The sequence below is a fragment of the Lissotriton helveticus genome, chromosome 4_1 (genome assembly GCF_964261635.1).
Source record: "Lissotriton helveticus chromosome 4_1, aLisHel1.1, whole genome shotgun sequence".
NCBI lineage: Eukaryota > Metazoa > Chordata > Amphibia > Caudata > Salamandridae > Lissotriton > Lissotriton helveticus.
The window spans coordinates 1079441601-1079513689 of NC_136063.1; positions in this window are offsets into that span (position 1 = coordinate 1079441601).

The window sequence follows — 72089 nt, forward strand, 5'->3', positions numbered from 1 at the left end:
ACCCCCACCACAGGTAGAGGTATAAGGGGGGCCTTTGTTGTACCAACTGATTTGCCACTGCTTGGCAGGTGACACAGGAGCGACAAAACTCCTTGGTAACTTCTGACATATGAGGCCAGTGAAAGTGAGGGACAAGCCTGTCCCAAGTCTTGTTCTGGCCTAAGTGTCCTGCAAGGGGAATATCATGGGCCAAGGTTAGAAGGTAGCCCCATAAAGGTATGACCAACCTCCTGGTTGTACAAGGCTTGGGGTCTCTAGCCTCTGAATAAAGGAGCCCATCATCCCAATATACTTTATGGGTACCTTGAGCATTCCCTGCAGCCTCAGCAGCAGCTTGCTGTCTGAGGGGTTCAAGTGAAGGGCAAGTCAACTGGGCCTTCCCCAGGTCTGCCCTTGAGGGTCCCCCTGTCCCCAGAAACTCAACCTGATCAGGTTCAAGCTCTTCAGAGACAGTCTCCTCTTGGATCACAGAATCACCCTCCTGTGAGGTCTGATCCTCAACCTGAGACAAGTGGGAAGGCTATGCCTTCAACCTCTTGCTCCTTCTCTTGGGTTGGGGTTGGTCTATTGTTTCAAGATCCACCACAGGTTCAGGTAGGCACTTATTGGCCTGGGACCTGGTTACAGCAAGGACATGGGCTGACATCCCTAGCATTTCTGCATGAGTCCTTTACTCCACTTCTGACCATAATGATTCCTCCAGATCATTGCCCAACAAACAGTCAACTGGGAGGTCTGCACTAACAACAACTCTTTCGAGGCCAGTTACCCCTCTCCAGGAGAAATTAACAACAGCCACACTATGTGTAGTAGTGGTGTTGCTAGCATTGGTCACTAGGTAATTCTCACCTAGTATCATCTGTTCAGGGTCCACAAAGTTAGGTGTCACCATAGTGACACTGGCACAAGTGTCCCTGTAGGCCTGAGCCACTCATCAATTAAAAGTGTCTGCCTGTACTTGGCCAGGTTACTAGGACTCACAGTAGAGGACATAGCTATGTCCCCCTCACAGATCAGAACTGCCTGAGTAGGGATCCTGACTAAGCCAGTCTCCCCCTCAGATCCCAGGGTTAACCCTACTATCCCCTTGGGTTGTGTACTACCACTGCTAACTGTACTAGGGGGTGCAGGTGTCTTTGGGACTGCAGTAGTAGCCACTGGCTTTCTTTTAGTGCATTCACTTCCCCAATGAGAAGTGGACTTACAAGTATTGCACCAAGGTTTCTTTGGGCCATCATTCATCTTCTTTTTTCCATTTTGGGAACCACCCTCTTTATTATTAGTTTGGGGGGCTGTAGAAGACTTCTGATCTTTATCTTTCTGATTACCACCCTTTTGGTCTGCTTTCTTCTGATCACCTCCTTGGTTCTGGGGTTTCTGCTTAACCCTTGTTCTGACCCATTTGTCTGCCTTCTTTCCCAATTCTTGGGGAGAGGTCAGATCAGAGTCTACAAGGTGTTGATGCAATAGCTGGTTCTGACAGTTATTAAGGATCTGCTCTCTCATTATAAGATTGTACAATCCTGTATAGTCTGAGACTTTACTTCCCTGCAACCAACCCTCCAGAGCCTTAGTCGCACAATCAACAAAATCAGTCCAGTCTTGAGTCTGTGCTTTTTGGGTGTCTCTGAACAACAACCTGTATTGCTCAGTGGTTAGGCCAAACCCTTCAATAAGAGCACTCTTCAAGACAGAGTAGTTTTTAGCATCCTCAGGTCTAACTGTGAGGAGCTTATCTCTCCCTTTCTCAGAAAAGGAGAGCCACAAGATTGCTGCCCACTGATCTGAAGGAACCTGCTGTACCATGCAGGCCCTCTCCAGAGCAGTTATCCATTTGTGGATGTCATCCCCATCTCTGTAGGGGGGCAAAATCTTACTCAGGTTTCTATTGTCATAGGACCTGTCTTTATCCTTTGGGATATTGCTGCCACCAGTGGGTATCTCACCACTCAATGTCTGCTCTCTTGCCAAGGCAAGTCTAGCTTGGGCCAGGGCTACTTCCTCCCTCTCTATTTGGAGTTTAACAGCTCTCATCCTGGCCTCATGCTCCAATTTCTGGGCAGGAGTCATTCCCCTTTGAGATTCTCTAGAGGCACTAGAAATGTGAGAGTCTCCAGAATGAGATCTCTCCCTTCTATTGCCTGGTGGAAGAATCCTGTTATGTACTCTGGGAAGGGGCTGGCCCTCTCCATTTCCATGTAGGTCCAAGTTGGCCCGGCTAAGCCTTCCAACTGGTACCTGGCTAACCCCTTGATCCACATCTGAATCATCTCTATTTAAATCTGGGTTCACCTCCTCATCTTCTACATCTGGGGTGGTGTTCTCAGTATCTGGGGGGTCTATTCCTTCTCCTGATCCTGAGGGAACTACCTTAGCTATCTCTAGGTCATCCTTCGCCAGGATGGCCACCATGATAGGAATGGTAGGGTTGTGACCCTTTCTCAGCTTCCTTGCAGTGCACAAGGCACTCATGTCTCTATGGCTGAATCTGTCATAGTCTGAGGTTGCCTTTTGAGGGTCAACCACCACAGGTAGAGAGCCTGTAGCTTCACCTGTGGCAGACATGACTCTAGTGTGGTGTAAGTGATGCACCTACCTACACTAAGTGTTTTCCTACTGTACCTTACTAGTGAGTTGTAGTCAGGGTGTGCTAAGCCCTTCTACCTACAACTACTAAGTTCAGTAGAACTTAAATATGCTAAGCTTTGTTTATATGTACCTAGGTACTTAATGTGATCTTTCAATTTGATAAAAAGATTGCAATGGTAAAAACAACAGCAAGCTCAAATCCGCACCGCTGCTCACCAATGTGAGAAGTTGGCCTGGTATATGATGTCCACAGTTCTGTGGGCACCTTGTATCAGTCCAAACAATCCCTTATGGTGATGGTTGTAAGTCAACCTTATAGACAAGCTATCCTAGGGGTAGCATGGACTAAACAGCCTTAAAGGCTTAACTCAAGAGGGCATGTGAAGCCAGCTGTTTTACCATGTGCAATCCTGTAATATCAAATGAAAGGACACCACACAAGTTAAATATTATACAAATATCTGTATTTATTCTCAGAATAATCCCCACTACTCTTTATGAGCAATGAAGTACAAGCGTTTAAACAAAAGCACAATATAACATACAAGTTGCACGTTTTTGGATGAGGCCGGTGGCCACTCAAACCATATATCAAAAAAGTGGTATAACAATCACTAATCGATCGGGGGTAAGGCCTGGGGCCTTGGGAATCGCTGGGACTACACTGGACTAACAGCAGTTAGGACGGGAGTAGCCCGCGGGATTCGGGTGCAGTGCAGAAAGCACACGCATGCACCAATGCAAAGTCAATGGTGCGTAAAAGTTGCAAAGATATTGCAAAAGGAGTCTTCCGACTGGACTAGGACTACCAAACTTTAAAGTTAGGCATTAGAGGTGTGTACCAGTGTAAGAACACCGGCGCTAGTAAGTTACCTCACCCACAGGAAGCGGGTGCATAGATGCCAAAGTGTGTCGGGTTTCGTCACGCAGTTCGATGGTGCCTGAAGACGAAGATGCTGCAGGCGTCCAGAAGAGAAGTGTCCGGTGCGATCCAAGGGTGGATCGAAGTTGAAGAGTATGTGAAAGCAGAGGGGACAGAGTCTGGGTCACGAGTCAGTGACCAGGAAGGAAGCAGGAAGGAACCAGGCAATGTCGGGCGAAATCAGGTCGATGTGGGGTGCCTTGTCTCCACTGCCACGTGGACTCTGGGGCACCGAGGATGTCCTGAAGTGGATCACGAGCTGTCCCACAAAGGCTCTCGCTGTCGGCGGTGTCGGCTTCTGGATCGGAGTCAACAAACCTTGGCAAAGGCAACCCAAGCAGGATTCGAAGAAGGCTTAACACTCTGACCAGCAAGGTCAGAGCGGGTGCTCCTTTTCAGGGGAGCGAGTGCCAGTCTGTAGCAACCAGACCAGCTGTGTAAATTTAAAGGTTCGTCGGTTCTGGGGCCACTAGCCAACGGGCAAGCGACCGGACCAACGCGTCGAGCAGGAAAATGCAAAAGGGCTCCACGCAGCACTCGTCAAGTATGGAGGGGTGAGCTTCAGTGCAAAAGCTGCTCGGGGCTGGAGCTTCTCAAATTCCAATGCACAGCTTCAAGGGAACCTCAGGTGCTGCACGGTCAGTGCTTTGTGGTTTTTCCAAGATGGCCACTCCCACGTTGCAGGTCGCCTCCACGGGTCTCAGCTCTGCATAGACTGTGGATAGGGCTGTTGGAAGGCAGGATCGCTGGCTCTTGTTGAACTCTGTCGCTCGAGTTCTGGCGGGAACTGCAACAAAGCAAACGTCGAGGTGCTGGATGGTGCCTATTTGCACAGGGTGGTCACTCCTTGACCACAAGGGAGATTCTTCAGTCTTCCACGTCGAGTGGGATGTCGAAGGGTCCAGAGTTTTGTTTCATAAGTTTCAGTCAGGATAATCTGATGTGCATTGGCACTGCTCCCACCTATATTCCAAATCTGGAGGCTGGATTACCTGCTAGGTCCCTTCTATGGGTGGGACCCAGGAAGGGGGTGGTTACACCCCTTTTCCTTTGTCCAGCTTCCCCTCAGGACTTGGGCTGGAAAGTCCCAGAACCGGTTTGGCTGGCATTTGCCCGGGGACACCTTGTGCGCCCCAGGCAGTGTCTAGTTTCTTTCAACCCTCCCTGCTACAATCCACTATCTCCTGTCTGGGGTGGTGTAACACCTCCCTGTGACAGGAGATCCTTTGATCAAGCCTCCTCTGTCGAGTTTCGGTTAGCAGCAGGAGGGCAGACTCGTGTCTGTGGCAGTAGCATCCATTTTGTGATGCTGGGGCTCTGGTTTGGATTAACCGCATTTGCAGTAAGTAACATGTCTTCCCCTCCTAGAGGGGTGGGACGCTGCCCCCATCGTCAGAATCGTCAAGGGGGTAGCATTCCACGTTGTATGACACCAAACACGACATGTTTTGATAAAGCCAAACCGGAGTTGCAATAACCGTAAGGATTATAATGCACTTAAGAGTATATGGTATGGCAGTATCACTGGAACAGCTATAGGGAAATGGTCCCGCAAGCTGCAGACAGGCTCAGCTCATGCCAGAGCACTACCTCACATAAAACCAAGCACTCTGCCTCCAGGATTGTTAAGGCCTGCTATAGGAGTGGCTGATAGGTATATATGTGTCCAGATATAGGTTTAGACATAGGTATACTATATCTAAGCAAGGGGTGATTACACCACCTTGCCCCAGCTGAGTGATCAGCCAGTTGTGTCAATTTAAGAACCAGCCAGGGGTGGCAAAAGCTATGCTTCGGCCTCTGGTAGGCCTTGGATGCCCCTATGCCCTGGGCACCTATGGTGCACTGTACAGAGGCTGACAAGGAGTCCAGTACCAATTTGGTTATGTACCTATAGTACATGTCTGTGAATTTAGAGAGAGAACAGCAGGCTGTGGGTCTGATTAGCAGGCCCACAGCCACATTAAGTCGAAAACCAGTGAAGCAAAAAGCAAAAATTGGGGTGACCATAGGATAGCAGACCCTACTCTCCTACAGAGCATCACCAGCAGCTCTAACTAGTGGGCTCTGCACCTCCTAGGAATCTATTGGTGCAGACGCCAGTCAACCATTTAGAAGAAAACATTGGTGCCTTGATGATGTACTGTCAGAGGTTACTTGCACATGACAGTTGGCACTCCCCTGGAAACAGCTGGTACAGGCATCTTTGGGGTGTTGATACCCAGAGGCCCGGACCTGGACTTGTTGTGCGCAGTAGGTGACTGCCTTTGGTATCTTCTGGCTTTTGTTGGAGGCCTAGCCTGCCCCGAGCAGGTATCTGCCTCTGGTGTCTTCTGTCTTCTGTTGGAGGCCGAGCCTGCCCCGAGCAGGTATCTGCCTCTTACTTCCCGTGAGTCTTGTCCTGCGTGCTGGGTCAGAAGTTGTACCTTCGTAGTACTTCAGAATTTACTGGTGGTGCAGGTGGAGCTGGTTCTCTGCTGTCTGGTCCTCCTCATTTCTTTGCGTGGGAGCTGTGGATCAAGGATGTCAGCCCTTGGCACTTGACTGATGATCTGGTGTTGTACCTTTCACCTGGGCTGGAGGCAGTGCCGTCGGGTGTGGGCCTTTACCCAGATCCACTCATCAGGCTGCAGGTCATGTGGCGGTGGAGTTGCTGCTTCTGGAAGAGCCTGTAGAACCTGGCGGTGAAGATAATGTAAGGTCTCTGTTAATTCTTGCAAAAACATAAAAGCAGGTTGTCTGTTATTGGTAGTGGAGCTTGTGGACATATGGCCTACAATGTTCATAGGGTGGCCAAATACTGTTTCATGGGGGTTGAGCTTTGTTACCCCATATGGTGTTCTTCTCATTGCCAGCAGAGCTAGTGGTAGTTCGTCTACCCATGAAAGTTCACTTTCAGCACAATTTTTTTCCAATCTTATTCTTCAACACCCCATTCTTCCTCTCCACCGCACCCGCTGTAATTTCTGTGTGACCCCAAGCCCCTTTCATAGTTCCGCTATCACATGGGAGCTGAACACAGGGTCATTATCTGAGCTCAGGACGGATGGAATCTCAAATCGTGGAATAAGTCCTTTTAGAAGGCATTTGGGCCCAGTCTCTGCATCACAGTTCTTGATTGGATACTCTTCTGTCCACTTGCTGAACAGGAACACTATTACCAAAACATATTTGTGAGTGGGGGCCATGTCTATGAAGTCCATCTGGAGACTTTAAAATAGTCTGTGGGGAAGTGGGAAATGACCAGGTGCAGTTGGTGGGATGTATGACATTACAACGCATGCTTTTACATTGCATGCTTTTACAACACGGTTTTTACAACGCATACCATTACAACGTATAGTGCTTTGGGGCGCTGGATAGTGAATAGTTTAATTTACTATTCCAACTCCAGTCCCCGTGGATAGTAGGGAAGGTGTTGGACAGTAAATTAAACCTATTCCCTATCCTAGAGCGCCCCCAGCGCAATGCATTGTAATGGTTTGCGTTGTAAAAGTTGCGTCATAAAGGCACTGCGTGGGAAAAGTTGCGTTGTAAAGGATGTTTCCCGCAGTTGGTGTGCCTTCTCCAATATTGTATTGTGCGCAAACAGTGCATTGTCTGCAAAGTCTTTCTGTTATTTGGTGGAACTTGGAGTTGCACCAATATCGGGAAAACAGTCTGATCATGCCATCTCGGCCAACATGTGAGGGACCGTGAAAAAGGCGTGTGATGGAAAGAAGCATTGCTGAAGGAAGGCATATCTTTCCATTGGGCCTTGTCCATAGCCCCTCCTTGTTTGCACACATCCTCCTTTGAACCATTCCTCTTTTTCATCCTCCTCTACCTTTTCTTCTGCTATTTATTAGGTCAGAGAGTAATGAGTCACTGTTATCTTAGTGTTCTTCTCGCTGCTTGTTATTTGTACCATTTCTAACTGGCAGGCTGTCAGTGCTACTCTCTTTTCTTCCCCATCAATGAATGTGTTGCCCTTCGATACATACTCCTTTGATGATGTGTGTGTTGCAAATTTTATTATAGCCACTATGGATAGTCTTAGTAATGCTTGGAGGAGGTCACTTATCAACTGTGCATGTTGTTTTTGTTGGCCTAAGGATGTGAGGAATCCCCTCATGGAGAGAGACAACATTTTAATAAACACAGAAGGTCAATGTTAATGCCAGACCTAATTAGGTGCCCAGTTATGAGAAAAAGTGCACCCACGTTCCTTCATTAAGTGCAGATATACAACTGTTGTTAATTCACAAGACTTTACAGAAGTAGGCCAAGAAATAGTCCTCCTAGAACATATTTGTGAACTGCATTTAAGCATGAGCAAATATGCAGGTGTAGTTCTGCTCATGCGAAAATCTACACCTCCACTTTTAACCAACCTTGGAAGAAGTATTACGTCTGCCACTTTCAGGAGTAAAATGCAACCTGTCTCCGCATGGGAAAATTTTTCAGAGAAGAGCTGGTGAAAACCCTTAAAACATGGTTACTGTGTTTCAAAACATGCAAGTTAGTAGTTTTGCACATACTCCAAACGGCATTTCAGCCCTGTAACTTTTTTCTTACCATTAACTTCAGCCCCTGTATGTAGATCTGTGGAACGTGGCAGCATAAGGTAATAGTTAGTATTCAAACCCTACTATGGAAGGAGCCTTGGTATAATCAGAAATGCTATGTTAGACATCTTATATAATGATATTGCTGCCATAATTTGTCGCCGCATTACATGGCACAAAAGGGACAAGAGATTTTTTTTACAGGACACCTATTCACAAACACCCCTCAAGACTGCACCTGTATATTAAAAGACATATTAAATGTGTGCATATTGTATCCTTGAAACATCATAATACGAAGCACAGTTATTCAATGCGCACTATCCTTCTGTATTTGCATATACTCATTACTAAAGATCAATTAATAAACATAATATTACTCCTCTATATCCAATCCTTTGTAGCCCCTGGCGAATACACTGCTTTAAAAAGCATTTTAGCATATTCACCTTACAGTATAATTAGTTGTATTTCTTTGAAGAACCTAGACATGAAAACATTAATATACATTCTTTTAGATGCTGAAAACATTAATATACATTCTTTGTGGAAAGGTGTGTATCACGCTGAACATTCGCATAATTATCTGTAGCTAGCACACATGCAGTACTCCTTACCAAACACCACCTGTCCATGACCCATTGCTAGGTGAGAAATCAGTGAGAAACAGTAGTGGTGCAATGTGTGGGACAAATTGTCAGAATTATATAACATATTTGCACCAGTGGACCTTTCTAACCAGATATGAGAGGGTGAAACCCTTTAGCATTACACTCCGTAGGGGAATGAAGTAAAGAACCTAAAATGTATATTATCTTCAAAAGCAGAAGAAGAATCAAAACATTGTGCTTTTGGGGATGGCCAGTTACCTAACCTGACCAAATTGTGTGATCCTGGGCCTTTAATCCCCCCCCCTTTTTATATATGCATATATACACATACACACACACATGCATATATATATATATATATATATATATATATATATATATATATATGCAAAAAAGAAGGAGAGAACTCTGGGTAGGTCTCAGTTTAGGTGGAAAGCAGCTCCTGTTAGAGCACTCTCAACACCAACGACACTCTAGATCTGCTCACCTCAAATGTCTGTTTTTCTATCAAAGTTTTTAAGCATAGGATTAGACAGTGCTATCCATGCCGAGATAGAAAATGACAAAGTCTTTCGCCATTTAAACAGCAAAGTCTTTAAGCATAGGACTAGTACAGTGCAGTCCTTGCCGAGCTGTCAAATAACAAAAGCCATTTATCACTCCAGGCACAATATTACTGCTTTGAATTGGTAAAATACCAACTCAAGCCAACCTGAAATGAATAAAAGCAACCCCTGACACAGTGTTTCGCTCTAACTAGAGCTCTTCAGAGAGGTATAGCTTTGTCCAGACACAAGAGAGCACCCAGTATTAAGTCAAAACAAAACCCTTTCAGGCATAGAGTGACGCATAAATTATGCAAAAAAGAAGGAGAGAACTCTGGGTAGGTCTCAGTTTAGGTGGAAAGCAGCTCCTGTTAGAGCACTCTCAACACCAGCAACACTCTAGATCTGCTCACCTCAAATGTCTGTTTTTCTATCAAAGTTTTTAAGCATAGGATTAGACAGTGCTATCCATGCCGAGATAGAAAATGACAAAGTATTTCGCCATTTAAACAGCAAAGTCTTTAAGCATAGGACTAGTACAGTGCAGTCCTTGCCGAGCTGTCAAATAACAAAAGCCATTTATCACTCCAGGCACAATATTACAGCTTTGAATTGGTAAAATACCAACTCAAGCCAACCTGAAATGAATAAAAGCAACCCTTGACACAGTGTTTCGCTCTAATTAGAGCTCTTCAGAGAGGTATAGCTTTGTCCAGACACAAGAGAGCACCCAGTATTAAGTCAAAACAAAACCCTTTCAGGCATAGAGTGACGCATACATTATGCAAAAAAGAAGGAGAGAACTCTGGGTAGGTCTCAGTTTAGGTGGAAAGCAGCTCCTGTTAGAGCACTCTCAACACCAGCGACACTCTAGATCTGCTCACCTCAAATGTCTGTTTTTCTATCAAAGTTTTTAAGCATAGGATTAGACAGTGCTATCCATGCCGAGATATAAAATGACAAAGTCTTTCGCCATTTAAACAGCAAAGTCTTTAAGCATAGGACTAGTACAGTGCAGTCCTTGCCGAGCTGTCAAATAACAAAAGCCATTTATCACTCCAAGCACAATATTACAGCTTTGAATTGGTAAAATACCAACTCAAGCCAACCTGAAATGAATAAAAGCAACCCCTGACACAGTGTTTCGCTCTAATTAGAGCTCTTCAGAGAGGTATAGCTTTGTCCAGACACAAGGGAGCACCCAGTATTAAGCCAAAACTAAACCCTTTCAGGCATAGAGTGACGCATAAATTATGCAAAAAAGAAGGAGAGAACTCTGGGTAGGTCTCAGTTTAGGTGGAAAGCAGCTCCTGTTAGAGCACTCTCAACACCAGCGACACTCTAGATCTGCTCACCTCAAATGTCTGTTTTTCTATCAAAGTTTTTAAGCATAGGATTAGACAGTGCTATCCATGCCGAGATATAAAATGACAAAGTCTTTCGCCATTTAAACAACAAAGTCTTTAAGCATAGGACTAGTACAGTGCAGTCCTTGCCGAGACATTTGAGGTGAGCAGATCTAGAGTGTCGCTGGTGTTGAGAGTGCTCTAACAGGAGCTGCTTTCCACCTAAACTGAGACCTACCCAGAGTTCTCTCCTTCTTTTTTGCATAATTTATGCATCACTCTATGCCTGAAAGGGTTTTGTTTTGACTTAATACTGGGTGCTCCCTTGTGTCTGGACAAAGCTATACCTCTCTGAAGAGCTCTAATTAGAGCAAAACACTGTGTCAGGGGTTGCTTTTATTCATTTCAGGTTGGCTTGAGTTGGTATTTTACCAATTCAAAGCTGTAATATTGTGCCTGGAGTGATAAATGGCTTTTGTTATTTGACAGCTCGGCAAGGACTGCACTGTACTAGTCCTATGCTTAAAGACTTTGCTGTTTAAATGGCGAAAGACTTTGTCATTTTCTATCTTGGCATGGGTAGCACTGTCTAATCCTATGCTTAAAAACTTTGATAGAAAAACAGACATTTGAGGTGAGCAGATCTAGAGTGTCGCTGGTGTTGAGAGTGCTCTAACAGGAGCTGCTTTCCACCTAAACTGAGACCTACCCAGAGTTCTTTCCTTCTTTTTTGCATAATTTATGCGTCACTCTATGCCTGAAAGGGTTTTGTTTTGATATATATATATATATATATATATATATATATATATATATATATGTATATATATATATATATATATATATATATATACATACATACATATATATATACATACATATACATACATATACATACATATACATATACATATATACACATGTATACATTTCTCAGTATCACATACAAGAAAATATAGGCCTCAGTGACTTAGCAACTTACAATATCTTTCTGTATAATTGGAACGCGGGCCACCTAATTCATTCATATCTTAGTTCAATACTTGCATTGTTGTCATGGTGGGGAGAGAGTCAATATGTTCAAATGCATACTTTAAAAACTAGCGCTTGAAACAGGGACAATACTTGTCAATGCACTGAAATAACCTGATGTACAGAAATTAAACAGCTCTGCATGTTCATGAACTACACTATTAACTTTACAAGACTGTCTTTAACATTTCTGCTATAGACTGTTCTCCTGAAAGGGATGCAGAGCAGGGCACTCTGGCTACCTCCCTTCAATTGCGTAACCTGACCTTTAAGCAAATGTTTGCCTCCTTATCCTAACTTCTCTCTTGTTTCAGCACTTAGTCGTCAGAGTAAACAGCACCCTTCTGCTGTTCATGGGCCCAGATATGACCGGCAGGAGGGTCCTATGTTCCCCTCCTTTTTAATTAAGTAGCTATTTGCGCAATGTAATGTAATCTTTTGTTCTTTAAAACAGCAAATGTCTCCTGTTATAAATGACTCTGAGAGGTGGATGACCTGTAGATGCCATTACTCTGGCCCTCACAATGTCAATTGACAAGAGACAAACCATGAAGCAAGACATAAAACAGACACGTACGACAAACATCTTTTCTCTGACGTTCTTGCATCTCAAAATATTGCACCAAAACCTATTAAAGTGCATATACACAAAATAATACATCCCTTCATCAATCTGTAAATGAACTTTAAACAACTATAAAATGTTAGTTATTCAATCCTATTTTGTTAAAATACATTTAAGTATTTGCATTCCCTTCCATTCTCCGCTGCGAAGAACACATTTTTTTTTTAACCAGTTATGTTCATACCCACAGAAAACTGTTGTAGTGTGTAGTTTAGTCTTGGTGCAATGCCCACAATCGTTATTTCAAAGCCAGTCCAAATTATTTTTGTTTAACCCTTTAATGTATCCTATCATCAATGGCCATGCTGGACATTTCTCAGTACCTATTTTTTATTTATTTAGTTATTTTTTTTTCACTCTTTGAACTCTACAAAATTATCAGGTGTTCCCTTCCACCTATTTGTCTCCCTTCCTGTCTAATTAGTTCTGTGTACCCTCTTGTTTGTTCTACACATAATTTCAGAAAGTCATTTGTAAATGACATGAGATCTGCTCTGTACCATGAGACATGCACAAATGCCACTTTATTTTCCTTCACCACAGGTGGCGAAGGCAAATGTCATAGGGGCATTATCAATGTGGTGCGTTGTGGGCACTTGGAAAGAACTCAGGGAACGTAAATTTGGCTACATCCAAACTATAACATGGAGAGAAGGGGCTGTGGGCCTCAGTACCTTAGCCCTTTAAGAAGCTGTATTTTATTTTATTTTTCTGGGCATAATTTTAACAGTTCATTTTTCTTTCTGCAGAACTTGGAAGGTAGACAGGCTGCTTCCTGTCCTATTGTTACAAGAGAAGCAGTATTTGAAACATCCTGTTGAAAGTTCTATTTCGTTAACTTCCTCATTCAAGAGTGTGTGCAAAAGGTCTGTTCTCCATGAGATAGCCCGGTGCGTTGTGCTCCTGTGGTAGAGAATGCAAGTGCAAACATATATGTTTGGCACGGGCAGATGTATCCTTTCCCAAAAAATACCTTTACTTTTCACTGTAATGGTAAACACACTTCAGTGCACCCCCCACTTCCTCACAGAGGAGAAGCATGCTCACTCATGTATAATAATCTAACTGAAGGGCTGTGTCTATTTTGAGATAACAGGGCTGTTGACACTGCCTGGGCGCACAGAAAATAGACGTGTCACCCAGTCTAGCATGAAAACCAGGTGCCAAGCAGCCGTAAATGTCCTAGGCGAACACACAGGAACCATCCCCTGAAACTAATTCTATCAACCCCTTACGGATGATAGTCGGAGTGGGCCTGCCCGAAATTCATTGTGCGAGCTCAGGGTCCAAGAGCTCTGTTGCTGGAGTATTACAAAACAAACCCATAGTTAGTGGCTGTTAGGACAGCCAGACCTTTTTCTATCCATGTTTCACACACACAGACCATAATGCTTGAAGTAGTGTGGCTCACTGGTTAGAGGCGGCAGACCCGAGAGCAGAGGACGGCCCGGGACCAGGGTTCGATTCCCAGCGCGGCAGGTTTCTGGACCAGGGTCAGCGGACTCGATAATTCTCTCGCCTCGGTGCCCACTCTGATCAGCGTTCACACTCGGCAACTCTGGGCATTAGCTTGCCTCATCTTCACTAACGGCCCCACCAGACCGCCGGGGATGCCTGGTCTCACCCTGGAGATACCCATTAAGGGACCATCTCTCAGGGAAGCCAGGAAGGGTTTCGCAGCGGTCGAAGCGCCTTGGGACCCTACGGGTAAGTAGTGCGCTATATAAATGCCTATACATTTACATGCTTCGTTGCTACTAGGGAGCCTGACTGTGGACTGGTAATCAGTCATTTGACATATAATTAGCATATGAAAGGTCAATCACAAAATACCAATAATCTCAATGAATCACAATACATTGTGACAATCAAAGACAGCAAACCAAAAAATAAAAGCACTTCAAATAAATGCATACAATACAATAACAGCACCTCAATGAATGCATGTAATGCAATACCAACACCAACACCCTCCTTGTTGTGAGTAGGTGGACACCTATTCACATCTGGAGACCACCCTTGGTATCCAGCAGAAGGCAGTGTACCAGAGCCAACTGCTCTCCGGCTACAACTCCCCATAAAACTGGTCCCACACCGAAATCTTCCATTCCCTTCCTCTCAGGAGAATAATCACAGTCACAAGAAAGATATTGCAATCTAAACTAAACACAATATTCAGTCCTATGTCATAATTGTACTCCCCATTTTCAATAGATGGAAACAGAAATGTAGTTGTGTTACTTGAAAGGAACTTGTACCCTAATTATTGCTCTTTGGAAGTGTATGTGGGAAGGAGTCATCTGTCCCTCTTGCAGTAGACAAACCTAAGACACACTTCGGTACAGTGACACAGTGACACAGAAGGTAGTCAGCAGACTATTTCTTGCTGCTCATTCCTGAGGTGTGGGGGACGGGTAACATACACGTTCAACTAATCATGCAGCAATCATACAGCCAGCTGCGCATTGTTAAAATGAAGCAGAGCAAGCACCCATCATCAGACAATGTGAACATAAAATGGCATTTGCTACAAGTTCACCGAAAATATTCATAGATAGGAAGAAAAGAGATCAGAGGTAGAGTAAGATATTTTGTCCCCTTTCTTTCTCTCTGGGCCACGCAGACTCACAGAGGTGCTGCTGAACAACATATTCAGAATTACATAAAAGGTGAGACAAAATAGGTGAACTCTGCACTTACACAGGCACACACATATAACACAAATAGCCGGGGTCTATCCCTAGTTGGTGTGGATCTACACAAGCACCTGTTATCTAATCCAAAAATAGTGTGAGTATAATTTAGTGGGTCTGTCATGTCATAAGTAGCACTGCACAGGCCTAGGGTAATGTGCAATATAAAAACAATGTGAAAGTGTCTATCTGAGAAGTCTAGAAATATTATTGTATGAAAATGGCAACAGAAATCGGTGTCCTTGTGTCAAAGTCAGATCAGTCAAAAATTTAGATGTACAGTCAGTCAGTCAGTCAAAACAAGCTTTATTCGATTGTTAAAATCATAAAAGCAGGGTCAGGCAATAAAATAACAATATTACATTTAATCAGTTTAAAAGACATTAAACATTAGTGATGATAAAGAGTACATACAAAGATTATTAAAAATGGGCGTGCTAAAAAACAGTTAAAAGCAGTAAAAAAGAACACAGTATATTCAATCACCCCACCTGGTTATTCGGGGATAGCTTCCTGGTCTTAATACGCATGGCAGCTACCAGGAAGCTAGCAACCCCGAAAATTACTTTTGTGGTTCCTAATAATTGTAAGTAAAAGAAAGCTGGGCGTACTTGTAGAAAACCCGCTTCTCTTAGGATTGGGATTAAGAACCGCCTTCTGCCCTCCTTGAAGTGATCACAGAACATAACGAAGTGCATGAGAGACTGCTCTGAGAAGTTATCACAGCTACATGGTCTCAATGTATCAGGTACCCCCCACACTGGGAAATCACCCAGAGAGTATTGGATAATGTTAAACCTGAATCTAATGAGGAGGTGGCGATGGAATGGTTTACTAACAATTTTTAAATAGGGTTCTAGAGAGGGAGTGGTTAAGAGCAAGAAGTTTGCTCTAACTTTTGGCTTAATTAGTTCCTCCTCCTCCCTTCCCTGATACGCCCTAGACAGAAAGTTTTCCTTGATCCATTTTACGCCTCCTTTAACTATGTTGTTCGGGTATTTGTAAAGATCTGGCCTGCCCAATGTATTCAACGTGTTCTTGATGTATACTAGCCAAGGAATTTTAGACACCTTGTCTAACGCCATGCAATCTTTGAGGATGCAGTGGTTCAAAGGGATATCATTATTTAGCCAGGTTTTTGTCCAGTAGACCAGAGGGGCCAATTGTAGCTCATCAGTAACATAGCCTATGCCTAGCTCAGTATGCAGGGAAAAAACTGGTGTTGATTGTGGGACTCTGAGCAGTGTTCTGAGGAAAGTATTTTCCGCAATTTGTATTTTACCTTGTGGCGAAAAGCCCCACAAGGGAGCGCCATACATGGCTATGGACAAGCATTTTGTCTTATACACTTTCAAGAGAGCCTCCATTGGACGAGAGCCCAATCGCTTTGCAAAGCTCATTAGAGCTGAGGTTGATCTCTTGACTGCAAGGCTTTTTGCATTTAGTTGGGCAGTCCAAGAGCCCCCCTCTTCAAACATAACACCCAAATAAGTAAAAACTGGTACCCTAGTCACCCCCTCACCAATGCAAGTAAACGTCTTCAGCTTTTGAGTTGAGTTTTAGGGCGCTTCCCTGCCACCATTATATGGGATTTATTGTTGTTGATCGCCAGATCAAGTGAGACCATGAACTCTCCAAATGCATCGAGAAGTTTCTGCAACCCTACCCCTGTTCGGGCTAAGAGCACCGCGTCGTCCGCGTATAGTAATACGGGCACCAGGCAATCCCCCACGCGCGGAATATCGGGTGTTGAATCCTCCAGGTCTTTGCCCAATGAATTGATATAAAGGGTGAATAGAAGAGGGGCCAAAATACAGCCCTGCCTAACACCCCTTTTAGAACGGAATGGCCGAGTACAGCTGCCCTCCCGATCGGTTCTGATAGAGGCTGTCAAGTCTGTATGAAGTGACTCTAGGAAGTTGACCAGTGATGGGTCAATGCCCAGGCTGACCAGTATGGGCCATAACTTGGTTCGGTTCACCAAGTCAAATGCCGAGGAGAGGTCCATGAAGGCCATGTATAAATTACCCTCCTTGGCCTTGGTGTATTTGCCGACCAGCATAAGGAGGTTTAGGCACTGGTCCATGGTTCCTCTCCTGGCCCTAAACCCATACTGTAGGTCTGAAAGGACCCCCAATCTCTGTAATATGACTCTGCCTAGAATTTTAACGGCAGAGTCAATCAATGATATCGGCCTGTAACAGGCCGGATCTGTTCGGGGACCTTTCTTGTAAATGGGAATGATGGTTGAAGAAGACCATGATTTGGGAAACCCAGCTGGAGGAATTAAAGACGTTGGTAAGTATTCTAGCCCACATGTCCAAGGGTGACCTATAAAGATCTGCAGGGACACCATCTGGGCCCGGGGCCTTACATTTCGTCATCTCCAGGATAGCCCTGCTAACCTCGTGCTCACTAAACTGCAGGGGGACAGCAGGGACCGTGAGCCAGTGAAGACTATCTGGTGTTAGTGGCTCTTCACTGTTATATATTTTACTAAAGTGGGCAACCCAATCTTCCTCAGGGATCACACAATCCATGATGGAATTATCCTCCTCAGAAAAATAGGAGTGGTTGATCACAGCCCAGATTTTGGAACTATCTCTCAGGATGTTAATTGATGTGAGATTGTCCCAAGCCTCGTTTTTTATAGACATTTTTCGGTTATTAATGGTTAATCTATAGAGCTTTCTGCACTGAATCACTCGCTCCCGATTTCTCGGCTGCTGTTTGGGGGCCTCCATAAGCCCCCTATGTACCTTTGAGCATTCCCTATCAAACCACCTTCGGCGGTCGATTTCAGCTTGCTTCTTCCTTAGTGTTAGGTCATGACATACTTGCGTACAGATATTAGTAAAAGATTTAATAATATCAGTGTCAGTTGCCGAGCTGTCTGTGCATGTTAGCAGATCTGCATGAACATTTGCTTTAAGGTCCTGCAGAAATGTGTCCGGGACCACCTTAGACCAATTTAGTCTTCTACCCCGATCCTTAGGAACAATGGAATCGCAGCAGCCACCCAGACGCTCAACCTGGGTTGCATTGTTACTCCCAAAGTTTAAAGTCAGAATCAGGGGATTATGGTCACTAAACCTTGACTTCAAGTGCAGATACAGCATCAACTAGTCCCGCTGAGATAAAGATGTAATCGATGACAGTGTTTGCATCTCTATCTATGAACGTCGGTGCCCTATTCTCCCCCTCGGGCCCAGCTAGTTCAAACAGGTTTAAGTCAGCAAGTAATTCTTCGAGCTCCATCCCCTGCACTGTGTGTTCAAAGTGGGGACTGATTGCGCCCGGGGGTGCCAGTATTTATTTGGAGAGACAATCCCATCCACAGGGGTGTATGTTAAAATCTCCCATGAGCAAAATTTCGAATAAAGCTGTTTGGTGTGACTTGTAATGACAAAGAAAAGAGGATAAGGACCTTAAATGTGTGTTACCAGATACCTTATCCGGTGCATTATAAAAATTTACAATTAAAATTATTGGGAGGTTTGGCCTAACCCATTCCACACACAAAATACTATCTGCTGATGACTCTATTTTCTTCATGGAACCTGCCAAATTTATAGAGATGATTGTATACAGGCCACCTTTGGGTCTCCCTCCCCTCCCAGCAGTCGCTTTAACTGAGAAGCTACGATACCCATTTAAATAAAAATTTCCATTGGTATCCCACGTCTCCTGAAAACACATAATGTCATGGTGAGTTACAAAATAAACCCATCTGTCATCCCCGGCTTTCCTCCTTAGCCCAGCTATATTCCAGCTAAGTGCCATTGATTTATGGCTTTGATTGGCTATAGAAGAGTTCTCCTGTCCAGTTGGGTCAGTGGGTAGTTGTCAATCCACAAGATCCAGGCTAGAGGGATTTGCAAGTGGTGAGAACCTATTACTTAGCACAACAGGTTCCACCTGAATTTCAGCTGGATGATCGGAGACATTGCGCACCATGGCGGCAAGCTTATCCCCCTGCCCGCAGACGAGCCTGTTGTGCTTGATAGGAATAGTGTCTCACTTCCCCTGCCCTTCCTGTGTGTCCTGATGGAAACGAGATATGCCGGGATCGTGATTTAGCCTGTGAGTGGGATGGAGGTGGATAAAAAAAGCCCAATGACAGGGGTCTGATACCTGCACCATCTAGCTCAGATCCATCCCAGAGTAGTGTGTTGGCCATATTGGGACTGTTAAAATTAACAATCACACAGTCACCGGCGATACATTTCTCCCTTCGCCCGACCCAGTCCACCCTTCTTGCAGCTATAATGTTTTTTCCCACATCAGAACTCCCACTGCTAAAACTGTGTACACCATCTTCTGGTTCTGTTCAGTAGATCCTGTTCTGATTCCTTCTGGTTAATGTTGAGGCGTGGGATCCCGGTTAAAATAACAACTAGGGGTGCTGCATCTGGGGGGAGATCCACTATGTAGTTCTGTCTGGCGTGCAACCCAATATTTCTTTGCTCCTTGGCTAGTAGTTTCGCTACCCTGTCCTCAGGCACACCCCCCGAGACTAAGATCTTATGTGCCTCCCCTTGAGATGTTTTGTTCCCTATGGGTGGATTTGTGCATGTTATATGTCCTTGTCTATTAGCCTGCATAGGTGAGTCCATGATCACCTCCTGGCTACCACTCGAGTCAGGTTTTTTATGGCCCCGCTTCCCCTGGGTGTGGGACTCCAGGACTTTAAGGCAGTTGTCAATACGTTCACATTTATGCAGGATATTTTCTACACATGATTTCAAAGTATCCACTATGTCCTTTGCAATGTTTACCAATAGTGGTTCCAACCGGGATTCAAACAGTTCTTCTACCACGTCTGCCAAGTTAGCGTGGAATCCCTGGGAAGCTGTAATGTCTATTTTGGGTGTGGCTGTTGACGGGGTGTAGTTTCACGGGAATTTGTGTTGTTTAATGTGGAAGGTTGCTGTGTCTCCTGTAATACAACCTTACTATTGGTTTGGGGAGGTAACTGGTTAACCGTGCACGTGGAAACAGGGGCCGCCACAATTATGTTAGGTTCAAGTGGCATGGAGCGAGCCAGTTCTGGCTGATATAGTGGATGAGATTCAACCGGGAGATCCCTAGTAGCTGCACCAGTCTGAACAAGTCCCAGTTCTTTCTCCGCATTCGCAATTTCATTGTTCAAAGCCCCCACCGCAGAGGTAAGAAAGGAAATAATTGACTCCGAATTTCGTGGATCTTTGGCTTTCTTACCTTCTCCGCCCTTTGTTACGAATTTACGTTTCCCCATTGTCCTGGACAGAGTGACAAGCCCTGCCCTGCCTCTTCCTGCCCCGTACGGCCACAGACGGCCCGCCCTCTGCCCGGGCTCAGCCCGGCGCCGCCCGCGCACGTCCCGCGACGCGGGAGGTGTTCCACGCTGTTAAGCGCTTGCGGGTGCTGCAGGAGCGTCACAGCAGCGCCGGGGTGCCGGGGCTGCTGGGGAGTGTAGTTCAGCGTTGGCCGTTTCCCTCACGGCAATGGAGCGCTGTATGCTGGCAGTTCCCCTCACGGTTGATGGACCTGGGCGTCGGCCGTTCCCCTCACGGCAAAGCAGGTAAGGCTGAGTGAGGTCCCCCGCTCCCCGCTCGGTGCACCACGCTGTTAAGCGCTTGCGGGCGCTGCAGGAGCGTCACAGGAGCGCCGGGGTGCCGGGGCTGCTGGGGAGTGTAGTTCAGCGTTGGCCGTTCCCCTCACGGCAATGGAGCGCTGTATGCTGGCCGTTCCCCTCACAGCTGATGGACCTGGGCGTCGGCCGTTCCCCTCACGGCAAAGCAGGTAAGGCTGAGTGAGGTCCCCCGCTCCCCGCTCGGTGCACCACGCTGTTAAGCGCTTGTGGGTGCTGCAGGAGCATCACAGGAGCGCCGGGGTGCCGGGGCTGCTGGGGAGTGTAGTTCAGCATTGGCCGTTCCCCTCACGGCAATGGAGCGCTGTATGCTGGCCATTCCCCTCACGGCTGATGGACCTGGGCGTCGGCCGTTCCCCTCACGGCAAAGCAGGTAAGGCTGAGTGAGGTCCCCCGCTCCCCGCTCGGTGCACCACACCGTTAAGCGCTTGCGGGCGCTGCATGAGCGTCACAGTCAAATTCGATAACTGATGAACACTTGTATTATCAACAAAAATCATATGTATACAGTCACGCTGTGTGAGGAAGATGGCGGCCGGCTAACACGCTCGGTCGGGAGCTCCGACTCACCAGCCTCAATGGAGTAAGAAGATTAACTTTTCTATGGAGTTTGTTGCAGATTTCCGACTGATATTAACGCAGCAGTCAGCAAACCGTTTTTCTAAAAAAATATAGGGAGACAGAACGAACGTAACGGAAAAGCCTAACTTACAGAAACGAAGAGCGCAGTTGGAAAATTTCCCTTCGACCGCAAGAGACTTTCAAGCCTTAAACTAACGGCACAGTACAGCACGACATGGTAAACGGGAGCCTGTGGTTCCAAAAACAAAACTTGGACATACCGTCTGCTCTCCAGCCTCCACAGCAGACTTTGCCGTGCATCGGAGCCTGGACGGTAGCGCGGAGAGCAACGCAGAGCTGCCGGAGGGTGTTCCCTGAGGATTGTCTTCCTGTTCCGGGGCACGAGCGGCAATGCCAGCGGGACGGAGTCAGAGCAGGGAAACGGTCGGAGCGTATCTGTGCAGCTACCTCTGGATTCAGGTTTGATTATCAAGTCAGAAGATCTACCGGTTACACGAATTTCGAACCAAACACTAAGAGAGGTACAAAAAGAAAAAAGATAAATCGATCGACAAAAAACAGGCAGTCTACCTAGCAGTGGAAAATTAAAGTCCCCTCGGTTGATGAATAAGGAGAGGGAGACTCCTCTTCCATACGAAGAGAAAACTGAGGGAAAAGGGTGGCCCCCAAAAGTACAATTAAACAGCGAGCAGAGGTGTTCTAAGAAACTGGAAAACCTGGAAATGTCTACTGAAACAAAAAGACTAGCATATGGGGAAGCAGGTGGTTTGGAAAAGACAACGCCAGATTTAATTACAAGCTGCACTGAACAATAGGACATTGGGTAATGCAAAGTAGGGAGTCACAATAAAGCACTACCGGGAGTGCCTATTTACAACACAAGATCTAAGAAATTGGAGAGAAAAATTGAAAGAGGAGCTGAAATAAGCACTTTAACAGAGGCAGAAAAGGGCAGAGAGCTGGGAGGTGGGGGAAAATCCTCTTACTGCCTAAGAAACCGTAAGTTAGCAAAACAATTTGAACCATTAAAAAAGTGTGTGACTCCAAGAATCACCAAAAGAAACCAGAGAGTATCCCCCAATTTAGTAGAACTGTCAAAAAACATAAAACTAAGATCTACGAAACGAAAGCTCACTTCAAAACAAAAAATTAAAGTTACCCCATCTTTAAGGTCTTAGGTTGAGCAATCAGTACAAATGAGAGGAGGCCACTTTTCTATCCAGAGCGAGTCCACTGAACCATCCTCAAGTGACGGTGATTGCTCAGTTAAACCCTTATGTCTAAAGGGATTTCAGAAGACCAAAAAATTAGGGAGACATCAGTGATAAATAAACCGAAATGTCAACGGAACCTACTATCCCACCTATGCCACCTAATATAGCCCCTAACATTACACCTTTAATAGAGGAAAATGAAGACGCGCAAATATCACCACAAACTAATTCTCCAGAGAGAACTATAGAACAAGTAACTAACGACCCCCTAACAGCAAATTCAACTGAAAAAGCTATGGAGATGTTTGTAGAAAAAATAATGGGTGTAATGACAGAAAAATTTTCAATTTCGGAGGGGAATCAGAATAAGATACGCGAGATCTGTGAAGGTTTGGACCAAAAACTAAACGACTTAGGGGAAAGAGTCGCTGCAGTAGAAGTGGCAGTTGAATCCCTCAGCAAAAAGGTGTGCATAAACCAAAAAGAAATCAGGCACCTAAAAGACAGTGAACGAGCGGTTAAAGAGAAATTGGAATCATTGGAAAATCAAGGAAAGAAAACAACCTTAGATTCTTAAATGTGCCGGAAAATTTCAGGGCTGAGATATAAAATCATTTATCGTTTCCCTCATTGAAGAATTCTTACCATGGACGAAAAGCTGCAACCTGATGGAGGACATTCAAAGAGTCCATAGGGATCCTTTCAGGAAAAGTAAAGAAAGGAAAACCCCAAGGAAAATTTTAGTTAATTTTAGGACTTACACCCTGAAAGAAAAAATATTGAGTGAGGGCTTAAAAAGTGGAACACAAAACAAAGATAACTGGTCCTTTAAAATTCGCTCGGACATATGTAAAGCCACACAAGACAGACAGTGGAAACTGGGGCAACATATGCAAGAGCTGAAAACTTTTGGGGCTAACGTCCAGATGAAATTCCCGGCAGCGCTAAGAATTATGTGGTGCAATAAAATGCACAATATAAGGGAGCCCCAGGAGGTAGAAGATCTGATAAATCAGATAAAGGACCAGATCCAAAGGGAGAAGTCTAACTAGTCTAATCAGAGAAGGAACTTTCTCTTAAATCCCAAAAAAGTCTAGCTTAACTAAGGTAGGAAAGTGATCTCCTAAATAAAATAATCAAGTAAAAAAAAAAAAATGGTGAGACCGGAGCTCAAATCGGGTGGAAATTCCACCCAAAAGAAGAAGGGAGGCTACCTCAGGGGGGAAAGCAATCCTCACAAATAATTTATAATGTAAGATATGTTAAAACATGGGTGGGGAGCAAACTAGGGAAAAAAATCAGAAAAAATATCCTCATAGAACAAAAAATAGGAGTTAAAAGGGTGTCCAATAATTTGCATTAAAAATGTTGTAACATAGTCCAAAACTTAGAATTTTTTAAGAAGAAATGGCGAGAGAAAAAATAGTAAACGTCCTCTCATGGAACGTTAATGGACTTAGAACCCCAAATAGAAGAAGAAAAATCTTGGAATACTTAAAGGAGATGGAGAGTGAGATTATCATACTTCAAGAAACTCACCTTGTAAGCACTGAGTGGGATCAGATAATAAAAAAATTAAAATGGGTAGATGCCTGTATATGTACTACGCAAGAATATAACGTGAAGGGGGTAGCAATTATCTTAAAAAAATCTTTAAAAGCAAAAGTTGAAAATAAGGCAGTAGATAATAAAGGAAGATGGGCTGTAGCAAAAATAAGGTTAGATGATAATATACTCAATATAGTAGGATACTTTGGTCCAAATTTAGATGATTCTACCCCTCTCCAAAGTCTATACTCGGAACTTCTATCAACATCTGCTCCCATAATAATAGGACAAGATTATAATATAATACTTGATCCGAAAGTAGATAGATCACCTCCTAACAACCAACTTAATTTACCTAAAATGAGGGAATGGCTAAGTATTTATAAAAAAGACCTAGATCTAGAAGATATGTGGCCACAAAAAGGAGAGAAAATGTATCCTTTTACTTTTCATGATAAGAAATTAGGCCATAAGTCAAGAATAGATTTTTTTCTTTTAAATAGATCTCTTCAAAGTAATGTTAATAGCATTGAACACCTCCCTGCACATCTATCTGATCACTCGGCGGTAAAATTAACACTCCTTTTACCCAAAGATATAACTCCTCCTAGATGGACAGTAGACCGATCCCTACTCAACAATTCACAAAATGTAAACCAGTTAGAAATTGCCTCAGCATATTACTTTGAAGATAATGCAATTGGCACCTCAAAGCAAACAAATTGGGATGCTTATAAAGCCGTGATAAGGGGAAAACTACTTAGTCTAGGGGCACACAAAATAAAAATAAAGAAACTAGAAATTAAAAGAATGGAACTAGATATTAAAACTGTGGAGATACAACTAGAGAATGGAACCTATTTAGAGACAAAGGAAGAATTAGAGAAAAAACACCGAAACCTTAAAGAAACGCTAACAAACTATTTGGAAAATATCGTGAGAGAAAAATGGGAAAAGAGCTAGCTATGAATATGGGGAAGGATGCGGAAAATTACTAGCATGGAGAACAAAAACAGAGCAATCTAGGAATAACATACCATGCATACAGATCCCAGAACAACTAGCACAAACATCTGAAGACAACATAATAAGACAAGAGTTCTCAAAAATTTTCTCGGGCATATACAAGGAAGACATAAAACCAACTAAAGAACAAATTAAGAACTATTTAGAGGCTATCTCCCTTCCATAACTAACAGAAGAGGAAATGATAGAATTAAATCAAAAGATTAAACCTGAGGAAGTTAGAACAGTTATAAGCAACCTAAAAAGAGGAAAAGCCGCTGGGCCCGATGCACTTCCAAATGAATTTTATATAACATTAAAAGAAACCCTAGTTGATAAACTAACAGATTTAATGAATAATATATATCTGGACCATGGGAAAATCCCCGATACCTGGAACGATGAAACAATTAGCATTATCCTAAAACCTGGAAAAAATCCAAAATTGTGTGAGTCATACAGACCAATATCATTACTTAATTGTGACTATAAAATCTTCATGCAAGTTGTAGCAAAAAGACTATCTAAGGTAATGCCAGGGCTGATTAACTTAGACCAAAAGGGTTTTATAAAAGGGCGGCAAATCCATGAGACCATCCATGAGTTATTCGCAGCAATAGATATTGCCACCTCCGAAAAACGTCCCCTTACTATAATCACCTACGACGCTGCTAAAGCGTTCGATTGAGTAACTGGGCATTTCTAAACGAAATTATTGGAAAATATAACTTGGGGGAAAGTGTTGCCCATATGGTAAAGGAAGTATACAAAAATCCAAGGGCTAAAATAATAGTTAATGGAAAACTGACTAGTAATATCGAAATACAGCGCGGTACAAGGCAAGGGTGCCCGTTGTCGCCGCTACTTTTTAATCTCTATATTGAACCGCTGGCCTTCCTGATTAGAGACCATCCACTAATCTATCCTTTTAAACATCAAAACTGGTCAAAGAAAGTAGCACTATATGCGGACGACCTAATGGTATTTACTACAAACTATGAAAATGCCTACCAAGCATTGGAAGACACGATGAACAATTTTGGTAAAGTCTCAGGAAACCTGACAAATAGAGGAAAAACTGAGGCAATGAGCTGGAACGGCAATCCAATCACACCATATAATAGGGATAAAATAAAATATCTAGGAATCACTTTGGTAAAAGAAATTGAGAAAGTCCCGCAACTAAACCTAACGATAATTGCCAAAGAAATGAGAAGACTTCTTAAAACATGGTCAGGTCTGCCGTTAACTTTTATGGGAAGATCCAATATAATAAAAATGACCATTATCCCAAAGTTCACTTACCTTTTTAACACAATACCATTGGATTTTAAAAAAGAACCTTTAAAGAAGATTCAGGGCGAAATAGCAAGCTTTATTTGGGCATCAAAATGTACGAGAATAGCCTGGAGTAAGCTTAGGATGAGGAAGTTTCAAGGCGGAATAGCTAGTCCTGACTTATTTGAATACTATAGGTCTTTCCAATTTAAAAACTTTAGACCATTACTGAGGAAGTACCAATTTTACCCAAGTTTCCTACAAAATATGACGGAAAGAACAGACTATTTCCTTTTCAAATTTGGACATCCAAAATTCTTTAAAAAAATAAAACTAAAGATTTTACACAATGCGGCAAGACTCTGGTTCCAAATCAGAAGCACAGTAAATATATCGTATTACAGTACAAAAGCGCCAATATGGGATTCCCCAGGGTTACCGGAATGCTTAAAAGACTCTTTAGCGGTACCACTCAAAACAGCAGGAATAGACAAATGGGGACAACTGTTAAAAGGAAAAGAGATAATTTCATGGAATAAGCTATATGAACTTACAGATGGTAAGATATCAAAGTTTAAATATTTCCAACTAACTAACTGGGCTAAATCCTTGCAAGTAAAAAACATCGGAAATGAGAAACTTGAAAGCGAAATGATAAAAACTACATCAATAAGAAAAGAAATATCAAAATGGTACTGGGTACTCATTGAAGCTGGAGAGGAAGAATTTCTAGTCCCGGAAAAAACTTGGAGGAAAGATATACCTGGTCAGGAGTTAGATTTAAAACTGGTATGGCAAAAATCTATGGAAAAATGTTGGTCCTGTATAAAATCAGTCACACTAAGGAGGAATCACCTGTACACAATCCACCGTGCTTATTGGACCCCAAAAAGATTGTCCAAATTCAAAGGAACCAACGTTAAGTCCTGCCCTAAGTGTGGATAAGCTAAGGCGGATGACATTCATATGTTCCAAAAATGCCCCGCAATAATCAACTACTGGGAGGAGATTGGTAAGACACTGAACATGGTATTGGGAACCAACATAACTGTAAGTACTTCTCTTATTATTTTTGGGATATACAATAATACAGATGCTGATAAAAATAAACTAAAAGAAAAACAGGAAAGCTAACTTTTCGTTCTAATGCTGTTAGTGCGGAGAGAAATTTGTATTAACTGGGTTAAACCAGTCCCTCCAAGTCATACAAATTGGCTAAATTATACAGTAAAAATCAATAATCTTGATAGAAAAGGGGAATACTCGAAGAGAATAAACTTCTGGGAAACTGGGAACAGTATTTTCAAATAAATGATTAACTTTTATTGGGTTATGGACAAATAAATCCAATGATTAAGGCGATAACAATAATACCAGGCAGGAATCATTACTGCCGAGTAGCCAAATTGGCTAGCTCCCCCACTAAACTATGGTATTATTGGAAACGATAAAGGGTAAGTGGAGAAAAACTGATGGATCATAATATCGTAAGGGATACTCCTCAAATAAAACTCCTGAATATGATGGGGCAGTGAAGGCAATGGCAACACAAAAGATCATCAGACTCCCGAAACCTCCTTATCTATACAATCGCAAAATGAGGATTAATAATAAAAAAAAATTAAAAAAAAGAAAATCATAAAACTCAAGAAACTTAATGCAAATCAAGGAAAACAATAAATTACATATTCCTTCCCTGTGTGAAACAAGGCATTCACCCTCCCTCCTTTTCTCAGCATCCAACACCTTCCACCCCTGGAGCCAGTGAGTGTCGCAGGCAAGACAGGGAACTGCAGAATTTCACCCTCCCTGAAACATCAGTAGTCTTATGCTGCCTATTTTCCGGGAGTTACTGCGTGGTCAAGGAACAAATGCAAAGTTTTGCCCTCGCCGGACCCCAGTTCTGAAGGTGACAGTGCATTAAGTATAATCTAATCCTAGTATAAATAACATCTTCAAGGAGTGAGGGGAACCCTGAACCATAGACAGAGAGAGAATACCAGGGGAGTATCTGCAGTTACAACCCCTCGCGACGCTGGGTGTGCTCAAACTGCGACTGCACCCATGGGCCCACTTCCGAGAATTCCCACCGAATCCTCCTGACCCTGCTGCCACTGAGCAGGGTTCCGGACCTATCAGTCTGGTTGGAGCACCACTGGTTGCCTAGAAACAGAAATCTGTAGGGGATGCTAATCACCAACCCTCCACCAGTCCCTCCAACCAAGGTCCTAAAGGGGCTCGTCAGCCCACTCATGACTGAGTTCCCTCAGAACTCTGGCTAGCCAATAGGGGTGCTCCAGCTGCGAAGGCACCCAATCCTCCTTTCTGTCCCCTCAGGAACAAGCAGATGAAGGCCCCCTGGGGACCAGAAAAGAAAAGCTTGGCAAAGAATGCCCACGCACAGGGCAATAAACGAATACACAGAGCCACTGTGGAAACATAGTTACCCAGTGGCAATGACAGCTGACGGAAAAAGAGAGAGAATAAAACAGAGGACCGCACAATCAGAGGATACACATGAGAGGAAACTCAAATCCGAGACCAAAACAAACACAAACACTCCTCCCCGTTGTAACTGGCCCACCGCCAGGAACAACGGAAGAGAAATATGCAGGGAGACGGCAACCGTGTCCCTCATATGCCAGAGGCAACAAGATGGTGCAACATTGGCCAAGCGCCAGACGTGCACACCAGAGGGACACACAGCCACAAACAGCGCCGTCAGTGACAGCATGGCGAAAAACCTAAAAATACACAGATGACACGTGTAAAAAAAAAGCACAAATAAAAACATTACCATGGAACCTTAACTGAAGACCAAATAACCAATATCATACCCGCACCTGCTGCAACCCAACCCGGAGGATAAAAACCCTCAATATGTACTCACCGAGTGAAGACTGATCTGCCCAAGCGTACCGACCTCAGTCGCCACCAGGGGAGCAGGCGCAATGCTCCTCCACCCTCATAGACCGGAGACTCTCTACAGGCAAGACAAGGGGTTGCAGAAGTTCACCCTCCTTGGGCCTAGATACAGCCAAGCTCTGCGTAGCAACAGGGAGTGACTGCGCGCCTGGAATCGAGCAGAAGGACACCATCGCCGGTCCGGAGGGGTGGAGATGAGGACCATAAATGCAAAGAGATCAAAATGCACATTAAAAGACAGCTGAGAGTCGGCAGCTGAGTCAGAGGCCAGAATGCAGAAAGAGCTCCGAAGCAGAAACAGAGTGAGTGGCGCCGAGCAAACGTTAAGAGGAAATGTCACCAGCAGAATGGCGACACAGTGACATGGAAATTATCAGAGCTAGAAAAAGGAGAACAAAGAAAGGAACGAGGGCGGCCAGTATGTCAGCCAAGAAGTACTCCGGTAAACAACCAACAGAGATATCCCCTAGACAGAGGCACACCGGACAAAGAAACACTGGCAGGGGCATGATAAGAGGACTAGGAGAAAAGGAGATAGGAGAGTGCTTAAAATCTGGTAAAAACAGTGCTATACAAATGTGCTGAGCGAAACAGAGCAGGAACCAAAGCACTGACACAGACAACAAACGGTTAAACACCAGCGTCATCCACCAACAGCCAGAGAGCGGCGAAAGAGAAGACAAACTGAAATGTCATCACCTCAGGTCTCCGAGCTCCGAGGTGTTGGAGTCCAGCAAACGGGGACCGTTGAAGCTGGTCAGATGTTTGGGGCTGCATTCTCCACCAACTGTGGAAGCTGAAAAAATAATAATAAGGAATAATACAAATAACACAAGTCTCTGTAAGCACAACTGTTAGCAAGATTTATTGGAGGTCAAGAAATAGCAATTTAACGTGCAACACGGAGACATCAGCAAAGCCACTGAATGTCCAAAGAGGTGACGGGTTTATATAGGCCAAAGCCACAAAAGGATTAGCATCACAACATACGTAGCACAAATTAAGCATAGTTCATTTGACCGATTAACAAGAGTTTGAGTAGTCATATAACATGTAAGGTCAAAACTATACTGTTGCCAACCACGTGGCCCCAAGTGGGCAGCTTCTGGGACTTTCCACTGTAATGTAAGATATAAGTCTGGTGCTTTTCCAGTTAATAATTGCAACATAATAGAAAGGACCAGACATATTGTAAAAGGTGCTATGCTGAAATGTCTGGGCCTACGAGAGCATCTTCCCTGTCACATATTATTCTTGATCAAACCTTGTCTTACAAAGCTGTGTCTCCGAAGCAATTGGAAAAGTACAAGCATTTGTGCACTGCTTTTTATGTCAACTTAGCAGGCCCTAAAAGCTTACAGCATTTGGTATCATACAAGAAAGATGGCTTCAACAAAAGCAATAACAGACCATTCATTATATCCATTCAGTAATAGGATTCCAGATTTTTAACCCTATACTTCTCTTACGAATACTCTTTGTTTTGTATATTGTGATCTCAAGATTATACATAGATAATAAATGAGCTCTCCACCCTGAAAATGAAGGCGGATCAGGGGAGATTCAGTCTTTGGAGATACACCCCCGTAAGACTGACATACAAATAAAAAGAAAAGAGGCACGGTCCTTCGGTGTAGTCAGGCATGTGGAGTCAGTCCCAAACAGCACCATCTCATCATTTATACATATGGGGGGACCTAGTATTTCCATCAAGAACTTTTGTATGGAGATCAGTAGGGGACCGAGTTTGCCACATGAAAAAAACATATGTTGAGCATCAGCTGCAAAACAGCTGCATCTGTAACAACTGGCACCTGGACCGGTACTCCATTTGGAAACTTTCCTGGGGGAGTAGTACAAGTCATATAAAACCATGTAGTGTTGGGCCAACATCTTACCCGATATCAGCACTTCTTTGGCCAAACAAATAGAAGAATAGAGATCAATAGTCGCTATATTTAATTTAGTTCTCCATCTCTCCTGACACCGGTCACGATCCTCTAGCAGTAGCTGGATAAAACAGGAGTAGAAGAAGCCAATGGGGAGACCTTTTCCCATCCCTTCCAATAGCGGAAATTTTTAAACCGAGTTTCATATTGCCCCAGCCGCATAAAGTAACTGCGGATCTGGAGAAATTAAAAAAAATCTTTTTTGTGTACTCCATATTTACAGTGTAGCTCATTGAAAAGTAGTGGCTGTAGGTTGTAAAACATGTCACCTAGATCACTTATACCCAAATGATGCCATTTCTGAGTTGTTACGTCTCGAAAGATATTGGGCAAAATTCCAGCAGCCTCAAACGGGGTGTAGCAGTTTATTTGAGGAAGTCCTATATATCTCCTAATTTGTCTTCACACAGAAAAAGCGGCAATCAGCACCTCAAACTTGTTTTTTTTTATAGTAACTAGGCTCCAATATTTTCAAAAGGCAGCCATTGGCCTTCTCACCAATAAAGAATTCCTAAACTGTGGGTGTATGACACTGCAATATATTACATTTTTTCCAAATAACTAAAGGAGAAATAAATTGCAAAACAGATGCCCAATAATAAAATACAAAATAAGGTATACCCCACCCACCCTTGGATCTAGGAAGTGCCATTTTTTTTAATGCCCTTCTATTTCGTTTCTACCCCCAAAGAAATCTTGACGAGACATTTTCAAGTTTTTTCAAGGAAGACAAAGGAAATTCTAATGGTACAGATCTAAATAAATAAAGAAATTTAGGGAGAACCAACATTTTTAAAACGTTTGCTCTCCCGTATAGGGATAGATGCAAATGATTGAGGCGCTCTAACGTAGACCTGACTCCATCTAAGACTGGGTTGAAGTTAATCTCAGGAATCCTACTAATAGGTGATGTAATTTTAACACCTAGATATGTGGCCTCAGTGACCACGGTTGTATTCCTTGGGACATCATCCCCTACGTATAATACCTGAGTTTTATTTATATTAAGCTTGTATCCCGCAAAATGGCCAAACTGTTTAGCCAAGATTCCCATTGTCGAAAGATCAGGCACCAAATCTGTAGTTAAAATGACGATGTTGTCCACATATGCGAGAGCTCTATACTCCATCATGTTTATACTAACAGGTTTGATCTGAACTGATTCCGTTAGTTTAACCAAAAACAAATCGATATATAATGCAAATAATAAAGGGGATGTGGGACAGCCTTGTCTAGTACCACGAAAAATAGGATATGGGTCCGATTCTTTACATGCTAAGCGAATAGAAGTTTTAGGGGCCAGATACAGCATCTTAATAGCCAGAAGCATACGTGGTCTGACACCCTTTTGACGTAGCACCTCCCACAGATAAGGCCAAGCGACCCTGTCGAATGCCTTTTCAGCATCCAACAGGGTCACGCCTATAGATGTTTTAGTCACCTCTGCCCATTCCATCAAAGAAATAAAACGCCTCACATGGTCTGTAGTATCGCGGCCTGGTATGAACCCGTGCTGAAAGGGTGAAACTACTGAGGAAATCATAGAAGAAAGCCTAGTGGCTAACATTTTAGAGTACAGCTTACTGTCAGCATTTATTAAAGATATTGGCCTATAAGATGAAGGCAGGAGACCAGATTTATCTTTCTTTAAAAACACAGTTATTACAGACTCATGCCATGAAGTCAGGGGTGACCCACCTTGAGCCCTGACACATACTTCCAACATATATTTCTTCAGAATCGGAAAGAAAGTTCGAAAAAATTCCAATGGGATCCCATCAGGACCTACTGCTTTTCCTAAACCTAAAGATGAGATTGCCTGATCTAATTCCTACTCTGTGTACTCCAACTCTAAGACTTCCCTCTGTGTATCCGTAAGTTTAGAGAACTCTTGATTACCCAAAACCGCAGCTATTTCGTCTTCTGTATTCAAGGAGTCCTCACTAGAATAGAGTTAAGAATAGAACTCTCTGAATATTTCCAAAATTTTACCCAGTTCCGTATGTATAAGGCCATTGGCATCCTGTATTGCGTCTATCTTCCGGGCCGCAACTTTCTGCCTTAATCGTTTGGCTAATAATCGGCCAGCTTTTTCCCCGGCTTCAAACAAATCAGAGCGAAAAATCGCAATTTGGGACGCTAATTTCTCAGCGTAGCTTTCATAAACTTCCATTCTCTGAATTGCGAGATCTCGCACCCTCTGTTCGAATTCTACAGGATTAGCGTTTGAGGTTTGCATCAGCGCCAGCTCTAAATCACGCAATTTGGCCTTCTCAGATTCTTGTTTGGCCCTAATATGCCGTTGTTTGTTTATAGTATAGCTTAGCGTTTCACCCCGCACTCCGGCCTTAAATGCATCCTAGATTATACCCACTTCAGCAGAACCAGCATTGAATTAAAAAAAGTCTGGGATCCATTTGGCCATATGCTGACGATATCCCAGGTCAACCAGTAACTGACGATCGAAGGTCCATGAGCTCCTGGTATTAGACAACAGAGACATATCGGCTGCAAGTTCAAGAATAACCGGGTTATGATCGGATATAATTTTAGGATGGATGTCAATTTTGGCCTCGGTTAGCAGGTCTACTGGGGCAAAAAAATAATCAATTCGAAAATGTTTTTGATGAGGGGATGAAAAAAAAGTAAAACCAGGGTTGGCGGAGCACTTAAAACTCCATACAACTACTAGCCCAAATTCGTTCAGGATACCTTTTAATGATTTAAACATTTTTGGCATTCTACCTGTATACGTGGAATTAAGACGAAAGTCAGAATCTCCGGGTAAATGTAGATTTAAATTGCCACAGATCACAGGGGGAGAGGGCCATTGAGCCAGCTCAATACTAATCAAATTAAGAATCTCAGGATCATCTAAATTGGGGGCATATATAGTACACAGAGTAAATGAAAAATGACCAATCCTGATTTCCGCGATTGCCCACCTTCCATATGGATCAGCTTTAGCACGTTTACACTCACCCCTCCCATATTTTTTTTAAATTGTAACCCCTTTAGTAGTTGTACCTTGGCGAGTGCAAATCAAGGTTTCGAAGCCTAAATCGTTCAGGTACATCCTGTTGTTCCATACTATGTGAGCTTCTTGAATACATAGTATCTGTACCCCCATACTCCTAAGAATGTGTGCATCACCCCCCTTTTCTTTCTATCTTTCATCCCAGATAAATTCCAGAAGCAAATAGAAAATTTAGCCATTATCAAAAAGGAAGTTAACATTCAATGTACACCATTTATTATTAAAGCTACTCAACGGCAATCTCAAAAAATATTGTAAATTAAACTTTCTGTCCCTGCAGTTCCAATTAATATCATCACGCAGAGTATGTAATGCAACAACATCAGCTTTACAAGAGCAAAATTCATCTTCTATAGTTAAAATCCTATTTTCGGCCTCTGCAACTCTAGTGGATAGCTCAAAATTGGATTTAGCGATGCGACGAACAGAGTTCTGTAATTTTAAACTGCTCCATGAATGCGAAGGCTCTCTGCCTTCGTCTCCTCACGATGAGTCATGACTGCCTGATAGATTGTCAAAAGAGAGACATTGCTGGAAGCATCTTCATTTGAGGGCAAATTATCCCCCACATCAAAACTATCAGCCAAAGTTGTGCTTTGCTCAGCGGGCACTTGTGATGTTGAGGAGTTTCCCGACCCTGGAGCAGTTAGGACAGTATTTTCCCCATTAGGAGGTCTAGCAAAATCTTCTTCTTCTTCTGCCAAGAAAGCCGGGCTGGCAAGACTACGATCATCAGCCCAGTCAGTCTCAAGTTCTGCATTTACTCCCTCTCCCTCACTCTCTCCCTCTCCCTCTCCCTCCCCTCCCCATCAGAGACCAACGATATATCTGACATAGAATAAAATTTCCCTCCTACATATTGAATGAATGATGCCGAGCCATGCAACGATTCCCAATGAGATGCGTCTCCTGTAGCAGCACCACGTCCGGGGAGTGTCTTCTGACCAACTGACTGACCATTCCCCTCTTGATGTTGTCCCCAAGGCCGTGCACATTCCAACTAGGCACACTAATCCCCAATCCCAGTCTAACATTTGACATTGAACTGGTATGGAATCAATTCAGTCACAGCATTTGCCCCTGATGTCAAAAAAGAAAAAGAAAAAAGAGAAAAACACATGGCACACAATCCAACATATCCAAACATGGTGTGGCCCTGGACACCCAGAGCCCCACCAAACCCACCCCCCCCAACCCCAACCCTGTCTCCCTGCTCGTGGCTTCCGCCCATCCCCAACTTGCAGTGTGCCTGTCGCCTCTTAATCTAACTACTGACTAACTAAAGGTAGAAGTGAGGAGGAGGAGTGCCGGTGCCCCATCTCCCCCCCAGCCCAGCGCAGTATGACCCCTCCCTGCCACTGTAACCACTCATGATTCAAAAGGTCAATTCAAGTGAAATACACGTGGGTCGACCCCACTACCTGACAGTTCTCAAAAGTTGCACAGAGTCTATGGTCTCCATCATTCCTGCTCCCGCTGTCCGCCTCCTCCGTCTCAATCTTGTCCCTCCAGCCCACTCAGGGGGTGACTATCCAACCAGTCTGAAGCCACCTCCCCTCTACCTCGACCCTCAATCAGGCCGGGAACATCATTGCATACTTCAATCCTCTGTACCTTAGCTTTTTCTTCACTACGAGAAAACTTTGGCGCTGTTTCTGTAAAAGCTGCGTGAAGTCAGGGAAAAAGGAGAGGGTGGAATTCTCAAACTTCAGGGGGCCACCGAGCGGAAAGCCTGCAGGATAGTGTCTCTGTCCCTGAAATTCAGAACCCTCGCAATGATTGGGCGAGGGGGCACTCCAGGCCTGGGTCTCCCACCCAGCACCCTATTGGCACGCTCGATCATGAAAAAGTTACCCAATCCCTTGGGCTTGAGATGATTGAGGATGATGTCCTTGACAAACAGATCCAGGGCTGGGCCTTCAGCTTTCTCGGGGACACCAAGAATTTGTACGTTGTTGCGTCATGCTCTCCCCTTGTACTCATCTAGTTACGATCGGTTAGGTCACAAGAAGACTTCAAGACCCGCACCTCCTGCTGGAGCAGAGCCACGTCTTCTATTAGGCTGGCGGTCTTTATATCCAGAGATTTGACTTTCTCGCTTGCCTTAATGAGGTCCACACAGATGAGATTGACCTCAATAGTGACTGTGTCCAGTTTAGGGTTCAGTGATTCCATCTTTTGCCCCAATGACGACTTGACACCGTCAATCGCCGCCATCACGTCTAGCAGCATCGGCTCAACCGGTGGGCTTCACAAGTCCCCCCCACGGCCGACTGAGCCCGCCTCGAGTCAGGAGGAGAACCTCTGGGCATCGTATAGCGTATAGCGGTCCAATTTATTAGTTTGGACCTTCTTGGACCCCTTGGCGGATCTAAGCTGGTGTTTATCGACATCAGGCTTAGTCGCCATCAGAATCGCAGTCCACGGGGCACGTCAGCCCTCCCGCTCCGCCAGCCGCAACCACACCCAACGGGGCAGTAACAAATGACTGCGAAGAACATTGAACAGTGCACCCGACTTGCCCCAGCCCCAGTTTCAGACACAGAATGAATAGAGTCAGAAAGGCGTCCGACGCCCAGGAGCGGCTGGTCCACCAGTGCGGCAGGATCGCCTGGGCCGACAGCAGGAGAGCCACAGGGCGGGAACCACGCCCCGGCAGGATAGTCTTAATGAGGGCAAAGAGAAGTATAACAATCCTGTTTGCCAGGTGTACCCCCTACAGTGCCCTCCTTTGCCTGTTTGCCAGGGGTAGGCCCTACAGTGCCCTCCTTCACCTGCTTCACTGGGCTTGGAATTGGAGTTGATGTGGGGGGGAATGTGGCCCTGAGCCCTTCCTGGGTGTACCTTTGCCAAACAACACCTCCTCAGTGGGCATAGACACTGCACACTTAGCTCTGCGTGAAGTTTTAGGGACAGGAGAATCCTTCGCTGGTGATGCCTCTGAGGAATGTGAGCCTGATGTCTGCTTCATTGCTTTTGCGGCCTTGCTCTTCCCTGACGGGCTCTTGTCTTTGCATTATGGGATGGCTCTGCTCTTCTGTGGGGATGGTGTCTGTGGGCGGGCCCGCTTGGGTTGTTTCTGCTAGGTGCTTCTTGTGCTGTATTGTGACTGTGACGGATGGGAACCGTGGTCACTATCATCCGATGTGGCCACTGACTGGGGGGTGGACAAAGGCACTGGAGCGGGAATGGGAGTATGTGCCTGTTGAAGGGCAGAAGTCACTGTGGACATCAAAGCCTGGACTGTACGGTGTAGCCCACCCACGTCAGAGTGTCTGCCCTCCATGTAGGCAACCACCTGGCCTAACTGTCTGGCCCACACAAAGCTGGCACAGGAGCTCTACAGACTCAGCACTGAGGGCAGCAGGGGGGGACAGGTCCAGGCTCAGGGGTGCCAGGTGTGACTCTAACTCGCCCCATCTCACTGCTCGGACAAGGTCAGCACCAGAGGAAGTGGAAGGGAGGTTGGCCACCCGCCACTGTGTGCTAGAATATGATGCAGAGTCCCCATTCCTGGTGCCTGCCAACATGGATGCATCACCGCTGGCATCAGATGATGTTGTGCTTTGTGTCTCAGGCAGAGATTCCTCCTGCGTACTCCGGTCCCCCCTTGATGCGCTGGTGACCTCTGTGTCACTGGACTCCTGTGCAGCTGTAGTGCTACTCTCACCACCACTGGTTTCCGGCTCCTGTTCCTCGGTGTCCACTGGTGATTCTGCTTGAGAGAGAGATGCAGGGTTGGGTTAGTGTCATCAACAGGACAAAGCAATTAAATCAATGCAGTACAGGAGATGCCCAAATCTACATGGTGACCACCACACACTGCAATCACATTGCAGCAACACACTACATAGACCACAACAGTGCCTGTAACCCTGAATATCTGCCATGACTGAGCCATGTTAAGGCCACACAGCATGACACCCTGCCTGTGGATGAAGTGTACCAGACACACAACTTGCTCTGCCCACACCTATGGGCATGATGTGGGAACACCACTTATTACCACTGACAGACCTTGAGGGAACAGGAGGGGACAACACACACACCCATTAGGACATGACAGTCCACAATGGCAAGTAGCCCATACCAAACACCATGGGGTACTCTGGGGCACATTGTTGTCAGATGTGTGGGCCTCAACGATCATGGTGCTGCTGCGGTGGCTATGCTGCAGCTCTTCCGCTGTCTCTCACATTCCCTCCTGTTTGCAACCACTGTAGTCAGAAACAGAGAATCGTACCGCGAACCATCGGGGATATACTAATTTCCCGTGCGGAGTCTCCTCTATGCTTGCGGCAGGTTGTAGCTTTTCCACTGCGTTTCCGACCACCGTGGTCGGTTTTTGGATGTCAACACCCGTGTCGGGCGGTTTTTGTTATCCCGCTACCGTCGCGTCGGTCTTTTTTGGCGGTTGTTCCTAATTTGACCACCGATTTATCCGCGGTCCCGGCGGGATGTTGTTTCCTGCCTCCATGGTGGTCGGGGTAGTTGTCCGCCCGCCATCCTAATGGGGCCCTTAGTCTGTTGGTCTCTGAGTATTGAGATGTGATGTCAAGCAAGCGTCATAGTCCTATAGGTGTCCGGCTGATGAGTACCAGGTCATCTGCTTATAGGAGATTGGATAGCTGACGGCCTCCTAGCTTCGGGGCATGCAAGTTGCTACCATTGAGTTGGACCGAAAGCTGGGCCATGAAGAGATTAAAAAGTATAGGGGCAAGCACACATCCTTGTGTTAAACCTGAGGTTATGTTTATCTTTTTCGTTAGATGGTCTTCTGCCCCCAACTGCACTTGTGCCCAGGTGTTACAATGCAAAATAATTAGTTGTTTTAGAAGCAATGATGGAATACTTAGCCTTTTTAGTTTTTGCCAAAGCATATTTCTTTTTATATGGTCAAAAGACGAGCTGTAATCTATGAAGCACATGTAAAGGGGCTGTTTAATTACAAGTGCAGCATCTATTATTAGTGAAAGGGCGGAGATGTTAGTGGCAGTGCCCATGTCTCTACAGAAACCAGTTTGGTTGTAAGGTATTGCTTTGATTTCTATGGCCTATGTTGTTCATTCTTGGAGGAGTACACTGGCATAATATTTGGCTTCATTGTCCAGAAGAGCTACCACTTTGGGTCACTCCTATTGCCTATTTTGTAGATGGAAGCCCCAAATTCTGGATCTTGCTTAAATAATATGGGCGGGATCCAATTTGGGCCAAAAGCTGCCTCACATCTGCCTTTCATGATTCTTTTACGAACATGTGTATTCGTGATTATGAGGTCCTGTCCCAGTTCTGCATTGGAGTTTAACTGGGGTGATTGAGTTTCGGGGGAAGACGCAAGGTTAGTTAAGTAAATTTGGGATGTCTGTTCTTTATTAAAGTGTAATTCTAGGTAAGTTAGCCAAGCCTCTTCTGTGACGTTGGAATTAATGCACTGGCCTTGCGGGTTAGACAGAGCGTCCGCCCAAGTAGTCCCTGCTGCCAGGTCCACCGATCCTACATCGAGCTAAAAAAATTGATGCAATTCCTCGTCGACAAAAGTCTCACATTCGGCACTCTGCAAGTGCCAAGCATTGAACCTCCAAACTGGCTGTAGAGCAGGGTCTGAGTTCGCATGACAATAACAACGGAGCATGATCAGAGATACCACGTGGGAGAATACACACTGGTTGAACCGAGAGACGGTTAGCTGCTGGCAGCCACATCAAGTTTATGTGAGAGGACTGGCGGTGGCCCTCCCATTCCACCAAAAACATTCACACCATGGGAGGAGAAGGTGCTTGCCATACCGCATCCTGAGAGTCTCACAGGAGTATACGGGAGAATGGAGGCTGGTAAGTTCAAAGAAATGTTAACCAACACACTGATATGTACTTTCTTTCACAACCAAAACACCATTGCACTGTTCACCCTCACCTAACAGGTAGGTAGCCATCTTGCCTGGGAGGCCTGTTTGGGGGAGGGAGGCCTGTACCACGACTCCCACCATGCCCCCTGTCCCACACCCCAGCAGCATGGAGCCCTCCCCTACCCAGGAGCATGTGTCAGCCATTGCACTGTTCACCCTCACCTAACACGTAGGTAGCCATTTTGCCTAGGAGGCCTGTTTGGGGGTGGGAGGCCTGTACCATGACTCCCACCATGCCCCCTGTCCCACAGCCTATCAAGCTGGAGCCCTCCCCCACCCAGGAGCATGTGTCAGCCATTGCATTGTTCACCCTCACCTAACAGGTAGGTAGCCATCTTGCTTGGGAGGCCTGTTTGGGAATGGGAGGCCTGTACCATGACTCACACCATGCCCCCTGTCCCACAGCCTACCAAGATGGAGCCCTCCCCCAACACCAGCCAGAAGCATGTGCCATCCATTGCATGGTTCACCCTCACCTAACAGGTAGGTAGCCATCTTGCTTGGGAGGCCTGTTTGGGGGTAGGAGGCCTGTACCACGACTCCCACCATGCCCCCTGTCCCACAGCCTACCAAGATGGAGCCCTCTCCCACCCAGGAGCATGTGTCAGCCATTGCACTGTTCACCCTCACCTAAAAGGTAGCTAGCCATCTTGCTTGGGAGGCCTGTTTGGGGGAGGGAGGCCTGTACCATGACTCCCACCATGCCCCATGTCCCACACCCCAGCATCATGGAGTCCTCCCCCACCCAGGAGCATGTGTCAGCCATTGCACTGTTCACCCTCACCTAACAGGTAGGTAGCCATCTTGCTGGGGAGGCCTGTTTGGGGGTGGGAGGCCTGCATCACTTCACACAGCACCTATTGCATGCAATGCCTCAATGCATGACATGTACCAGTAATTTATGTTCCTCTGCACCATGTTATTATGCCCAGTATTGCACTTAATGATAATAGTGAAGATCTCTCAATTGTGTAGTGTACAGACAGTCGATAATATGCACCAAACAGAATCCTTGCACTGTGCTCAACACTGAACATTCCCCATCTAATCCACAGGTGATGAAAAACACGCTGCTGAAGACAACAACGACCAGCAGAGCCAATCTCCACCACTGGTACATGGACTCTCGGATGTTGACTTGCAGGATAGTTTGCAAGATGAGCTCCAGGCGGCCCATCTGGTGTGCCAGGTCTATCCTCTCTAGCAAGCCTGGCTGAAGACGGCTGGAATGCCAGAAACCGGTCCTGGGAAGCTTGTTTCCATTCCAGGGAAGGCTTGGCTTGGCAGTTCGGGCTAGACTGTTCCCATGAGGCACGGGGTCAGACTGATTTGTGTGAGAAGTTGGCCTGATATATGATGTTTCCAATTCTGGAACCACCTTGTATCAGTCCAAACAATCCCTTATGGTGTCTGGTTGTAAGTCAACCTTATTAGACAAGCTATCCTAGGGGTAGCATGGACTAAGCAGCCTAAAGGCTTAACTTAAGAGGTCGCGAGCTGTTTTACCAAGTACAATCCTGTAATATCAAATGAAAGGACACCACACAAGTATATATTATAAAAATATATGTATTTATTACTAAAAACAATCCCCAGTATTCTTTATGAACAAAGGGGCACAAGCGTTAAATCAAAAGCACAGTATAACATACAAAGTTGCACAATTTTGGATGAGGGCGAGGGGCCACTCAAACCATATACTAAAAAAATGGTATAAGAGATACCAATCGATCAGTGGTTAGGCCTAGGGCCTAGGGAATCGCTGGGAGCAGTCGGGACAAGCAATGCTGAAGTCGGGAAAAGCCCGCGGGATTCGGGTGCAGTGCTGAAAGCACAAGCATGTACCAATGTTAACCAATGGTGCGTAAAAGTTACACAAATAGAGTTTAAGGACACTTCCGCTGAACCTAGAAAGACAAAACTTTAGACACAGACCCTAGAGGTGTGTACCAGTGTGGGAACACCGGCGTTGCAATGTTACCTCACCCACAGGAAGCGGGTGCACAGGGTCGAAGTTGAGTCGGGTTTCGTCACGCAGGTTCTTGGTGCTTGAAGCTGAAGGGGCTGCAGGCGGGGTGAAGGAGAAGTGTCCGGTGGGGTCCAAGGGTGGACCCAAGTCGAAAAGTACCTAAAAGCAGAGGGGACAGAGTCTGGGTCACTCAGCAGTGACCAGGGTGGAACCAGGCAATGTCGGGTGCAATCAGGTGGTTGTCGAGGAGCTTCTCTCCACTGTCACGTGGGCTCTGGGGCATCTACGACGTCCAGGAGCGGGTAACGATCTGTCCCACGCAGGCTCTCGCCGTCGGCGCTGTCGGCTTCAAGATTGGAGCAAACAACACTTGGCAAAAGCAATCCACGCGAAACTGGGAGATTGCTTCTCAAACAAACCAGGAGGGTCAGAGTGGGGGCTCCTTTTCAGGGGAGCGGGTGCAAATCTGGAGCAATCAGAATCGCAAGTCGTATTTCAAGTTTCGTCGGCACAGGGGCCACAAGCCAGCTGGCAAGTGACCGGGCCAACACATAGAGCCAAAAGAAGCAGAAGGGCCCCACACAGCACTCGTCGAGTGTGGAGGGCTGAACTTCGGTGCAAGAGTGGCTCAGGGTTGGGGCTTCTAAAAACCCTGTGTACAGCTTCGAGGGTCACTCGTGGGCTGCACAGTCAGCGTCTCGTGGTCTTTTCAAGATGGCGTGCCCCACGCTTCCGGTCGCCTCCACGGGTCTCAGCTCTGCAGGGACTGTGGATCGGGCTGTTGGAAGGCAGGCAAGCTTCATCTCGTTGATCTCTGTCGCTCGAGTTCCGGCAGGAACTGCAACAAAGCAGACATCAATGGCTGGATGGTGCCTGTTTGCACAGGGTGGTCACTCCTTGACCACAAGGGAGATTCTTCAGTCTTCTACCTCGAGTAGGATGTCGAAGGGTCCAGAGTTTCATTTCTTATGTTTCATCAGGATAATCTGAAGTGCATTGGCACTGCTCCCATTCTTATACCAATCTAGGGGGCTGGATTACCTGCTAGGTCCCCTCCTATGGGTGGGACCCAGGAAGTGGGTGGATACACCCCCTTCCTTTGATCCAGGCCGCGCTGGCATGAGGGCTGGAGTGCCCCAGAACCGGTTTGGCCGGATTATGCAAGGGGCAGCCTTGTGCGCCCCAAGCAGTGTCTGCTTTCTGTCAAACCTCCCTGCTACAATCCACTATCTCCTGTCTGGGGGGGTGTAACACCGCCCTGCGACAGGAAACCCTTTGTCTAGGCCCCCTTGGCAGAGTTTCGGTCAGCTGCAGGGGGTCAGACCTGTGTCTGTGGCAGAAGCATCCATTTTGTGGATCTGAGGCTCTTTTAAAATTAACCGCATTTCAGTAAAGTAACATGTCTTCTCCCTCTAGAGGGGTGGAATGCTATCCCCGTCGCCAGGACTGGCGAGGGGATAGTATTCCAAATCGTATGACACCTTACATGACATGTTTTGATAAAGCCAAACCAAAGTTGCTATATAACCGCGAGGATTATAATGCACTTAATAGTATATGGTATGGCATTATCCTGAAACAGCTTAGGGAGTTGTTCCCGACAGCTGCAGACAGGTTCAGCTCATGCTAGAGCTCCATCTCACATTAAACCACGCACTCTGCCTCCAGGATTGATCAGGCCTTCCATAGGAGTGGCTCACAGGTTTATATGTGTCCAGATATAGGTTTAGATATAGGTATAATATACCTAAGCAAGAGGTGATTACACCAACTTGCCCCAGCTGAGTGATCAGCCAGTTGTGTCAATTTAAGAACCAGCCAGGGTGGCAAAAGATATGCTGCAGCCCAGGTAGGCCTTGGTGGCACCTATGCCCTGAGCACCTATAGTGCATGGTACAGGGGCTAACAAGGAGTCCATTTCCAATTGTGGTATGTAGCTATAGCACATGTATTAATAATTTAGAGAGAGAGCAGTAGGCTGGGGGTCTGATTAGCAGGCCCACAGCCTCAGTAGTCGAAAACCAGTGAAGCAAAAAGCAAAAATTTGGGGTGACCATAGGATAGCAGACCCTACTCTCCTACACAACCCCCCCCAAACGCAGGGACATTAAACTAACCTTGACCAGATAAGTCTTCATGTTCTAAGTGGAAGCACCTGGAGAGACCATCTGCATTACCATGGTCAGTGCCTGGACGGTGCTCCACTGTAAAGTCCATCCCCTGTAGGGAAATGGACCACCTGAGCAGTTTGGGATTTTCACCCTTCATCTGATTTAGCCACAAGAGGGGCTTATGGTCTGTCTGAACAAGGAAGTGAGTGCCAAACAAGTATGGCCTCAACTTCTTCAGGGCCCAAACCACAGCAAAGGCCTCCCTCTCAATAGCTGACCAACGTTTCTCCCTGGGGGTCAGCCTTCTGCTAATGAAAGCAATGGGCTGGTCTTGACCATCTTGATTAAGTTGTGAAAGCACAGCTCCCACCCCCAACTCAGAAGCATCTGTCTGTACAATGAACTGTTTGGAGTAGTCAGGACTCTTCAGGATAGGTGCAGAGCACATGGCCTTCTTCAGGTCATCAAATGCCTTTTGACAGCTAACTGTCCACTGAACCTTTTTTGGCATCTTCTTGGATGTCAAGTCATTTAATGGTGTCACAATGGACCCATAGTTATTCACAAACTTTCTGTAATACCCAGTCAGGCCCAAGAAGGCTCTGACTTGTGCCTGGGTAGTTGGAGGAGCCCAGTCCTGTATGGTCTGGATCTTGCTCTCCAGTGGCTGAACCTGACCCCCACCTACTAGGTGGCCCAGGTATACAACCTTGATCTGCCCTATCTGGCACTTGGTAGCCTTGATAGTCAGGCCTGCCTTTTGCAGGGCCTCCAGAACTTTCTTCAGGTGGATCAGGTGATCCTCCCAGGTGGAGCTAAAGACAGCAATATCATCTAGATATGCTGCACAAAAGTCATCCAACCCAGCAAGGACTTGGTTCACCAACCTTTGGAAAGTGGCAGGTGCATTCTTCAAACCAAAGGGCATTACCACAAACTGATAATGTCCACTAGGGGTAGAGAATGCTGTCTTGGCTTTTGACTCTTCAGCTAGTCTGATCTGCCAGTAGCCAGCTGTCAAATCAAATGGGCTCAGAAACTTGGCAGAAGCCAATTTATCAATGAGCTCATCTGCTCTTGGAATGGGATGTGCATCTGTCCTAGTGACAGCATTGAGACCTCTGTAGCCCACATAAAATCTCATTTCTCTCTTTCCATCTTGGGTATGAGGTTTTGGCACAAGGACCACTGGGCTTGCCCATGGGCTCTCTGATGGCTCAATCACTCCAAGCTCCAACATCTTTTGCACCTCAGCCTTTATACAATCCCTGACATGGTCAGGTTGCCTGTAGATCTTATTCTTCAAAGGCAGACTGTCACCGGTATCCACCTCATGGGTGCACCAGTTAGTTTGACTGGGTCTGAGTAAAAACAAGTGCCTGTGGGCTTGCAGAACCTGTCTGCAGTCCATCTGCTGCTGGTCAGTGAGGCTGCCTGCCAAGGTTACTCCATCAACTGAACCATCATCAGGGTTCTGGGAAAGTAGGTCTGGGAGAGGGTCACTCTCTTCCTCCTGTTCCCCATCTGTGGCCATGAGCAAGCTCATGTCCTCCCTTTCCACAAATGCTTTCAAACGATTTACATGGAGCACCCTGTGGGGGCTCCTAGGGGTTCCAAAGTCAACCAAGTAGGTGACTTCTTCCTTTTTCTCAATGATAGGGTAGGGGCCAGTCCATTTGTCCTGGAGTGCTGCTGGGGCCACTGGCTCCAACACCCACACCTTCTGCCCTGGCTGGTACTCAACCAGAACAGCCTTTTGGTCATGCCAAGCTTTCTGTAATTCTTGTCTTGCCTCCAGGTTTTTGGATGCTCTCTCCATATACTCAGCCATCCGGGAGCGGAGACCAAGTACATAGTCCACAATATCTAGCTTAGGCTTTTTGAGAGGTAACTCCCATCCTTCCTTCACCAAACATAGTAGACCCCTCACAGGGTGGCCAAACAAAAGTTCAAAAGGGCTGTAGCCAACCCCCTTCTGTGGGACCTCTCTGTAAGCAAAGAGCAAGCAGGGTAAAAGAATGTCCCATTTCCGCCTAAGCTTCTCTGGTAATCCTTTTATCATTCCCTTGAGGGTCTTGTTGAATCTCTCCACAAGCCCATTGCACTGTGGGTGATAGGGTGTGGTAAACTTGTAGTTTACTCCACATTCCTTCCACATTGCTTTTAAGTAGCCAGACATGACGTTAGTGCCTCTATCTGACAACACCTCCTTTGGAAAGCCCACTCTTGAGAAAACTGCAATGAGGGCTTTGGCCACCACAGGTGCTGTGGTGGTCCTTAGGGGAATTGCTTCTGGGTACCTGGTGGCATGATCCACTACCACCAGTATAAATCTGTGCCCAGATGCTGTTTGAGGATCCATGGGACCCACAATGTCTATTCCAACACGTTCAAAGGGTACCCCCACCACAAGTAGTGGTATGAGGGGGGCCTTTGTGGTGCCACCTGACTTACCACTGGCTTGGCAAGTGACACAGGAGCGACAAAACTCCTTGACATTTTCTGACATATGAGGCCAGTGAAAGTGTGGGACAAGTCTTTCCCAAGTCTTGTTCTGGCCTAAGTGTCCTGCAAGGGGAATATCATGGGCCAAGGTGAGAAGGAAACCCCTAAACTGCAAAGGTATGACCAACCTCCTGGTTGTACCAGGCTTGGGGTCTCTAGCCTCTGATTAAAGGAGTCCATCTTCCCAATACACACTATGGGCACCTTGGGCATTCCCTGCAGCCTCAGCAGCAGCTTGCTGTCTGAGGAGTTCAAGTGAAGGGTAATCTAATTGGGCCTGCCCCAGGTCTGCCCTTGAGGGTCCCCCTGTCCCCAGAAACTCAACCTGATCAGGTTCAAGTTCCTCAGAGACAGTCTCCTCTTGGACTGCAGAATCAGTTTCCTGTGAAATCTGATCCACAACCTGGGGCAAGGGGGAAGACATAGCCTTAACCCTCTTGCTCCTTCTCTTGGGTTGTGGTTCGTCTATTGTTCCAAGATCCACCACTGGTTCAGGAAGGCACTTCTTAGCCTGAGTCCTTGTCACTGCAAGGACATGTGCTGAAATCCCTAGCATTTCTGCATGAGTCCTGTACTCCACTTCTGACCAAACTGAGCTTTCAAGATCATTGCCTAACAGACAGTCTACTGGGAGGTCTGCACTCACAACAACTTTCTTTAGGCCATCTACCCCTCCCCAGGAGAAGTTCACAACAGCCACACTATGGGAAGTAGTGGAGTTGCTTGCATTGGTCACTAGGTAACTTTCACCTAGTACAATCTGTCCAGGGTCCACAAAGTCAGGTGTCACCATTTTGACACTGGCACATGTGTCCCTGTAGGCCTGAGCGAGTTTCTCATTTATCAAAGGCGTCTGCCTATATTTGCCCAGATTACTGGGACTCACTGTAGTGGACAAAGCTAAGTCCACATCATATAGGAGAACTGCCTGAGTAGGGACTCTGACTAGGCCAGGTCCCACCTCAGTACCCAGGGTTAACCCTACTACACCCTTTGGCTGTGTACCACCACTGCTCACTGAACTAGGGGGTGCAGGTGCTTTAGGAGCTGCAGTGGTGGGGACTGGATTTTTCTTGGTGCATTCACTGCCCCAGTGTGAAACTGATTTGCAGGTATTACACCAAGGTTTCTTTGGGCCATCGTTCTTCTTTTTCTTGTTTCCATTTTGGGAACCACCCTCCTTATTACTAATTTGGGGGCCTGAAGACTTCTGGTCCTTTTCTTTATCTTTCTGATTCCCACCCTTCTGGTCTGTTTTCATCTGGTCACCACCTTGGTTCTGGGGTTTCTGCTTAATCCTTGTCCTGACCCATTTGTCTGCCTTCTTTCCCAATTCTTGGGGAGAGGTCAGATCAGAGTCAATAAGGTATTGATGCAACAGCTGGTTTGTACAGTTATTAAGGATCTGTTCTCTCATGATAAGATTGTACAATCCTGTATAGTCTGAAACTTTACTTCCCTGCAACCAACCCTCCAGAGCCCTAGTGGCACAATCAACAAAATCAGTCCAGTCCTGAGTCTGTGCTTTTTGGGTGTCTCTGAACAACAACCTGTATTGCTCAGTGGTTAGGCCAAACCCTTCAATAAGAGCACTCTTCAGGACAGAGGAGTTTTTGGCATCCTCAGGTCTAACTGTGAGGAGCCTGTCCCTCCCTTTCTCAGAAAAGGAGTACCATAAAATTGCAGCCCACTGTTCCTGAGGAACCTGCTGTACCATGCAGGCTCTCTCAAGAGCAGTCATCCATTTGTGGCTGTCATCCCCTTCCTTGTAGGGGGCCACAATTTTTGTCAGGTTTCTATTATCATAGCTCCTGTCTTTTTCTCTAGGAATTATGCTGCCACCAGTGGCATCTAAGCCACACAATTTCTGCTCTCTTGCCAAGTCAAGTCTAGCTTGAGCCAGGGCTACCTCTTCCCTCTCTATTTGGAGTCTGACAGCCCTCATTCTGGCCCTATGCTCTTTCCTCTGAGAGGGAGTCATTCCTCTCTGAGATTCTCTTGAGGCACTAGAAATATGAGAGTCCCCTGATGGAGATCTCACTCTTCTGTTGCCTGGGAGAATGTGGTTTTGGGATGTGGGGAGGTGCTGGCCCTCTCCATTCCCGAGTAGGTTTAAGTTGGCCTGGTTAAGCCTGGCAACTACAACCTGGCTACCCCTCTGATCCTGATCTTCAAGGTCCTCTCTATCTGAGTCCTCTTCCTCCTCCTCTTCTACCTCCTCATCTTCCTCCTCTGGAGTGGTATCAGTTACAATGGGGTTCACTCCATCTCCTGATTCTAAGGGAACTGCATTCACCTTTTCTAAGTCATCCTGTTCTAGAATGGCTATCAGGGAAGGACTGGTGGGACTTCTGCCCCTTTTTAACCCTCTTGAGATGCATAGGGCAACCAAGTCTTTGTGGGTTAGTTTTTCATGGCTGGAAGTTGCCTTGGTAAGGTCAACTGTCACAGGAGCAGAGCCTGAGGCCTTTCCTGTGTCAGACGACTCTAGTGTGGTGTAAGTGATGCACCTACCTACACTAAGTGTTTCCCTACTGTACCTTGCTAGTGAGTTGTAGTCAGGGTGTGCTAATCCCTTTAATCTACAACTACTAAGTTCAGTATAACTTAAATATGCTAAGATTTTGATTTATATGTACCTAGAGGTACTTGATGTGATCTTTCAATTTGATAAAAAGATTGCAATGGTAAAACAAACAGCAAGCTCAAATCCGCACCGCTGCTCACCAATGTGAGAAGTTGGCCTGATATATGATGTTCCCAATTCTGGAACCACCTTGTATCAGTCCAAACAATCCCTTATGGTGTCTGGTTGTAAGTCAACCTTATTAGACAAGCTATCCTAGGGGTAGCATGGACTAAGCAGCCTAAAGGCTTAACTTAAGAGGTCGTGTTAAGCGAGCTGTTTTACCAAGTACAATCCTGTAATATCAAATGAAAGGACACCACACAAGTATATATTATAAAAATATATGTATTTATTACTAAAAACAATCCCCAGTATTCTTTATGAACAATGGGGCACAAGCGTTAAATCAAAAGCACAGTATAACATACAAAGTTGCACAATTTTGGATGAGGGCGAGGGGCCACTCAAACCATATACTAAAAAAATGGTATAAGAGATACCAATCGATCAGTGGTTAGGCCTAGGGCCTAGGGAATTGCTGGGAGCAGTCGGGACAAGCAATGCTGAAGTCGGGAAAAGCCCGCGGGATTCGGGTGCAGTGCTGAAAGCACAAGCATGTACCAATGTTAACCAATGGTGCGTAAAAGTTACACAAATAGAGTTTAAGGACACTTCTGCTGAACCTAGAAAGACAAAACTTTAGACACAGACCCTAGAGGTGTGTACCAGTGTGGGAACACCAGCGTTGCAATGTTACCTCACCCACAGGAAGCGCGTGCACAGGATCGAAGTTGAGTCGGGTTTCGTCACGCAGGTTCTTGGTGCTTGAAGCTGAAAGGGCTGCAGGCGGGGTGAAGGAGAAGTGTCCGGTGGGGTTTAAGGGTGGACCCAAGTCGAAAAGTACCTGAAAGCAGAGGGGACAGAGTCTGGGTCACTCAGCAGTGACCAGGGTGGAACCAGGATGGAACCAGGCAATGTCGGGCGCAATCAGGTGGTTGTTGAGGAGCTTCTCTCCGCTGTCACGTGGGCTCTGGGGCATGTACGATGTCCAGGAGCGGCTCAAAATCTGTCCCACGCAGGATCTCGCCGTCGGCGCTGTTGGTTTCAAGATTGGAGCAAACAACACTTGGCAAAAGCAATCCACGCAAAACCGGGAGATTGCTTCTCACTCAAACCAGGAGGGTCAGAGTGGGGGCTCCTTTTCAGGGGAGTGGGTGCAAATCTGGATCAACCAGAATCGCAAGTCGTATTTCAAGTTTCGTCGGCACAGGGGCCACAAGCCAGCTGGCAAGTGACCAGGCCAATGCGTTGAGCCAAAAGAAGCAGAAGGGCCCCACGCAGCACTCGTCAAGTGTGGAGTGCTGAACTTCGGTGCAAGAGTGGCTCAGGGTTGGGGTTTCTCAAACCCCGGTGTACAGCTTCAAGGGTCACTCGTGGGCTGCACGGTCAGCGTCTCGTGGTCTTTTCAAGATGGCATGCCCCACGCTTCCGGTCGCCTCCATAGGTCTCAGCTCTGCAGGGACTGTGGATCGGGCTGTTGGAAGGCAGGCAAGCTTGATCTCGTTGATCTTTGTTGCTCGAGTTCCGGCGGGAACTGCAACAAAGCAGACGTCAATGGCTGGATGGTGCCTGTTTGCACAGGGTGGTCACTCCTTGACCACAAGGGAGATTCTTCAGTCTTCTACATCGAGTAGGATGTCGAAGGGTCCAGAGTTTCGTTTCTTATGTTTCATGAGGATAATCTGAAGTGCATTGGCACTGCTCCTATTCCTATACCAATCTAGGGGGCTGGATTACCTGCTAGGTCCCCTCCTATGGGTGGGACCCGGGAAGTGGATGGATACACCCCCTTCCTTTGATCCAGGCCGCGCTGGCACGAGGGCTGGAGTGCCCCAGAACTGGTTTGGCCGGATTATGCAAGGGGCAGCCTTGTGCGCCCCAAGCAGTGTCTGGTTTCTTTCAAACCTCCCTGCTACAATCCACTATCTCCTGTCTGGGGGGGTGTAACACCGCCCTGCGACAGGAAACCCTTTGTCCAGGCCCCCTTGGCTGAGTTTCGGTCAGCTGCAGGGGGTCAGACCTGTGTCTGTGGCAGAAGCATCCATTTTGTGGATCTGAGGCTCTTTTAAAATTAACCGCATTTCAGTAAAGTAACATGTCTTCTCCCTCTAGAGGGGTGGAATGCTATCCCCGTTGCCAGGACTGGCGAGGGGATAGTATTCCAAATCGTATGACACCTTACACGACATGTTTTGGTAAAGCCTAACCAAAGTTGCTATATAACCGCGAGGATTATAATGCACTTAATAGTATATGGTATGGCATTATCCTGAAACAGCTTAGGGAGTTGTTCCCGACAGCTGCAGACAGGCTCAGCTCATGCTAGAGCTCCATCTCACATTAAACCACGCACTCTGCCTCCAGGATTGATGAGGCCTTCCATAGGAGTGGCTCACAGGTTTATATGTGTCCAGATATAGGTTTAGATATAGGTATACTATACCTAAGCAAGAGGTGATTACACCAACTTGCCCCAGCTGAGTGATCAGCCAGTTGTGTCAATTTAAGAACCAGCCAGGGGTGGCAAAAGATATGCTGCAGCCCCTGGTAGGCCTTGGTGGCACCTATGCCCTGAGCACCTATAGTGCATGGTACAGGGGCTAACAAGGAGTCCATTTCCAATTGTGGTATGTACCTATAGCACATGTATTAATAATTTAGAGAGTGAACAGCAGGCTGGGGGTCTGATTAGCAGGCCCACAGCCTCAGTAGTCGAAAACCAGTGAAGCAAAAAGCAAAAATTTGGGGTGACCATAGGATAGCAGACCCTACTCTCCTACAATTTGCATATGGCCATGTCTGAACTGGGGTGGCAGAGTGGGCTAAAGAACGGTGATGGATTCAACCCAGATCTGTTGACTGGGTGTGAGTGTTTGATTGGTTCAGATGCTCCGTCCATCACCACCCCCTTTTGTACCGCTTTGTCACCATAAGTTGGCAAGGTATGCTCAGACGTGAGTCCCTTGCTCACTTTGCCACTGGATTCTAGCAAGCATGGCTGAATACGGCTGGAATGCCAGAAACCGGTCTTAGGAAGCTTGTATTCGGTCCAGGGAAGGCTTTGCTTGGCAGTTCGGGCTGGACTGTTCCCATGAATCACAGGGTCAGACTGATTTGCATATGGCCATGTCTGAACTGGGGTGGCAGAGTGGGCTAAAGAACGGTGATGAATTCAACCCAGATCTGTTGACTGGGTGTGAGTGTTTGATTGGTTCAGATGCTCCGTCCATCACCACCCCCTTTTGTACCGCTCTGTCGCCATAAGTTGTCAGGGTATGCTCAGACGTGAGTCCCTTGCTCACTTTGCCACTGGATTCTAGCAAGCCTGGCTGAAGACGGCTGGAATGCCAGAAACCTGTCCTAGGAAGCTTGTTTCGGCCCAGGGAAGGCTTGGCCTGGCAGTTCGGGCTGGACTGTTCCCATGAGGCACAGGGTCAGACTGATTTGCATATGGCCATGTCTGAACTGGGGTGGCAGAGTGGGCTAAAGAACGGTGATGGATTCAACCCAGATCTATTGACTGGGTGTGAGTGTTTGATTGGTTCAGATGCTCCATCCATCACCACCTCCTTTTGTACCGCTTTTTCGCCATAAGTTGGCAGGGTATGCTCAGACGTGAGTCCCTTGCTCACTTTGCCACTGGATTCAAGCAAGCCTGGCTGAAGACGGCTGGAATGCCAGAAACCGGTCCTAGGAAGCTTGTTTCCGGTCCAGGGAAGGCTTGGCTTGGCAGTTCGGGCTGGACTGTTTCCATGAGGCACAGGGTCAGACTGATTTGCATATGGCCATGTCTGAACTGGGGTGGCAGAGTGGGCTAAAGGACGGTGATGGATTCAGCCCAGATCTGTTGACTGGGTGTGAGTGTTTGATTGGTACAGATGCTCCGTGTTAGACGGGGACCTGGAGGGTCGGCCGAGCACAGTGATCGCACAGACAGGTAACTTCCCCCCCACAGATGGACACCACACAAAGATTAGGGTAACACCTTTTATAGGCACTTCTGGTAGTAGAGTGGTACGATACAAGGCGATCAGGACACGATGATCCTCTCAATTCTAGTCTCTAGTAAGGGAAGGGGGTAGCGGGACAGTCTTGGTACCCACGGGTACGGGTGTGTAACGGTGATAGCTCACAATCCTCGAGCTCGGTGTTCGGATGGGTCAGACCGCGGCAGCGCCGGCAGGTCCCGAAGAGGTCGTAGGTGGCAACGGGCCGCGGCAGCGCCAGCAGGTCCCAACGAGGATGAAGGTTACAACGGGCCGCGGCAGCGCCAGCAGGTCCCACGAGAATGCAGGGTGCAACGGGCCGCGGCAGCGCCAGCAGGTCCCACGAGGATGAAGGTTACTACGGGCCGCGGCAGCGCCAGCAGGTCCCACGAGAATGCAGGTTGCAGAGGGCCGCGGCGGCGCCAGCAGGTCCCACGAGGATGAAGGTTGTAGAGGGCCGCGGCAGCGCCAGCAGGTCCCACGAGGATGAAGGTTGCAGAGGGCCGCGGCAGCGCCAGCAGGTCCCACGAGGATGAAGGTTGCAGAGGGCCGCGGCAGCGCCAGCAGGCAGGACAAGAGTTCACAAGGCAGGGCTGTGGCAGCGCCAACAGTCCGTCAAGGATGAGTTCGTCGCGGTGTCTCTCGACTCCAGGATACAACTGCCTTCCTGTCCTGGGGCTGCCTCAGTTATAGGTCTGGCGCCCTTTGATGTCCGGACCCTCGCTCTTGGAGGTCGGGAGATCTGGGATGAGGGAGTCCAGACACCCAGCAGGGGGGTGGAGCCAGCGCCCGAGGAGGCTTGGGGTGCTCGGCACCTGGCGGGGGAGAGCCATCGACACTTCGTACTCCCATTGACCTGCCAAGTGGGCCGTTCACCTCCTGGGTGGAGGGTGGTGCCGGGATGTCGGGGCCTGGCCAGGCCCAGGGTTGGGGTCGGGCTGAGGCCGCGCGGCCGCGTGGTGCCGTGTCCAAGATGGCGGCTGGGCCGGGCAATGGTGCTGACAGTGGCCCGGGCCCTATCCTGCGGGGAGGGAGCGAGCCCTTCATGTGGCCTGTCCAACATGCGTCCCCCCCAGCTGAAGGCGGGGAGAGTCACCCATCCTCTTGGGGACTTTCCTCGTCGAGGCGGAAAAAGCGGGACAGGCCATCCGCGTTGGCGTGGTCTTGGCCGGGTCGATGTTCCACAGTGAAGTCCATCCCCTGCAGGGAGATGGACCAACGTAGTAGTTTCGGGTTTTCCCCCCGCATCTGCATGAGCCATTGCAGGGGTCGATGATCGGTCTGGACCCGGAAGTGGGTGCCGAAGAGATAAGGCCGGAGCTTTTTGAGGGCCCACACCACGGCGAAGGCCTCCCCCTCGATGGTGCTCCAGCGTCGTTCTCAGGCCAGGAGCCGTCTGCTGATGAAAGCCACTGGCTGGTCAAGTCCCTCGGGGTTCAGCTGGGAAAGGACGGCCCCAACGCCATGGTCGGAGGCATCTGTTTGGACGATAAATTCCCGACTGTAGTCGGGGGCCTGGAGCACCGGGGCGGAGCACATGGCGGCCTTCAGCTTCTCAAAGGCCGCTTGACAGTCTGGGGTCCAGTTGACCTTCTTTGGTTGGTTTTTGGAGGTGAGTTCCGTGAGGGGCCCTACGATGCTGCCATAGTCCCTCACGAACCGTCGGTAGTAGCCTGTGAGTCCCAAGAAGGCGCGGACCTCGGTCTGGGTGATGGGGGACTGCCACGACTGGATGGCAGCGATCTTGAGTTGCAGAGGGGCCACCAGACCGCTTCCCACCTGGTGCCCGAGATAGGTCACGGACCCCTGGCCAATTTGGCATTTGCTGGCCTTGATCGTGAGGCCAGCTCGTTGGAGGGCCTGTAGTACCTCTCGGAGGTGGTGGAGGTGGTCGGACCAGTGGTGGCTGTACACAGCGATATCGTCCAGGTAGGCGGCGCTGAATCCTTCGAGTCCTGCCAGGACCTGGTTTACTAGCCGCTGAAAGGTTGCGGGGGCATTCTTCATGCCGAATGGCATGACCTTGAAGTGATAGTGGCCATCCGGGGTAGAGAATGCAGATCGTTCTTGGGCCCGGGGTGTGAGACCGATCTGCGAGTAGCCCGCTGTCAGGTCGAAGATGCTGAGGTAGCGGGCAGCTCCCATGCGGTCGATTAGTTCATCTGCTCGGGGGATGGGGTGTGCGTCTGTTCTGGTGACCGCATTCAAGCCCCGGTAGTCGACGCAGAACCGGAGCTCCGGCGTGGCGCCGGGGGCGGCCGTTTTGGGGACCAGTACCACTGGGCTGGCCCAGGGGCTGTCTGAGGGCTCGATGATCCCGAGTGTGAGCATCTTGGCCACCTCCTCTTGGATGCAGGCCCGTACCCGACCTGGTACGCGGTAGGCCCGATGGCGGATAGGGGGACTGTCTCCAGTGTCCACGTCGTGTAAGCACCAGGGGGTGACTCCCGGGGTGAGGGAGAACAGGGTGGAGAACTGTAGCAGGAGGACTCGGCAGCCTTGGCGCTGTTCCAGGGTGAGGGCCTCCGAGAGTCGGACCCCGTCCACGGAGCCGTCCTTCTCCCGTGACCGTAGGAGGTCAGGGAGGGGTTCGGAGTCCTCCTCGGTTCCATTGTCGGTTGCCATCAGGAGGCTGAGTTCGGAGCGTACAAAGTGGGGTTTCAGTCTATTAGCGTGGAGGACCCGGAGAGGGTTTCGGGAAGATTCCATATCGATGAGATAGGTGACAGGGCTCTTGCGCTCGATTACTTTGAAGGGCCCCGTCCATTTGGCTTGCAGGGCGCATGGTTCGGTGGGAGACATTACCCACACTTGTTGGCCGGGTTCAAATTCGATGGAGGAGGCATTTTGATCGTACCACCTTTTCATGTCCTCCTGACTGGCCTCCAGGTTTGCTTTGGCCATCTCTCTGAACCTTCTGGTCTGGTTGCGGAGGGTTAGGAGGTACTTGAAAACATCTGGAGGGTTCTTTAGAGGGGGCATTTCCCAGCCTTCTTTGACTAGGCTGAGCGGGCCTCGCACCGGGTGTCCATACAAGAGTTCGAAAGGGCTGAAGCCGAGGGACTTCTGGGGGACTTCTCGGTAGGCAAAGAGAAGGCACGGTAGTAGCACATCCCACTGGCGACGGAGGGGCTCTTCCAACCCCCCAATCATCCCTTTGAGCGTGCGGTTGAACCGCTCAACCAGTCCGTTCCCTTGAGGGTGATAGGGGGTCGTGAATCGGTAGGTGACCCCACACTGTTGCCAGAGGGACTTCATGTATTTTGAGATAAAGTTCGTACCCCTGTCGCTGACGACTTCCCGGGGAAAGCCCACTCGAGAGAAGATCCCCATCAAGGCTCGACCCACTACTGGGGCTGTTATCGTACGAAGGGGGACCGCCTCAGGATAGCGGGTAGCGTGATCCACCAGGACCAGGATGAAGCGATGTCCCTGTGCTGTTCGGGGGTCCAGGGGCCCCACAATGTCTATTCCCACCCTTTCGAACGGGGTGGTCACCACGGGGAATGGTTGTAGGGGTGCCTTGAGTTTGCGGCCGCTCTTCCCACTGGCCTGGCAGGTCGGGCAGGACCGGCAATGGTTGGATACGTCATTCCTCATTTTGGGCCAAAAAAAGTGAGTCACCAGGCGGTGGTAGGTCTTGTCTTGGCCCAGGTGCCCGGCCAGGGGGACATCATGGGCTAGGTTCAACAGGAAGTCTCTGAAGTGGAGGGGCACCACCAGCACTCGCCCGGCCCCCAGTTCTGCGATTTTCTGTTCGCTGTACAAGAGATCATTGTCCCAATAAACCCAGTGGGCCCCGGTGGTGTCTCCTTGGCTCTGGGCGAGCGCTTGCTGTCGCAATCCCTCGAGGGAGGGGCAGGTCTTTTGCTCCTGCCGGAATTGTTCCTGGGTGGGCCCCCCTTCTTGACGCCACTGAGCCAGGTCGGGAAGCTCGGGGGGCTGTGTGGACCCCTCTGGGGTGGGGTCCGGGTGGTCGGTCTGGAGGAAGTCTTCTTCTGGAGTGATCGAGGGCGGAGGTGCTGCCCATTCTGGTTCTTCTGGTCTAGGGATGGTGCGGGTGGCCATGGACCGGGTGGTTACGCATGCCCATTCCGGGAGACCCAACATCCCCAGATGCTCTCTTCTTTCCACAGCGGCCCACGGGGAGCTCTCGAGATCGTTCCCCAGGAGGCAGTCTACGGGGGCATCGTCACGGACGGTTACTTTCAGCATGCCGGACACTCCTCCCCATTCGAAGGGGACGCAGGCCATCCGACACAGGCTCTCCGAGTTATCTGCCGATCGGACGGGGCAAAGTACGTTTGGTAGGATTTGTTCTGGGGTCACCAGGTGACAGCGGACGGCCGTCACACTGGCCCCGGTGTCACGCAGGGCCTCGGCCTTGCGCCCATTGATGCTCACCCATTGGCTGTACTTCCAAGTGTTGGCGGGCAGGGGAGTCCGCGGGACCATGTCTCTTCCTCCCAGGCATGCCAGGGTCATGGCGGCGGGTTCCCACTCGAACTGCTCCGACTCATAGGTCTCCGTGTCTTCGGAGACTTGTTCTTCTCCCAGGGCGGCGGCCGCCATCTGGCGGGGCCCGGGGGCCAGGTTCTTCGGGCAGGTCGGATCACTGGCATAGTGGCCGACTCGCTGGCATCGATGACACGTCACGTTAGCTCGGAACCCCGGGCGCATCGGGGGGTTTCCCCGGCCTGCTGGGGCCGGGGTGGCGTTAGTGGGTGCGGCCGGGGCGGCGTCTTTGCCCCGGCCCGGGCCTCCTCCTCCTCCCCGGGGGCGATGGTGACCTTGGTTGGTTCTGTTCTGCTCATTCGGCCCACTCCGGGTCACTCGGGTGCTCTCCCACCGGTCAGCCTCGGTGGCGAGCTGCCGGGGTTCAGTCAATTTACTGTCGAGGAGGTGCTGCCTGAGCTCGACAAAGCAGTTGTTGGAGAGGTGCTCCCATACAATGAGATTGAAGAGTTGTTCGTAAGTGGTTACGTTGTTCCCCTTGATCCACCCCTCGAAGGCTCGGCTGAAATAGTTCACGTATTCCAACCACGTCGTACCTGGGATCCGGGTGCAGTTGCGGAACCTCTGGCGGTACATTTCGGGTGTAAGTCCATATCGACTGAGGAGGGCGGCCTTCATGTGGTCATAGGACGTCATGTGATGGTCCGGAAGCTGCAGCAGGGCATCACGACCCTCGTTGACGAATCTCCCCCATAGACCGGCTCCCCAGTCACTTCGAGCGACTCGGTGGGCGGTCATGGCAATCTCATAGGCTTTGAACCACTGCTGTATGTCGTCGTTCCGGTGATATTCTCGGACCACATCCTTGGGGATGTGGACCTTCTGCTCGGTAGGACCCGGGGAGCGCGGTTGCTCGGGCACCCCTAGGTTTTTGTTCTGTTTGCGTATTTCTATCTCCGCTAGTTTGCACTCGTGCTCGTATGCCAGTCTTTTTTCTTCGAGGTCTCTCTGTCTCTGTTTTTCCTCTCGCTCTTCTCTGAGCCGTAAGTGTTCTAAGTTTATTTTTTGTTCCGCCAGTTTCAATTCTCCGTCTAATCTGAGTCGTGCCAAGTCTAACTCGTGTAATCTATTTTTTTCCCGCTCCTGGATCTCTTCATGGGAGGGGCCTGTTCTCCGTTCCTCCGTCCGGGTGGTGTTGACTTCCGGGGCTGCGGGGTCCCGGGGGGTTGCGGTATTTGTCTCTGTCCAGGCCTCTAGGGCGTTTTTGAAGTCTTCTTTTGTGCTTAGCCCGGTGGTAGCAATGCCTAAGTCCATGCAAAATTGTTTGAGCTCTCGGTGGTTGTATTCTTCCAGCTTTTCCATCTGGAACTTCTCCGCCGATCCGCTCTCTTTGGTCGTCATTGTGGTTTTAGTCGTAGGGTGAGTTACTGTCTGTACGGTACGCGTTGGTTCGGATCGCGCCGCTAGCCACCAATGTTAGACGGGGACCTGGAGGGTCGGCCGAGCACAGTGATCGCACAGACAGGTAACTTCCCCCCCACAGATGGACACCACACAAAGATTAGGGTAACACCTTTTATAGGCACTTCTGGTAGTAGAGTGGTACGATACAAGGCGATCAGGACACGATGATCCTCTCAATTCTAGTCTCTAGTAAGGGAAGGGGGTAGCGGGACAGTCTTGGTACCCACGGGTACGGGTGTGTAACGGTGATAGCTCACAATCCTCGAGCTCGGTGTTCGGATGGGTCAGACCGCGGCAGCGCCGGCAGGTCCCGAAGAGGTCGTAGGTGGCAACGGGCCGCGGCAGCGCCAGCAGGTCCCAACGAGGATGAAGGTTACAACGGGCCGCGGCAGCGCCAGCAGGTCCCACGAGAATGCAGGGTGCAACGGGCCGCGGCAGCGCCAGCAGGTCCCACGAGGATGAAGGTTACTACGGGCCGCGGCAGCGCCAGCAGGTCCCACGAGAATGCAGGTTGCAGAGGGCCGCGGCGGCGCCAGCAGGTCCCAACGAGGATGAAGGTTACAACGGGCCGCGGCAGCGCCAGCAGGTCCCACGAGAATGCAGGGTGCAACGGGCCGCGGCAGCGCCAGCAGGTCCCACGAGGATGAAGGTTACTACGGGCCGCGGCAGCGCCAGCAGGTCCCACGAGAATGCAGGTTGCAGAGGGCCGCGGCAGCGCCAGCAGGTCCCACGAGGATGAAGGTTGTAGAGGGCCGCGGCAGCGCCAGCAGGTCCCACGAGGATGAAGGTTGCAGAGGGCCGCGGCAGCGCCAGCAGGTCCCACGAGGATGAAGGTTGCAGAGGGCCGCGGCAGCGCCAGCAGGCAGGACAAGAGTTCACAAGGCAGGGCTGTGGCAGCGCCAACAGTCCGTCAAGGATGAGTTCGTCGCGGTGTCTCTCGACTCCAGGATACAACTGCCTTCCTGTCCTGGGGCTGCCTCAGTTATAGGTCTGGCGCCCTTTGATGTCCGGACCCTCGCTCTTGGAGGTCGGGAGATCTGGGATGAGGGAGTCCAGACACCCAGCAGGGGGGTGGAGCCAGCGCCCGAGGAGGCTTGGGGTGCTCGGCACCTGGCGGGGGAGAGCCATCGACACTTCGTACTCCCATTGACCTGCCAAGTGGGCCGTTCACCTCCTGGGTGGAGGGTGGTGCCGGGATGTCGGGGCCTGGCCAGGCCCAGGGTTGGGGTCGGGCTGAGGCCGCGCGGCCGCGTGGTGCCGTGTCCAAGATGGCGGCTGGGCCGGGCAATGGTGCTGACGGTGGCCCGGGCCCTATCCTGCGGGGAGGGAGCGAGCCCTTCATGTGGCCTGTCCAACACTCCGTCCATCACTACCCCCTTTTGTACCGCCCTATCCTCCCCACCACCATGGCTGCTGCTACAACATCAGCACAGCAGACCCCTGCAGTCACGGCACGTGCCTCCACCGCTGCCACCTCTGCCACCACCACCACCACCACCAGTACCACCTGCAGCACCCTCCCTGTCCCAGGGGATGACCAGGGCACAACAACAACTGTGGGGGGCAGGGAGAGTGTGCGTGGACCCATAGTGATGAGGTAACAGGTCCATGGCAGCAGGGTAGGTGGGAGGCCCAGGGTCACCCCCAGACCGCAGGAGGTTGGCACACCATCCCTGGACCACTTCACCAGAGTCATCGGGGCATATGAACAGGTCCAGGGAAAAAGTGGCAGGTCTGACGAACTATTGCGTGAGCTCACCCTGCTGATGAGGTCCATCTACACACGCATGGGACAAATGGTGGACCTCATGGGCCAGCAAGTAGCGTTACTGAGGGACAGGCCAGCATCCCAAACAACACCTCCGCCCCCCTGTTGTGCTGCAGGAAGACAGTGCACCATCCTCCCCTGAGGCCACAGAGAGGGGTGAGTCCTCAGATGCCGCTGGCCATGCAGCAGGGCCCCTCCACCAAAGCAATCAAGGGGGCGTCCAAAGAATAGCCTGGGAGTCTCTGGAGACAAAGCACCAGCCACATGCCAGTCACGGAGCCAGACCTGATGGCAACCCTCTTCCCCACTACATTGACTGTTTAGACTGTCCTTCCCCACACTGCCTTGTCAATGGCACCTGTCTGTTGGACTGGGTCCCCACATCCATGTGGTGGCTACTCTTGCATCTCATCTACCATGACTGTCAACTCACTGCTCCATCCCCACCTTCATGTAAATATGCCTGCACCCCTTGCATGTCACCTTTGTAAATAAAATACCATACACACTTCAACTGGTGTAGTTTGGCTTTTATGGCAATATCTACAGTTTTGAAAAGGTCCATGATGTATCCAAAAGATGTACAGTAGGTAGTCCTGGAAATTTTAGAGGCACCTGGGGAGACACAACAGAACAGCAGTCACTGGCGTTAGTGTGGCATCACAGACATACCACTACACAAAACATCCACATTAGTCTACAGGCAGACAACACAATGTGCAGCAACATCATTCAGGAGCAGGGGAATACCCTTGTGAATTGACATGTTGTGCAGCATTCAGCATGCCACACGATCTTGCAGACCTTCCCATGCGAATATGACAGTGCACCTCCAGTCCTGTCAAGGCAGCGGAATCTTGACTTGAGCAGGCCAAAAGTCAGCTCAATGACACGTCAGGTCCTGCCATGGGCCTCATTGTACCTGACGTTAGCCGGGGTCCTGGGATTCCATAGTGGGCTCAGCAGCCATGGACGGCTGGGATATGCAGAGTCACCTGTGAATGACAAACACGCATTGCAATGTTGCACAGGCAGAGGGCAGCAGGTCACACACAGCACACCTTAGCACTAGGCATACTCACCCCCAATCCAAGCACGCTCGGGAAGCAGATTTGCCATCATCTGGGGCACCATGCTGTTCCTCAGGAGTACGAATCATGGGCTGAGCCGGGGAATCTTGCACACACATGTGATATGGTCATGTCCGCCAGGCACACCACCTGCACATTGATTGAATGATAATGTTTACGATTTCTAAAAATGTGCTCACTTGCCTGTGTTGGCACCAGACCTACATGGGTGCAATCGATGGAACCAACAACATGGGGGATGTGCCCACGGGGATAGAAGTCACCCTTCATAACCACCAATTCTGCTCCCCTGGGGAAATGTATGTATCGATCCTTATATAACATCATGGCTGCAAGAACATCCCTCAGCACCAGGCTGAACATGGGTTGCGACATCCCTGCAGCGTTGGTCACGGTCTCCTGGAAGGAACCAGTTGCAAAGAAGCGGAGGGCTGCCATCACTTTGTATGTGGGTGTGAATGCTGTTGGATAGTGGTGATGAGGCTGCAGGTGGGTCTCCAACAGATCACAAAGGGTCTTCAGTGTCGGTCTGTCGAGGCAGAATTTGTGAATGATCGCTATATCCTCCATGTCCTCCAGCACTGTCAGGTGACGTATGAGATTAGGCCTCGTCCTAGTTGAGATGTAAATAGACAAATGTCACACACAACCATCATGAGATGGCCACAGCACATACCGTTAAGGATGTCACAGAATAGCAAAGAATGCCATGATGGATGTGTGGTACACCAGGTTACATGGGTTGACATTTGAGAAACACAGAGGGCACACCTCTCCATTTACAATACACAAGTGCCGCAAACAACACATAGGTCGATGTGAATGCACACATACTCAAACCCACAATTCACATGTGCACACCTTGTACCGTACCATCCACCAATGTGTGTACTATGACCATGACTGTCACATACCCATCCGCTGTACCTGTCACACCTCAATGCATCAGGTGAACTTGGCACACATCCACAAGCCAATGATCACTGTAGCTGGAAAACTGTCACTTGTGTGCATGAGCTGATATGAAACCATAAGTAAGTAACAACACCAAACAGTGAGACAAGCCTTGCCAAGGTCTGTACTGACCCCCAACACATTGATTTCTTACACATTATTGACACCAGCTTAACACTGTGAAGCATCATCAACCATCCAATGCATAAGTGACATGGCAGAGACCACAGACCAATGTGCGTCGCACATAATGTGCGTCCACCTGTGGATTATATGGTATAATGGCATTGTACAATGATGTGCCCTTAACCATGTTGCTGCTGTGTACTGATGCAGTGTTCACGATGGACATTGCCATTGTATGTGCCCCAAATCTTGGTAGCTACTGCCGGTCCACGGCGGTGTGACACCAGCACCACCCCCTCCACAAGCGCGGTAGCCATTTGCATGGAGACATGGCTAGATGGCGGTGGACATGCTCTGCCACCCAAATCGCGGAAGCTACCGCCTGGCGACGGCGGTACCAGATCGCCATGGAGCATTGCCTACAGCCAATGAGAGCCATGATTGCGGTGGCATGATGCAGTTTTGAAAATCGCGGAAGGCGTGCTCCGCCACCACAGAGGCGGTCATCGGATGCTTTTGAACGATGCACCATCGCGATAGCGCACCCCGGGCCCCTATGGTGCATCACCGCCATGGAGCATTGCCTACAGCCAATGAGAGCGATGATTATGGTGGCATGATGCAGTTTTAAAATTGCAAAAGGCGGTCATTGGATGCTTTTGAACGATGCACCATTGCGGTAGCGCACCCCAGGTCCCTGCGGTGCACTACCGCCATAAAGCATAGCCTACAGCGAATGGGAGCGATGATTTCTGTGGCATGATGCAGTTTTGAAAATTACAGAAGGCGTACTCTGCCACTGCCGAGGTGGTCATTGGATGCTTTTGAACGATGCACCATTGCGGTAGCGCACCCCAGGTCCCTGCGGTGCACTACCGCCATAGAGCATAGCCTACAGCGAATGGGAGCGATGATTGCGGTGGCATGATGCAGTTTTGAAAATCGCGGAAGGCGTGCTCCGCCACTGTGGAGGCGGGTCATTGGATGCTTTTGAATGAGGCAGACCTGGAAAACCAATTGTTGCAGCTTTGCACCTTACAAACAACCCCAAGGGGCTATAAATCTGTGGGAGTGAGCCTCACATTTCCACTGCTCACAGAGCCTGCTGCCTGGGACCCTCTCCTGCTCCTGCCTCAAGTGCCTGCTTCCTGGGAGAGTGGGACCCTCTCCTGCTGCTGCCTCAAGTGCCTGCTGCCTGGGACCCTCTCCTGCTGCTGCCTCAAGTGCCTGCTGCCTGGGACCCTCTCCTGCTGCTGCCTCAAGTGCCTGCTGCCTGGGACCCCTCACCACTCACTTCCGTGCTAGTCCATTCACAAGCAAGGAGCTGGAGGTCCTAGTGGACGAGGTGCTGGCACAGTACCCAAGGCTGTATGGTGTTGCTCCAATGTAGTGGCAAGTCAGCATTAGGTCCCTGCCTACCTTACACGCTTTTAGAAAGGCTTTGAAGACTCGTCTTTTTGCCAAAGCCTACCTGTAGTTTTGTTCCTGCCTTTTTTGAGGACTTCTGTCTGTTAGGCGCCTTGATGCCTTCGGGTTTTAGTTGCGCATTATAAGTTGCTTTTCATTTCATTTTTTCATTTCATTTCATTAAGGGAGCTGTAGGGCAGGGGGGGTGTTAGACATGTAGTTGTGCTGCTGAACTAAATGCCTGAGGGTGTGGGGTTGTGTCATACACTGACAAACAAGCTGTCTCCAGGGCGAGGGAGTGTGTGTGTCCCAAGGTCACTGTTTTCCCTCCCTGCAGTTGTATGTGGTCATGGAAGGGTACGGTCAAACACACTCACTGTGCAACTTCTCATGTCCTGACTCCGCATTTGTCCCTGGCAACTTAAATTGTCATTCACTGCTTTGTTGTACTCTCCCCTGTGCCATGGACACAGGCCCTGTTCCTCTGCTGTGTTGTACTCTCACCTGTGCCATGGACACTGGCCCTGTTCCTCTGCTGTGTTGTACTCTCCCCTGTGCCATGGGCACAGGCCCTGTTCCTCTGCTGTGTTGTACTCTCACCTGTGCCATGGACACTGGCCCTGTTCCTCTGCTGTGTTGTACTCTCCCCTGTGCCATGGACACTGGCCCTGTTGCTCTGCTGTGTTGTACTCTCACCTGTGCCATGGACTCTGCCCTGTTGCTCTGCTGTGTTGTACTCCCACCTATGCCATGGACACTGGCCCTGTTGCTCTGCTGTGTTGTACTCTCCCCTGTGCACCCTCTCATGTAGTTTCTGTGCCACCTGCCATGGACACTGGCCCTGTTGCTCTGATGTTTTGTACTCTCACCTGTGCCATTGCCACTTGCCATGTTGCTCTTCTGTGTTGTACTCTCCCCTGTGCCATGAACACTGGCCCTGTTGCTCCGCTGTGTTGTACTCTCACCTGTGCCATGGACACTGGCCATGGTGCTCTGCTGTGTTGTACTCTCACCTGTGCCATGGACACTGGCCATGCTGCTCTGCTGTGTTGTACTCTCACCTGTGCCAAGGACACTGGCCCTGTTGCTCTGCTGTGTTATACTCTCACCTGTGCCATGGACACTGGCCATGTTGCTCTGCTGTGTTGTACTCTCCCCTGTGCCATGGACACTGGCCCTGTTGCTCTGCTGTGTTGTACTCTCACCTGTGCCATGGACACTGGCCCTGCTGCTCTGCTGTGTTATACTCGCACCTGTGCCATGGACACTGGCCCTGTTGCTCTGCTGTGTTGTACTCTCACCTGTGCCATGGACACTGACCCTATTGCTCTGTTGTGTTTTACTCTCCCCTGTGCCATGGACACTGGCCCTGTTGCTCTGCTGTGTTGTACTCTCCTCTGTGCCATGGACACTGGCCCATTGCTCTGCTGTGTTGTACTCTCCCCTGTGCAGCCTCTCATGTAGTTGCTGTGCCACCTGCCAAGGACACTGGCCTTTCTGTTTGTACTTGGCCTGTGCACATTATCTTGCATATGATCAGCATGTTGTGCCTTGCTCTTCTCTACTGTTGTTCTACTGTCACATTTCTGCAATATGTAAATAAAGACAGTAACTCCTGTTGTCTGTATTATCAGTGTCCTTGCTGATTAAAGTTCTTTTGGTGTGTGCCTTCGTTTGCCTGTGCCCCATGCTCTATGTGTTACTTCAACATTGTCAAACTCTTTGGCTGCATCACATTTGTAAACAGGGGTGACAGGGTCTTCAGTCCATTCAGACACTGATACTAGTGTTATCTGTGATGGCTATTTTACCTGTGATGCAGTTCTCTTTTTAGTGGTTTTCTATTGTTGGCTACATTGTTGCCATGTCAGGTTGGGGGACACTGCCAGCACAGGGTTTGATGTTGTGCACAGGTTTGCATGCAGGCTGGGCAATGACATGATGTATGTGTGTTATTCCTGTATATGTGCCCAGCTGTGTATGTGTATGGTCATTTTATGTTGGCCCTTAGTCCTGGTCCCTTGGCCTACATGGGATGTGTGCTCTTGGGTGGTGAAGAGGTGTGCAGTGTGAAGGGTGTGACTTTGTAGTGGTTGTGGATGTGTGTGTGCCCCTGGACTGTGATAGACACACATGTGTCACCCAGGAGTTGTGCGCCTGTTGTTTGGATTGTCTTGCTCTGTGTAAATGATGGTATGCACTTGTGTGAGTTGTCTGTAATGCTCTATGCAACGTCTTGGTGTGTCCATGCAGTTCTGTGTGACTCTTCCTTGTTGATTTGGTCACTTATGAATGTGCAATGTGTGTGCCTTACACATCAGTTTTGTGTTTGTTTGATCATCAATGTGTCTTGAGTGTATATGTGTAGATTGTGTGGCCCTGCTTCTCCTCACTGGCATTGTGTTTGTCATGCATTGCAGGCACATGGTGCCTTTTCTCCTTCTGTATGGCATGGTGTGTGTGGTGTGATGCCATCACCTATGTGTGCCACTTGTGCCTATTCATTGTGGGTCTGCACTCCCTCTATTTGTGTATGGTACACCCCTTACATGTCTACTACTGACATGCTAGTCAGTTGACTTGGATGTCAGCTGTTCCCTTGGTTTACATATGTATGTGCCTCCCCATCACTTCATTTGTGAGACTGTGCCTTATGGTGCAGTTCTTGGGCCAAGAGTGATGTTCCACTCTGGACATTGCCCCAATGTTTTATGTGTGATGTTCTGGTGGTATTTATCAGTGAGGATTGCTCATGTGCACTTCAGCTGTGTGCGCTGCCTAGTGATCTGGTGAAGATGGTTCTGCTCTTGTATACCAGAGTCGTGCATCCTGTTGTTGTTGTTGTGCTGGATGTATGTGTGTTGGATGTGGTATTGCTTGACTTCCTGTGTGTGCTGTTGTATTTGTGCAGTGCTGATTTGTGGTGTGTGTGTTGAGGTTGTATCAGCCATGTCTATGTGTAGCTGTTGTGCTTGGTGTACACAGACTGCTTGTTGTGCATACAGTGCTGTGTGTATGTGGTCTTGGCATTGACTGATATGCATCCCCTGATGTCCTGTGGTGTTTGTAGATTTTGGCTTTCATGTGCATGTGGGGTTGGTTTGATGTGGCAGTGTGGTTCTGTGCTGGTGCTGTTCTTGTGTGATTTGCGGTATGTTGTGTTTGTTTTGTTCTTGAGTAATGATGTTGTGCACTCATGTTGTGTTTGTGCTCCCATTGCCTTTCCACAGTTTGGCTGACAGGGTATGTCTGTTTCTGTTGGGGTTCTGTGTGTGTTCCTGTGGTGTTTGTGTGTTGTTTTTGGTCAGGCATCTGTTCAGGCTTCCCAGTGTGTGTGTTCTGTTTGTCAGGTCTGAGGAAATTGAGCCCAAGACCCGCCGAGGCGGGAATTGAACCCTGGTCCCGGGCCAGAACTCTGCATAAGGGTCTGCCGCTCGAACCATTGAGCCACACTTCTTTTTTATAAAATAATATTTAATATGTTAAATAATTTGCAATATTTTTACAGAAATATTGTGAGTAATACATATATATTTTTAGAACATTTGTATTATGTTTGGAAATTAAGGGGCCGATTCCGATCTGAGTCGGAAAGCACTCCGACGAGCCGGATCCGGGGTGTTTTCTGACCAATCCGGACTCCTGCAGTCCGACCGAGCGAGTACAATGCAGCCGTATGCTGTCGGACTCAGTTCGGTCGGACTCCCATAGAAGTCAATGGGAGCCGGTCATATGATGCGTACATGGGCTCCCATTGACTGAATGAGCACGTCGCGGACAAGTGTGACCCCTACAGTGGGTACGGGTCAGTGCCATCCGCACCGGACTTGCCTGTGTTGCGGAGACCCATGGGTCTCCCCCTGTGTCTGAGTCGTAAGGCTGCGGGTAACAGGGGGTCCAACACGGACCCCCGAAGTCCAACTTCGGGAGCTATTGCGAGCTGAACGCTCCCACTCAATCCGGCTGTCCGAATCGAGCATCGTACTAGCTTGGTCGTGAAACGTCTCCATTGCGCGCTACGGTTTGCTTGTGACCAAGTCGTAAGGACCCGTTCGGACCCGGAAACGATTCGGACGGAGATTTCACGCTTGTTCGCACCGTACTTCCACAACCAGACCCGTGTACAAGTCAAACGGAAATTCAGCCTACGAATCGTATCTGCTAATGCCGAACCCAATTCGGTGCCCTTCCAACCGAGATCTGAATCAGTCCCTAACAGTGTATGTAATAAACATGTATTTTAATGTATATTAATTATTATAATATAGTTTTTGGGGATAAAACAAATAATGTATATTTTACATTTTAATATGTTTACTCTAAACATTGAGGGAAAAAATCATACATATCATTTTAAACATTTAAAAATGTTTAAACATTTTTCTAAATATTTTTCATTGATTTCTACAGGGTGTCAGTCCTATTTTCATTTAAATTATGCAGCCATTTTATTTCCTTTTAGTCACTTTTTTACCTATTTCATTTTTAGGTAATTTACCAAGACTGAACCTCGCCGTTGGGAGCTGCTTCTCGTCCATTCGTGTACGTTTAGTTTTATTTACTTTTACGTTAGTTTTAAGGTAGGGGTAAGTTAGTGGTAGTGGAAATATATTTGTTAGTGCGTTATTTTATCGGTTTCAGGATAGTTACGTGTTGTTTCGGTAGTTTAGTGTTTTAAGTGTTTGATTTAGTGTCGGATGTAATTACAATGCTATGTAATTTTACTTATATGTTTACGATATGTGTTTATGTTGATATTGGTTTTTGTGGGTTTATAGATTTGTTGCGGTGGGTGTTGTTTACTTTTATTTACAGGTACTGGCTTTGATGAATGGATGGAGTTGTTCACACATTTTTTTAAATAACTTACAATGTTGTTTCTTGTTTGATAACAAGTTGCTATACAGTTTCTTTTTATATCGGGTTGTTGGAGTGTTTTTTGCATACTATTTTCGGGTTTTTTAGGGTTTTGTTATTGAGAGGATTGCGGCATTGGATTCTTTTATCTACAGTTCTATTTTTTCATTTTTTGAGTAGGTTTTCTTATTAAATGGATTACATTTTTGCTTGGTTTGTTGTGTACTGTATCGATTTTGATGATATTCTACAGCTACACAACTGTATTTTTTATTCATTATTGAGGGTGGGAAATGTATATTTTTTTATTCTCTTATTTTATTTTTTATGTTATGTCATATCATTTTGAGTTATATTTAGAATTTTGTGACATAATTTAATTAAATAAAAAAAGAAATATTTTGTTGATATGTTTGTTGTGTTTATAATGTTTGCTATTGGGTTTACTTTAAATAATTGATTTTGCTATCATGTCTAGATATTCTAAGCCCTGGGTATTTGGATACATCCTACTTTTATGTTGGATGTATTCATAAATACTTTTGGTTTGTTTGCTAAGTTTAGGTCCTATTTTGCTTAGAGATTGTTCTACTCTAAGCTCTTGGTAGCTTTGTTCCTTTTTAATAGCTTGTATAAGTTTGTGGAGTGTGGGATGTCCTCTACCTATTGTGGCCTGGAAGGCATTATGCCATCCTTCTACCTCGTTATTTGTTTTGGCTTTTTGAGCTACAGTACTGACATAGACATTCCACCAAGGTATTTGAAATTTGGGTTGTCTACGATGCCCTGACCGATGTAATCTCCCCACCCAGGTGTTCTCAAAGTAGTCCAGCAAGGGACTTTATTTACTTTCATTGGTACGGTAGAACGGACTGTCTATTAGCAAGTTGTAATGATTAGCCACTTCAGTTGTTGGTACGTACGCTAGGGCTATGAATTTTTTTATTTGATAGGCAAATTTGCTATTAGTTGAGTATTCTATGCTTAAAGTAGAATTTTGTAGGTGCCTCCCTATTGTTTGGTTAAAATGGTAGTAGTGCCCTTGTAATGCAGTGTGTGGGTACAGTTAGAGTATTGCTTGAATCATATCATGTTCACAATCCATTATTATTCTTTGGGGATAGTAATTTTCTGTTAATTCTGTTATTGCTGTCAGTAATTCTATATAGGTGGTGCTATGTTTATTAGGCACCAATGCGTACATGAATGGGATATTTGGCTCTTCAAATTCACCAAGAATTGTATGAAGCTGATAAAAGGGTTTTTGACAAACTTCCGTCCATCATCCATGTTTCTCCGTTTTTAAGTTTTTGCAAGTTACTATTAGTTGCAAAAATAATAATTCCTTTATCTTGACTTCTGTTGTCAGACTGTAAGAATTTGTCTTCTTTGTGGTAAGAATTTGTCTTCTTTGTGGGTGATGGTATATTCTGGCAGTATTTGGAGTTTTTCAAAAGGTTTGGAGGTAGATGGGTTTGGAACTGAAGCTCTCTTTTGGGCCGATTATGATGGCGGGTAGACAAAGTCCGCCCGCCATCGCTGGTGGAAAAGGGACCGCCTGCCATAGGTGCGGCAGTCCCGCAAAACTAATTTGGCAGGCGCATCCTGTATGTTTACATTGTGGCGGGTGGCAGCACCTGCCACAATATAAAAACACATGTTTTACATTTGCTTGTACATCCTGTATGTGTATCCGGGACCACGGCGGATGGTCTTTCCGCCCGCCAAGGTACCTTTTCCCTTCCCACCGTCATCCTCATTTGGCGGTGGGAATTTCAAGGATGATAGCGGTAAATCCGCGACCGCTGGTCCGGCGGGCCTCACCACAGGCCCGGCGGTCGTGGATTTACCTCCATCTTAATCGGCCCCTAAGTTTTTTCTATTAACCTTTTTAGGTTGAAGATAGAATGTAGTCATCCAGTGACATGTTCAGGTACTTTGGTTAAAACATTTTTCAGAATTTGAGTACTTGTCCCTTGGGAGCCTGTGCTTGCTTCTCTTATTGTGTCTAAGGCTTCTCCTACTTCTAATTCAGTCACATTGGGTGGATGGTTGTGCTCTCTAACATTCACAACATTGCAATCTATTGTTGTAGCTCTACCCTAACAGGCATTGAAATAATATTTACCACATTTCCAATGTGTTTTAGTTTCTATTACTTTTCTTGGGTGTAGTGTAACCCATGTAGCAAAGCAGTCTAACCCATGTACCAAAGCATTCGTTTTCCCTTTTGAGATGTTATAAACTTCGCTCCTTCTGCCATTTCTGGGGGTTTATCTGTGAAGATATATACAGATGTATTTTGTAAATATGCTATTGTGAATGATAAATCTGCTAGTTTTATTAACAATTTATAAAAAAAATACTTACATTAGTGTTGTTTGTGTTTTGTTGATTGGTCGATTTGCTGCTTGTTGCTTTTTCACTGTTCGATTTTCCCTAGATGTGGAAGAAAAGTGTTTACGTTAATTACATTTGAGATACGTTTCAATTTCTTTGTATTATTTTTTATTTAGCATTGAAACTATACTTACTTTTTGTAGTAGATTAATTTAATTTGGTGTATGTTTTTTGTAGATGCAGTTTGTCAAAGCTGTGAAGAGAAATGCATTTATTAGTTATGTTTTTTCATTTTATATGTGTAACAAAATAAGCCTACTTTACTTTCTTTACAGGTTAAGTTGTACATTTAATAGTTTATGTTTTTCATCATGTAGAGTTA